Genomic DNA, 63,136 nt, shown 5'->3' with positions numbered 1-63,136 from the left:
CGACCCCCTCGTTCCTTTCTTCGAGAACAGATTTCTTCTCTCATCTGGACTCCTTCGTCTCCTGCGGGGGAACAATCCAAGTTTTCAGCGCGGCGACGACCACGCATTCGCCGTGGCTCATTTCGTCTCTTCGATCGGAAACCGAATCTTTGAGAAACCATTTTTCCGGTATTTCATTCCAAAATGACGGCTGTTATTACATGCAATTTATTCTGAATCCCTTTTTCGGTATAAGTAGACCGCGGAGTTTTATGCAAATTAAAAGATTTCTACACCCATTGCAAGAGAATCTGTGTGGAAAGTAATACATCGGTACCTTAAAATTGTTTTAATTTACTTACTACAAATTAAATTATACACTGTAATTCTTAACACTTGAATGGTTTACTCGGACTATGAAGTATCATGGAATTTTTTAAATTACATAAAAACTTACAGAGACAGTTTAAAAAATACTTCATAATAAAATCAATTTTGTTGGGGTCATGAGACACCTCAAAATACCTGGTTAATGCGAAATGCATAAAACAAGAACATATAAATATACGAATTATAAATCTGATTTATCAACAATTTAAATTTTGTACGTTGCACACATGAATAAATGTCTGAAACTCTACGCACGCTAAAAAACGACTTTTTTGTTGTCAGTTCGTAAACATTCTTCAATCCTTTTTCGAGGATTGCAAGGGTGCGGGATTCGCCTTCTCATTTCTCTGCAGCAGCGTAATTTGCATTATTCGGAAACATACAACTGCGCATGTAGCTATGAAAATAGCCGAATAATGCAAATTACGCCTCGTAAACGAAAAAATAGGACTTTCGATGCAAGATAGCGCCCTAGATCGATCTTTTATCTACGGTTTTTGACTAGTAAAATCCCCCGCGTTTGTATTATCGAGAAATGGGAACGCGAATCCCCCACCCTTGCAATCCTGGAAACGAGTCTACTCCCTTAAGTCAAATATGTACCTATAAGAAACAAAATTGATGTATCGTGATGATATGACAAGAAAGTGTTCTTGATAGCAGTGTCGCCAGGTGAGGGGAGGGAGCACGTTCAAGTTACCCCCTCTGTACCAGTAACACGTGCACGACAGATACGTAAACATTACTTAAAGTTAACAGTGGACTGTAGATTTCTGTGCAAAAATTATTGAAGTGATATATGAGAAATAAAAATCAGGAGAAGCACGAATTGAGAGGAAAAAGGTACCGGACACATGCACGACAGAGCCGAAACGTGACCGAGCTGTGGTGGAAACGTGGGGGAAGGTAGAGTGTGGCCACAAGTCTTAATCTGACGACTCTGACCTCATCTTAATAGACAATTTCTTCTATTTCTTACTTATTGTTCAAATAAGCTCGAACCTTTGCTCGCCCCTCTGCCGCTAAGTACGTACACAGTTCCAATGTTCCATCCGCCACAACAATAAAAACATGACTGAAAATGTTTCGAGCTTTTCGGTCATCAACTGGACTGTAGAGATTTACGATTGTTGTACACGCGGGGTTATAAGCCAGTATACGACATAAGTAAAGGTTCGGAAGGGTGAGATACGTACGTACGGTTCTTCGAGCAGCGAAAGAATTTACGGGGATCTGTGGTGTACGGTTTGTAGCTCGGCGAAACGGTGCCTGAAATAATATTTCTGCTGAAACAATAAAGATTTTCGAAGGACCCGAACAATAGACTCGGCTGTCTACCTGTAGGATTTCGTGAGTCTCGCGTCCGAGCTAGACACGAGGTTCCAGGGAACCGGTAATGCGATTAGTCGCGAGCGCAAAGTGAGAGGCGTTGGCCGAAGCACACAGTTTGTTCTTCTGGCATAACGGTTAATTTTCCTACGAATGTTATTCGTTCGGAAGGGGCTGCTAGTTTTCTCGGCTGCATTGTTTTACGGACTAACCGGTATTAATGTCATTTACGGATTAAGGCGGTCGGATCGATCGGACGTTTGGGAATAAACCGCTTTCCCAGCTATCCGAGCGTTAATTAGGCGTGCTAAACGCTTCTCCGGGAATTATCGCTTGCAAAATCGTTGCGCCTTAACCCCGGCGCGGTGGATGGAAGTTTGATGATGCGGTCGGCGACGTTCGCGAGCTTTTTAACGAAGTTTTCGCTGCGAAATTCGTTTACCAGTTGATATTTATAAAACAACGGTCTTTGAGAACGAAATTGCTTAACCGTAAGCTCGATATCAGGTTTCATTCTCGTTAACGTTTAATACGCGTGCGAGATTATCTGCGAGCCACTTATCCATGAAATTGATATTTTATGATGGAGTATAATTACCGCCTCAAAACTATGCACTATAAATACATGCGTATCTGTTAATTGTCGACCGTCTAGAAATAATATACAGAGTAATATATGTGTGAATGACATCCCTGCCGGTTATGTTTTCTGTTAGTTTTTACGCACCTATAAACGCTGAAGCATGCACGAGTATAAACAATCTCTGTTTTACGTTGGCAGATGTAATTGCTTCTCGCGATAATGCTCGAGTTAGCAAACTTCTTGCGTTTGCGAATTAATAATAATTCAAATATGATTCTCTTGATCTTTCAACAAGGTGACATAAAAGAGAGTATTAACCCCTTGCTTATAATTACCAGTTAGAATCGTAGCACGCTAATCAAAATCTACTTTATTTTTGTAACTAATATTTAAGCATTGAAGTGAATGTATTTGTTAAAGTTTCGATTATTGTAGCCATCAAGAAAATCGTTGAACGGGTTGAACAAGCACGCGTTGAAGACCCTATTAGACTCCAAACAAAGTAATAAGTTGATCGTATTTTACAAAGTCTTCCAGTGCTATAAATATTACATTTATGACAAAACAACAATTTAAAAGAGTGGAGGTATTAAAAAGATTTGAGGCCACCAGTGTATTAGTTTCACCTTAACAAGATAATCAAAAGAAGAATGAAATTTTTATTTGGCTCCTGTGTCTTGCAATCAATGCAAACGTTTTTTATTTTGCATAAAGATCCGCAGTCTAGTAATTACTCCTCAGTTTCTTTTTCTTCAAACTTTCTATTAAACATTCCAATATGGTTTAGTGAATCGTACTTCATACAATGCTACATTTGGACTAAACATTCGTTAAGCAAACCATAGTATTCAAAATAGCAAAGTAATCATTTTAAAAATTCCGTACACGTGGCTAGAATTTCCATGAATGTGCATGTTGAACTCGAAGGAAGTCTTTTCTTGAGCATTCAATTAAAAATTGAAATATTGTTTATGGTAAATTGAACTTTACACGATTCCATATTTGTGTGCATGCTACAAATTCGTAAAATTTCTCGTGGAATAATTATTATTTGAAATCAACAGCTTTCGTTTCTTGGAGCGAGAGGTGCACAATAGAACGAGCAGACCGAAGTGTAAACGTTTGAAAAATTCCGTACACATAGCTAGAATTTCTATGAACGTGCATGGCGAACACGAGGAACGATGGCTTCAAGCCGGCAGAGAGACGATCTAGAATCTAGGATAAACTAGCGAAGAACCTCCCGTGGTGCGTAGAACAATGGTGCAGAGGTTGCCCGACGATCGAGATCTTGAAGTATTTATGATCTCGTGGAGGACTCGGGCACGACACAAGATCATCGATGCTCCCAGCTGAAGCTTACATCGAGCGAGGGCGAAGAGAGCTAGGAAGATCGTCGAAGTAACGATACGATGAAGTACGATGCACTTTCTTTTACTACTTGTGCAAGCAATGCTGCGGGTAAGATTCGAGAAACGTGCATAAGTAGACTGCGAAACTTCGTGTAACTTTTCTGGAAAAATTTCAAGAAACACAGTCGAGTAACAATTTATTTTCTCAACTCCCTGACGCGCGAATTAAATTCGATGTGGCCGAGTATACCATTTATTATTTAATTTGATTGTTTGTGTAAGCTTTACAAAGAGCTTGTGTATAGATTGTTGCTGGTAATGTTCGCTATTAATATTTTATTATTATGTACAGTGCAAAGAAATTATATGTAGTAAAATTAATTTCAAAATCGAAGTCAACAATCTTTTTTCATTGCGTTTTATTCTACTCGTCAGAAGCAATGTATAAAGGTCTATACCCTCTTTATAACTTAAATAAAAAAACATAAAATTAGTTTATTTAGAGCACAATGTTTCTCACGTCTACATTTATTTTAATGTTTAAATATTGAAAGAAAAATGGAATTTTATTTTCATTGAAAAGGAGATCTAGACGGATAACATTCATATGATCCCGTTTAAAATCTTTATCATGATTATTATTCATTATAATCAGGGGTTAATTCTTTTTCACAAGTGTTATAACTAGACTGCACATCTTCATGCAAAATAAAAATCGTGTCTACTTCAGGTCATTATGTACCTAGGTCCAGTGGGTTGAAAATAATATGATTTTCTATTGTAAAAGGGACAGGGGCACAGCAATGAGAAATGTTTAACAAATAAAGAATTCAATGGGTGGGAAGGACGATTACTTGCAGAAATCGTGATGGAAGGGTAGAAAGAAACGGTTATGTACGCAGTGTCTCCGGGCGGGGTACTAATGAAGCTTTCCCTTAATGAATCCATACCGAGTCCTTAAAGATTTCAAGATAACGCTGATGGATACTCTCGCACCAGAGACTCTTCCTGAAACGGAGATTACCTTTTCCTGCTCAGACTTTCTCCGAACGACGACGACGTGCCGCTTTGAGAACAGCGCGATTTGGGAATCTCCTTAGAGCTTCGAAACCGAACGGAAGTAGGCTTTCGGGTGTCCTTTTGCATACTGAAACGTGCGGCAATAGATTTACGGCAGACCCGACTGTCCGACAATTATCACTTGTCACGAATTAAGCCGAGCAAATGGTAGATATCCCCTGTGAACAGCCGGTGTTCTTTCTTGCGGAAGAAAGAAAATTCGAACTAATTAAGTCGCCGGCCAGAGTGTTGCAGCTGTGCTTGGAACGAAAGGAACAAAAGATTCTCGGGGTAATTGAAAAACTCATCTGTGGAGAGGAATTCGTTTAATACGTTAAATTCGTATTTTATGCAGCGCTATGCAGAGTATTATACTTTTCAGTGTAATTATTGCTTTCATTATCGATGAAATGAATTGTTATTTCATTATGAATAAATTGAGTTCGATCTATCGGTATAAATCTATCAGCGTTGTTTATAAAAGCACAGATTTTTTCGTAAAATAACACGTAATATTCTGATGTTAATAATTAACCCTTGGACAAATCCTTCGCGGTTAAACTGAGAATTTTATGCAAAACTTCGAAAGATAGTGCAACTACTGTTGCGTTATTTTCAACCTATTAAAATTATTAACAAGATACATTTCTATTCAAATCTTATTTTTCTTAATTTACGTCGACAGTTTCTTTATAAACGAAGTCTCTTTTATTACACAATACGAGTCATTTTAATTTTGTTTACGTAAATAGCAAAAATTTCTTTCCGCAAGTATCGTTCCATAAATGCAACACGTCTACGTGTTATGTTCTTGATGATGCTGCATTGTATCAATTTCAGGAGCGTATTAACGTGAAAACGGTCTCGTTTCGGAAATTGTTAGTCTTCTGGTTATATTCTCGGTCCGCGATGCGAAAACGAATTTCGTCGGACTCTGCCACGTAAGTACAGATCCAATTACACGATCCACGACGATCGACGTGGAACAATCGACGACGAAGATGAACGTCCAAGGAGAGGAGAGTCCACTGGCAACTGTTGCCATCCACCTCGCTTCGCCACGGCCGTCTCTGTTATTTGCCGAGCTATCATCGGGAGAAGTTTCGCGGAGGCAGCTCGGCCGAGCTACGAGATTGCTAGCCTTCCGTGCAGCGTAATTACCAAAAATCAAGCAAAAGGACCGAAAAGCCATCACCGGCTTCGACGGTGTTTCTGCAATTTTGGCGCGGGGCCATTGACACGCGCGCGGCCACGACGTTTGTCTTCCGATGCGACCAAGTACTCGCCCCTCGTTCTTTCCCTTCATTCCCGCTGTCGCGTTGCAACTTTGCGACCTGGGCAAGGCAAAACAGCGAAAAATATTCCTATTTTGTGACTTTGATTAATATAATTATTAGCTATTTGAACCTTTCGAATATTGGCAATTTAGCAAGACTATTTAACTCATTGTTAGTTACAACCGAATAATTTAATTATTGTAGCGACAAAAGATATTTTTATTTTTTCTACTAATTGATATGATGCGAGGAAAATATTTTTAATATATCTACGGGTGATATAGATTATACTATCTCACGGGTAATATATTCTATTTTATGAAAAGTAATCTATTCATAGGTTTGTTAATATTTACATATTTCAACCTTTCGGAGTTAAACGTATCTCCACTGAGCTATCTTTGAGGAATATATTTCAAAATTTTTTACAGAACATCAGACATTATTATGGATGATACAGTTTACTCTTGAAAATTTGAAGATAGTTGTGAAAAATATCAAAAAGTCTAAATTATCAATGGTAACATCCGCAATGTCGGACAAAGTCGATCATGTAGAAATTAGGCATTTTCTCTGAGAGGTTAATCGGAGCCAATTTTAATGTACGAATATTGGAGTATTTAAATATTTTTATCCGTGTATTCTACACTGCAAACAAGTTTTTTCATTCATATATGTATAAATTTCCAGGTTATAAATAATAATAAACTGTGCATTAATTTGTTTGCATCATCTAGAGCTTTCAGTTTACTTATATCACTGTCTCGTTTTCTTGGGGTGGTTACATAATTTTTACCAAGAAATCACGGTTCGAAAAATGTTTGCCTTCGTAAATATTGCTCCTAGAATAATATGTAGTAGAGCTTTCTTTTTCAACCTCTTGTTTTACATTTTATTATTATTTTATATTATTGAATCTCAATGCTTAATAATTACACATGTAGATATTCAAGTTTATAGAATTATGGTAAATTATATCACATCACTATATTCATTATTGGGTAGTTATTAAGTTCTTACATACACTAAGTAAAAATCAAATTCAATTGTTCTTGTTTTATGTATCAGTAATAAAAACTTTCAAGGGGAACCAAAGAATAGTCGATGGATTAAACGTACATTACATACAAGAATTAATTTATCACATGCATTAGTTTATAAAGAAAGGTTACACTAAACTTGTGCGAAAGCTGGCTAAATAAAAACTATTTTCATAAATGAAATGATTACTACAGCTTTTGCTTTTGTGTCTTTCTGCGATTGTTTTCCCAACGTTCCGCAAGCACTGCAGGTAGCTTCAACAGGGGTCAGAAGGCACACTGATACTGACATCGGCATAAATCCTCAACAGTAAAAATTGTATGATACCGATGAAAGCCTAAAATCTCCAAAACTATTACCATTTCTGTACCTACACATTTTCTCCGGGACTATAAAAAGATTTATTTCCTTTAAATGACGTAGCCAGCCTTCAGTGACCACGGGTTCGACCACGAACTCGGTTCTTAATACGTTAGGAAAACACATTTCCGAAAGAAGGTTGGCGGTTTATCGGTTAAATAAGAAGATAGACAAAACTGAGAAGGGGGATGAAAGTGAAGCTTGCGTAGTCGTTCCGGGGGGAGAAACGCACGACAGAGTAAACAAAACAGAGCGGAAAGCGTCTCGGCGACAAAGATACATACGCTCACGCATTCGTGCCGTGCGCGCGGACAAAACACGAAGAAGCGAAAGAAAATGGTAGCGAGGAAGCGCATTACGAAAACGTATATACTTGTGCTTGCGGCGAGAAAGAAGAAAGAGAGGCAGAGCAAGTTCGCAAGGAACTGCGGGGGAGCAAGAGAGACCGGGGTGCCGAGAGAGAGGAGAGAGAAACACCGATGGATACAATGCAGTAGGTGGTAAGCGAGGAAGAGAGAGCCCTTCATCCTTGAAAAAGGTTTCGGCTTAGCCTTTTACCACCCTCCCCTGACCTCCCCGCAGCCCCTCCACAAGGCGAATTTCCTAACGTTTGCCACCCGCTGTGCCTTCCCCCCTCCCGTCTTGCTTCACGGACAATGCTTGTCCGACCGTTCACGGCGACAATCGCACGGAAATCGTGACGGTTTTACCGTCGCTGGAAATCCATGCCGAATCTACCGGCTGCTTTCATCCAGCTACGTTTTCCTCTATCTGTCTTTCCGCATCTTTCACCCTCCTCTCTCCCTACCTCCCTCACACCCTACTCGTCCAGCTACGATGCTGCTGCACCTACGGGAATTGCACGAGGGTGCCTCCACGGTTCAACAAGTAAGAATCGATGCGTTTCTTTCCCTCCTCTGCTTTTGTCGAGTCACGTGAACCACGACCTCGCTGTACCAGATTTCTAATTACGATGCGCAGTCATTTTCTCAGAAACAATCTATGCAAATTGTTACACGAGCATCTACCCCTAGTCATCTGCAATTGTTAACATTTTATCCACAGTTAGGGACAAGACGGTGGGACACCATTTCTTCGTGTTTCAAATCATTTATATTGTACACTATCATAGCGGGATTCTACATCCTGGGTTTGGTGGAAATTGCTGTAAGAAAGCTGCGGCAAAATGAATTTCAAGGTCAAGGCATCGTATCTTATTCACCACAAGGATAAAAGGTGCAACAGAAACCATAGGTCAAAACTGAACCGTTCTCTCGAAAAATTATGATAAAGTTTTTTCAATATCAAACTGATTTTATTTATCACTAAACCTACCAACACCGGTCAAAATGACCGGTTTTTTATTTTACAATTAGAAAAGTAATAAAACTGATTTCATACGAAACAATTGTATAGATATCTTTAGTGGTGCACGCATTACAATAGGAGCCGCACAAAGTCTAAATAAAATCAATCTTGTCGTTTTTGTAAGGCAACATTTACCAGTTACTTTTGAGGATCGGTAGGTTTAGTGTTATATTATATTTTCGATATACATATCAGAGTTGTGCAGAATTACAATTGAATTACTCCAGGAATTATAATATTACAAAGTAATTGAATTACATTGTAATTTATAATTCAGATCTTCATTCAATTAAATTACATTGTAATTCGTAATTGCAATTGGAGTACAATAATAAAATACAATGTAATTAAATTACAATGTAATTCGTAATTGCAATTAGAGTACAATTATAAAATACTTTATAATTAAATTACATTAATTACGAACTGAACTTAATTACGACTGAAATTCCTGTTACTGTTGAAAGATCTATTAAAAAGTTGTCTATTAAAGATGTAAACAATTGATCCAGTTTTCATGAGTCAAAGCAATTAGTACCATTACGCAATAAAAAGTTTTAACACTAAACGCTTACACAAATAACAAGGCTCTCTCTATTTATTTAGATTCTGTGCAATTTTTATCACAATATGTGCTTGGATAAAGAAAATTATCGAATCAATTTCCATATAAGCAACTTCATAACGTCAATAACTATAAGATGAAAAATATAAAACCTAGTCATTTGACAGGCAGTGGTAGGTTTAGTGTTAATTATTCTGATAAAACATCATTGAGACTAGCAACAATATGAGGCATTTACTATTCTGCTTTCATATATATTCCATTTGTTCACGTGTTGTTTTACGAAAGATTGTATGTACTAGGAATTTTACGGTATTTTCAAAATGGCATACGGGAAATGAGTCAGCACGTGTTCCACTCCTTACAGAGGACCTTCTTAAAGGTGACTAATGTCGGGGAATCCCGAATTGCATGTACACAGTAGGTCCAACACATTTCTCCCATCTGTAGAATGAAACTGCAGAACAATTTTGAGACACGAAGGGAAATTCTGAAGAGCCAAATGTGATTAAAGCTTATACTGTTACCGTTAAAAAATTCTAGTATTCTTTAATCAATCACACATAAATCAATATTAACACGTTGACACACCGAAATTAAGTATTGTGCTAACATATCTATAATTATACAGTTAAAGCAACATTGGGCTTGTTAAACACAGCATTATTAGATTTTCATATATGGAGCATATAAGATCTAATTGAAAATAACATTTTTTCTCATTCACAATGTTTATAACATAAAAATTGTGCTTGCATAAAAATCCGGACACTAATAAATAAGGAAAAAATAAGATTTTGATCAACTATAAATTGTTACTTCTTATTTCACTGAATTAATTACTTTGAGTTTGTGGAATTCTCATGGAAAAGATTTGAATAATATTATTTTAAAATAAAGCAATTCAATTTTAAGAATAGTAATATCAAATTTGTAAACTATCGTATTATAATATTATTTACAGTATGTCCAATTGTTAATCATAGCAATTCTAACATCTTCATTTAAAATATCCACAATTAAATCGTGGAACTTGATTCAAAATAAAAATATTTATGAATTAATAAATAAAGAAAATTAAATAGAGCTTCAATTCTTAATGATTTGAATAAATCGAAAGTAATGTGGCTTAAACCCCGCTTTCAGCATTTTGTATCTCTTCTCTATTTTTGTCATAAATCCACAGAATCTTCTTACAATATTTATATTCATTTTTACTTATTGTCAATGATCGAATATTATTTCCCGCCATTTCTCACGTCCTCCTCTGCCGACTAAATCCTTTCAAGCTGATAAAACATAGATTTAGTAAAGGGTTAAAAGCATAACTCACCGACGTAGGTCGGGCTTGAAAAATGGTAACAGAGGCACGGCTACGCGGACCGGAGGGTGTCCTTCGACGTTCGTAAATATTAATTCGAGTCCTGACCATATTCGTCAGGACACAAAACGTGAATCCTTCGCGTTTCCCCATCGGAATTGACTCCGTTAGATGAAAGCACGTTTACGGGGGTAGGTGGTAGCAAACAAATCCTGGGATTGTAGTACTCCTGGGACGTCGTCCCTTATTTTTATCCATATACACGGCGATTTCAGTTCCCTCTTTTCTCTTCCTTTTTTTAGAATTCAAATCTTGTTGAGCCTGGACACAGTATAAATAATTCTGTACACATTCCAATAGATACTCTCAAAAAATATTCGTCTAACTCGTTCGAACAATACCGAGTGTTAACCTTTCGCTATTCTATATTTTAGTTCACGACCAAACTCACAATAATTATTTTGTTGTTAACCCATTTACATCGGAAGTAAATATTCATTCCGTCTGGCGTAGTAATTTATGAGAACTTGTCAACGATGCTAATGCCTCTGTAGATATCGACAATTTGGACGTGAAAATTCGCTTTTAGAAATATCAATGTCATCTGTTCTAGAGCACACAGTATCTACGTAATTTTTTAAGTGAGAAATATTTAAATAATAATTCTCTGTCAATCAGATGTTGCATGTTACCAACCCTTACCCTGCTCCTATTACTGATTGGTATAAAGTTACTAATTTAATTAAAGAGGAACTAGTAAAAGTCAATAGAGACACCTCAAACATCTACCTAAGTCATGCTTCAGGATAATTGTATAATAAATATTCCTGTACCATTCCCACCTTATACCTGGGATGACGTGAAAACGTGACAACTTTTTTAAAACTTGGTTAAAATGTATTGTATAATCATAATCCAGTGTTATTATTAGAAAGAAAATGTTTCTGTATTTTTTCATTAGCTAGAAATGGCTCATTCGTTTATGCATGTTGAATCATGCCGTTTTTTACAAAGCAACAAATAGAGCAATAGTATTGTGTCTGAATATTAAATATAGTAGTGCACAAAATAATTTGCATATTCCTTGATAAGGAAAATCTTTTTTAAAAATGGGACCGTATTAAGCGAGTAATATACACAATAATACACATCTACTAATTTACATTATATAGAATTTCAATTACATTGTATTTCGATTACTAGACTGCGGATTTTATGCATTTATTACAAAAATGGATGGATGTAATTTAAAACAGTAAAAATATTAAAACAATTCAAGAACGTCCATATGTTATTTTTGCAGTTTATTAAAATCAATAAAAATAGAAAGAATTTTTTATATGGTTTCAGTGTCTTGCAATTGACGAAGAAAATTTTTATTTTGCAAAAAGATCCGCAGTCTATCGATTACACTCATGATTCGCGCAATTAGCAATTAAATTAAGTGAAAGGGTCGAATTGTATATGCAATTACAATGTAATTCAAATACTGTGTATATAAGATACAATGTAATTCAATTACAATATACATATTTAAATTAGCACAACTCTGTCGGTCGACCACTTTATGGTTTGTCTATAAAGACAAACTATGTTTGTTTGTTTATAAAACTGTATTAGTGAAATATCGATGTGAGTTGAAATGAGTCATGGGCCTAGAACTTGCAGGTGTCCAAGGGTTAATAATAACAGGAATACTTAGATTTGTTTTTAAAGCTGTCATATAAAATCACGAAGAAATTACACATGCAATTATGGTAATTTCACGGACTGTACATATGTCCACCACTGCACGTAAACAAAATTTCATAGAGTTTGAAGACTGTGTAGAGGTCCACATTCGAGTGTCGTAGGTAGCTGGAAGAAGTCGCAAGGACTTCATAATAACGTAGCGACGATAATGAGAGAGAGGCAGTGGGTCCGTTGCGACTGTTGCGAGGTAATAAAAGTAAATCACATACAGGGCAGCACGTGGTTGCGCGGAGTCCCGGTGCTAATCGCGATTTCGGGAAAGCCCGGCCCGCCGCAAATGCGAGAAAACTCGCCGCAATAAAAGCCGACGGAACGCGCGAGAATAGACAAGCACAATGTGCTCTGGGGTAAGGGCGAAACGGAGCAAGAAGGGAAACGGGCAAGCCAGATAGAGTCAGGGGTGAGATATAGTTGGCGGAAGAAAGACGAGAAGAGACGGTGCACACGGTGGTTGCACGTGTTCGCCGAAACGCGTCCTCGTTGCGGCCGAAGCGAGACCTCCCGCGCACAATACCTACCCCGTTCACGGGTTCGCATACGTTGGGGAAAAAACTGCACCACGGTTAGGGGAGGATAGGGGGGAGGGTAGTGGCCGCGGCCACCATTTTTCTCACCCTCTCGCGTGGGCAGAAATATGCCTGCATCGTCGCAATTAGTTGCGACGGACCGCCAAAAAGGAGAACGCCGAGCGAACGGCGGACGAGCAGGAAGCCGCTGTTAATCTTTGCGTCGTAATGGCGGGAAGTAAAGCCTCTTCGCGGGAAAAGTGCATTTCGTTGCAGCGCGGCCAAGCCATTGTAAAAAATTCTGGTCAAAGATAAATCCCGCTGGTCAGCTTCTCCCCAGCTACGGTAGTTACGCTGGCTTTCAATTTTGCTCTCTAATTTGATTTTATTCCTTCTTCCTAAACAGCACTCGTGATTTTTATTGGCGAGCTACGCTGCGGATTAATGTATGTTGTTAACCCTCAATGATCAATCACGACGATACACTTTATAATTTTAACGCATATTTTTATGACGCAAATGTAAGTTAATCTTATAGTTAGACTGCATATCTTTATGCAAAATAAAAATATTCAGCGTTAATTGCATGATGCTGGGAGCTAGTTAAATATTTTTTTCTTCCTTTAACAATTTCAATAAGTTGGTAATGCATAGATACTCTTAATTCTTTTAACCCTTCCACTGTTTTATAGGTCACTTATTCTTGTCAATAAATGCATAGAATCTGCTAGTGATCGCCTAAGAACAATAATTTTGCTGTTTGTCGACAAAAATATTAATGAAACTGATAGTGGGTACTCGGGAACCGGGTTGTTGATATGAGGGTTAAATTACAATCAACCCCAATTAATACAGACGTTCTTCATAGACGTCTGATTTCATGCTTTTGGGCTTTTAAAATTAAGGCTCTTATTTCAATCTCTAATTTAATGTGCAAATGATATTTTTACCAACTGTTTAAATGCTTTTAAACAATTACAAATCAATTCATGACCCTTCAATTAACACGTAGACAGCCGCACAATCAGCTCAAAAAAATCCAACAATAATTAAATAATTTTGTCATTGTAATGAAAGCTGGAGAGTAAACGCTCATCACTGGGATTAATGAGGATGATGAAGAATTAATGAGGAATTCCAGTGGAGTTTGGTCCACGCAACTGTATTATGAATAAATATTTATGCAAAATAAAAATTTTCTGAGAAAAACTAAGGGATGTTTACAGTTTACAAATGCAAACTGTCAGATATAATATTTATTATCAATGTCCAAGCTTTGAAATGACCTCCTATCTTTTTAAACGTCTCAACTAGAATTATCTTTATCCTCATCTATAGGGTTTCCTCAAAACCAGAACACCTAATATTAACTAAGTCGTTGCATGTTTGAAGTGCACTTAACAGTGAAATCCTGACTACACTTTAAAGCTTCGAACGCAACCTAAGAAAAAAAAACTAGCGCGAGCAGGCTGTCCTGTACTACGGCGAGCAGGATTTCGCATAATGTTTCTCCGGAGGCAGCGCGTTACGTGAATTCAGTGCTTTTCCGGGGCTGGTCATTCTAGTCCCTCTGGGAAATTCCCAATTAGATCGGCTCAACGCCAGTCGATGCTAATGTCGCACGACTTTGGAAAGGTCGTAGCGCATGGAAAATCTGGATCGGAGCTCGATGAACTGAGCTCTAATCCGCGCTGCCACCTGAACAAACACCAGTCGCCGTGGTTCGGCCGGTCCCTGTCAAAGAAGACTAATGATTCGATGGAATTTCTTGAACGTGGTCTAAGGGAGACCATGGAGATGTTGCGGGCACGGTCGAATGACAACGCTGGGTCTGCTAATTCGCAATAAAGAGGGATCGTTGCACCTTGCTAATAAAAGCATAGTTTGCTCATTTCGCCACTTTGAGAATTGGTCGAACATTGGTCAAAGAATAAACGGGATTACTCTAAGTGAGGTGATGGAGTGACGAATGGAGCTGGGATCTGGCAATTTTGAAATCGGGATTTTCCAATGACGAGGAAGGCTTTCGCCGGCTGGAAGCTTGCAGAGTTATCCACCGCGGGAAGAGTCCAGAGTCTGAAGGTGGTGGCGGACGAAGTGTGTGGCTATCGATCACTGGTCCACCCCTGTGGGCGATGGTCTCCTCCTAGTAAATTCTCTCTCCGTCTCCCTGTGGCGGTCTTTCTCTCTCCCTCTCTCTCCTTCTCTCTCGATCTTCCCCTCTTCCCTCGACAGTGAACTCCTCTCATCCTCATCCCCTCGAGTTACATCGAATTTACCTAACGTAGGCGCGGTAGGTAGCCTCTCTTCCTCTTGTTCCTCTGCCCGTCTCTCTTCGTTTCCCTTTGTCTCACCTCCGCGCGTTCCTCTCTTCCGTTCTCTTGCCTTCTCTGGAGCGCGCGCTGGTTCACTCCCCTGGTGCAAACGTCTCCATAGCTCTGGACCCTTTGAGAGCTCTCCTCGAGGAGGCCTAGAGAGGCTGGGTGCGAGGGAGAGGCCTCCCGGACGAGGGAGCAAAGAGAGGAGATGAAGACTGCCGAGCGGCGAGTAGAGGGATGGCATGGACCGAGAAAGACAGAACGAGATAGCGAGAACGCGAGAGAGAAGGAGAGAGGGTGAGGGGGGGCTTGTTATGGACGTGATGGACCCCTCGTTCGTCGTACATCTGGGCAAGTAGACCGGGCAGAAAGGGGGAAGAGAAGCTTTTAGAACTTGGAATATTCACGAGGCCGTGGCTTGGACAAGCGAAACACGTCCCTCGATATCTGCTTCTTTCAACGTCACGCCCTAAAATCAAATCGGCTGGCGAAGATCGGCTAAGTTGATTCCTGACGTCCCGAATCGTTTTCGCCGCGTGGATGCGTATAATGAATCCCCGGTCGCCTGATGCTAGGCTTCGCCAGCGGAAATAACGAAATATTGTTTCTGGTCGTTCACCCTTCGCCCAAGCCGTTCCGCAGGGTGCGTTTCTACGATTTTTCGCCAGTTCCTGTGTGAATGACCGAAGCGACAGGCTGCCGAACTTTGTTCCTTGCCCCTCTGGCCTCCCGCAAGTGTTTGTACCTTCTATGGCACTCCTTCATTGTGATGTTTAGAATTTGAGACGGTCCATAACAGTTTGCCCACCAGGATGTATATGCGCTGTACGTCAAATTGATGATCAGTCCCTTATGGAGATTTAATGGAGGTTACAAAAATGTTGTACTTCGCTGAAAGGGTACCTGTGAGGTCATTTGACATAACTTTATCCTTTACGAAAATGTTCCTCCTGGCTTTGTTAAGGAGTTATTAACGAAAAACATGGATCAATCAAAGCGCGAGATTCTGGCTCGGCCAATAGCAACACTCAGTGGGACCAGTCAGCTGTAACCGCGCTCTGATTGGTCCACGTTTTTTGTTAATAACTCCTTAACAAAGCCGCGGGAAACATTTTCATGAACGAAAAAATTGTTTGAAATAACCTCAGGAACGATTCCCAGAGGTTTTTCGATATTTTTAGGAAACCCTGTAGTTGCAAGAATAGTCTCCTGTCAAGAAGGTTAGTAAGTACACTGCGGATCTTTATGCAAAATAAAATCTTTCTGCATTAAAATGTATTTCCTCTTTTAATAGTTTCAACAAATTGAGAGCAACGCAATATTACGAAAGTCTTCTGATGTCAAATCGGTGATCTAATTATTAGCATCTTATGAATCACATTCGTGGAAAATTTGGAATATCGATGATAGAGTATTTGTTTATTGGAAAATTGGAAGAATACGTTCAATAATGGCAAGGTTAACTCTAAACGGCGCAGTTCGTGTTCGAGCGACTATTTGAACTACAGAGGCAGAACTTGCGCGTACTTGGACGCCTTTTGATTTCGTATTCAGGGTATGTTGTCTCCATGGCGTAGAGCACTGCCTACCAGCAGGAATACGAGGTCCTGGAAGGACTTCCTCGGCAATCAGCGATGGTCCGCAGCCGCTGTTTGTCTTCGCGCGTGATTGGCGCCTTGCTTTGCCGCTTCTGTTTGGTCCAACGTCAAGGTGCCTTGGCATTCCTGTCTACGTGACTGTTTATTGACATTTAACTTCGGTAACGAGCGTATGCAGAGCTGACGTTGTTACAGGATTACTCAAAAAAGGTGTCTCCTCCTTAACGCGTCCATCCTCGGAAGCAGGTGTTGCGTTTGTTTCACTCAGAGATCCAGTTATCATTCGTGTCGAAAAATAATTCGATTCACTTGTATAATATGCTTGAGAAATTTTTCTGGTTCGATTATACGTCTTGTTCAAACTAACATGTTCACTTCTAATGTTTTGAATTAAAGTTCTCGTTCGTGAATTCTCGATTATGCGCGCCCAGAAAGCACATTATTGCAAACTAATCGTGTAACATCATTATTAACTCTACATCTGAATATTAAAACTTTCTTTCCCTCAGAACTAGTACCGTCTCGTATTACTATCTGAATTTTTGCTATTTTCAATTCACCTGCATTTAGAAAAAGAAAAATGTCTGAAGTTCTGTAACATTTGCAATATCTACGTTCATGCGGCACATTCCACATAAAATTCTTCAAACGTCTACATTTGATTTTTCATTTTACGACTATTCTGAAACTCTCGACATCAAGAAATAAAATGGGTATATTTCATATTCGTACCTTCTCCTTTATATAATATTCGTTTCTACTGGATTGGTAAGTGAAAATCAATTTTATTTTAAAATATCAGAAACGCAGTAAGATAAGTTTATCTAAATCTTAAATAATTATGAACTTGAATTATAGAATAGGACAGCTGTGCTGTCTTCACAGTCTACTAAAATTTTATGAAATAGGTTCAAATAGCTGTTCGTAATAAAAACACGCACTGGATTTACTGGAAATAGAAAAATAAATATCTGTGCTCATGAAAATAAAAATATTGCAAGTTAAATATTAACAGTATAATATTTTATCAGATACGTTGCGAAGATTTCCATTTTTATTCAATAGATATGCGCATTCCTCCGTTTGTAACAAAGAGAAATATTTGACTATAGAAATTGATTCTGTCATAAAATGAATTAGCTGCGTTATAAATTTAATCTAGCAATAAGTAGACATATTCACCATATTGTGCTCAATTTAATTGAAAATAGTAATAATTTCTTTTACTTTTATCCACATTCGAAATTCTAATAATTCTAATTACAAATGTAATAGGGTTTCATTAATTCTATTCCGGTAAAGAAGATCAAGAGTTAAATTAAAATATGGGACATTAAAAGTTCAATAAACTCCGTTTTTAAATATAAAAAAATAGATGGCAATACTATAATTAACAGTATCTCTTCAAGCTCATGTGTAAAACAGGTCACAGAATATAAAAATTTTCCTTCGAACAGCAGATATATACTTTCAATATTGCAATCAATTGCAACAATTACAACAATTATTATTTCTCATAAAATAAAATTGTAGCCTTCAGTATAGTCGAAAAAGAATTCATTTTACAATAAATAAGGACTGTGTGTAATAGAGAAATGGGGAAAATCGCAGAAGCAATATGCGTGTAGTTGTCGAGCAGTCGTGTGTAACTCAGACGCACGCAATATTGTTTACAATCCCGAATATGGTACTATAGGTCCTGGTAGCGGCCATCGACATAAACCAAACCAATGGCATTTAACCTTCAGTTACTCACGCACCACTTGCTGTATAACTGGTACTATGGAACTTTATACGACTCTCCCCAACATAAATAAATTTTTATTCAATACAGTAACTACTTAAATGCAGAATAAATATTTGCTAGTGTAGTCCACGCTCTTGTTTGAGCTCGGAACACTAATTTTAAAGTTTTGAGATTGTAAGTACTATATGCGAATAATGAAAGCTAATAAGTCAATGTGTTATATTACAGAGTTCAAATCTTTCAGCTGCAAGTTCAAGCTAGGGGCTATTTATAAGGTCCCCTTCTGCGTCATAACAATTACGAAACGGTTTCATTCAGAAATTCAATATAATCTTCGAGAAATTCAAAATAGCATGATATATATATGAACCGTTTATTTTGAAAATGGCCTAAGTCCATATTCGAGAAAAATCAAGCTAGCAATTTTAATATTTACATTTCTACGTTATCTTTACATTCTGAAGCAAATTGTAACTAATATATTTAAAATCGCAAAGCTTGTGTAAAAAGGAAATTAGCTGGTTAATAGAATGATACAAATTTTTCATTTGAAAGTGGCTTAAGTCCATTCTTGGTAAGAAGACACATATTATTCACTTAACACATTACCGACCGGCGATTATTGCATAATTTTGAAAAATCTATGGTACATGCCTGAACACTTTTTACTGGAACGTTCAATAGTAACAGCAATTTTCATTTTGAATTAACAATTCACCCTCAATAAAGTCATCTAATAGTTTCATTCAAGATTGCAATGTAGAAGAAAATTTCTATGCTTTCTTTCGGTACAGCACAATTATTGAAAATCCTATTAATATGCTTCCGGTAGGTAAAGTGTTAATAATTGCTAGTATTTTAATAGGAATTGTGAATTTAACACTCTTAGATACACTTAAGGAGTGTGATACATTAGTATCCTATACGGATATTTTTAATTTCATTGAAACACGCGCAAAGTCTTAAATATCTCAATTTAAACTTAAATGGACTTATAGGCCGCTTTCAAATTAAACGGCTTATATGATTTCATCTGGGAGTGTACGCGACATTGTTTAGAATCTCGATGCCAGGTTTGTGTCCCACGTCAGTATAGACCAAATCGGTACAACCTTTAATAACCCCTGCGCAAATCATAAGAACCTGAACAAATTCGCTTCGTCCATGTGTTACCGAATTTATGGATTCCCTTTGGTAGGCTCGGCACAATTCACGAACGCGCGAGAATTTTTCCAGGCGGTACACTATCGCGCGCATGTGCGTCCATCTACATACGCAAAGGGAGAGAGAGAGCGAGAGAGATAAGTAACACGCACGGATGCGTGCACGCACACGTGTGCGGTCTTGGTGGTGCGTGTGATATGAGGTCCTGTAGGAATTCACTGCCGGGCGTAAATTCTCTGTCCTGGTCTCCTCCAGCATCTAGTCGCTCGCTCCCTTTGGGGTGGACTCTAAAGTCCACCCCCTTAGCTGGCCGTCCGACCGGCCACCCCATATTTCTCGCTCTTTTTCCCTCCGCCGTGTGCTCTCCCTGTCTCTCCGTTTTCTCTGACCATCCTAGCTGCCGCCTCCAGCGACAACATTCTGTAGCCCGACGACGAGGGTGACCACCCCTTCCGAGAGAATGGACCGAGGACAGTGACGCTCAAGCTCGCGCTACCGATCGTCCGGCCGCGATAAGGAATCTTTCTTTTTTTATCGCCGTGTCTTTTTCTTTCCGCGTTACCGGCCTCCCCACGGGATTACTTCGGCTTTATTGCTTTTAATTACTTGACACGGGTTGGAACCCGCGCGCGGAACCCGCGGCAACACCAAGGAGGCGTTGATGCTTGGCTGGATACGCCTGGGGCGTTACGCCGCGCGCCGCGCCGCCAGGCAACCTGCGGCTCACTTTTCTTACACACCGATGTCGGAATATGTTTTCAATTTATTTCAAAGATTCAAGGGGGTCAGTCGATAAGAGAGTGTCTCATTTACCCCCGATGCCCTCGGTTCTAACTTCTGCTTGGAAGTTGGAACAGAGTCCCCACTCTACCTTCCCCTTCTACCACGCTATTCCCCACGCTTCCGACACGGCCCGGTGATGTGATGTGTTCCGTGTTCCGAAGAGAGGGTTACCTTTTCCCCTCAATTCGTGCTCCCTCCCCTCATCTGACGACACTGGTCTGCATTAATTTCAAACCACACGAGCTGCATAGATATTAATTTCTTTTCTAAATAATTACAAGCTGGGAACGATACAACAGCATATTGCAATTTTTATATGTTTTTTTTATTTTCCATTTGACTTTCTGATATCATCTTCTTCGAATTTATTTAGAAACACTTGTATCCAATATTCAGGAAACTATGTTTTCTAAGTTACGACTTGTCAGCGGATTTTGATGCAAAATAAAAATGTTGACGAAGACTTCTCTTGGTTTTTTCATTCTCGATAAACAAAATGGCTGAGACGACCTGTTTTATAAGCGATTACGTACAAGAGCATGCGCAGCCATCAACGTTTATTTATTCTTCAATAAAGTGGTTATAAATATTATTGAAATGTACATGAGTGTATACTGAAATTTTGTATAGAAAAAGTGACATAGTTTCTTTGTGAAAAATCCCCTAAAAGACATAAAAATACGCTGTTTACACTAGAATACCCTTGCAAAGCGTCTTCTTGCCTGGATGGCTTAAAAAATTGAACTTTCGTTGCAGTTTCTTACAGGGTTATATTTAAAAATATGTAATCTTAAATTGTCACAGAAAAAATCGGAATATTGGGAACGTAAAACAGTCATAATATCTCAAATACCAATCATTTATGATTTATTCATCATAATTGACGTTTTCCGTAGATAATCCATTATTGTCCAAAGTAACAGTTGTAAAGTTGAAATTGAAATTTTTCCTATTTTCAGTAACTATATCGACTGTTAGAATTGTTTTGTTTCACAGTGCTTTACATTAAAGACACATAAAATTTGTAATTGTCTTGCAGTATGTTGAAAAATAGTTCAGGTATCAAACTTCGTGGCCTCGCATCCTACAACCATCTTAGATTAAATCTCAGATTTAAACGACGAAGTTGAAGTTAAGGTCCAACGTTGCAAAATACTTTAAGTGTAAAACTTCGTGATTTTAGATCTTAAATTGTGAGCACTCTGACCATTAAAAAGGTTTTCTAAAGCATTACGAATACATTAATCAAATCTATGAGAAATCGTACGAAAATCTCTACCTCTTCGTTCCAGATCGTCGCGACTGGCAATCGGACAAAGATTCACGGAATTACAATGGTAATGCAAATAAACTCGGAATATAATCGCGGCACCTTATCAGCGGGCAGAGATTCTACGCACGTACGTACGGAGAACATCCTGAGCCCGGTAAGTGGCGTATGGAGATATCCAAAGGGGGTTGGATAGCTGGAATGGTTCGCGAGGGTGCCAGTGAAGGGTGGTACTGTGCCGCAGAAGGGTGAAGAAGCTGGATGGATATGGAGGCAAGGAGGAAACACGAGACAGTGGAACGGAAGACGATACGGAAAACGGGAGGAAAGAGGGAACGAGGGGGAAGAGAAGGAAAAAGAGGGTGGCACAGGAAAGGAGGAAAAGTAAAGGGTGCGCGGGGAAAGAGAGAAAGAGGAAAGCGAATGCACAAGGTAACGGAAACGAATTAGAGAAAAGAGAGTGTAGGAGATAGAGACAGAAAAATGGGTAACGAGATGGGACTAATATCGTCCTGCGAACTAGGCTTTGCTCTGTCTCATTCCTTCGCTAACTGTTCACTCGTAATTAGCATTCGAATTACATCGATAGTACAACCGATGCCATGGTTGGTGAAGGGAGGGAGCACGAATTGAGGGGAAAGAGTTACCCTGTTTCTGCCAATACCGGACAGAGACGAAACGCGTCACGTGACGTAGAAGGGGAAGGTAGAGTGGGGACAAAAGTCTTAATATATGCGATCTTTTGAAATAGTTTGTTACATTAATTAATTGTGGCCTTGCACTGAATTTAGAATTAGAAATACAACTACATTTTTCTTTCATAAGAATTCTATTGGGTTGGAATGGAAGATCGTAGCGTTTGTAAATTAAAATTGAAATCTAGAATTCAGATATTTATTCATAGAGAGAGATTTATTCTATAACATATTTTCCATTCTGTTCTATTACATTTTGCCATTTTCGAGGTAACTTCTCGTGTTATTGAATAAACATATGAATAAATACCTTAATTTTATCTTCGATTCTTAATTTGAAAACGCTACGAACTTTCTTTCCAACCCAATAGGTGTGAGAGGGAAACACTTGTTTCTTATTGTATTTTCATCGCTTCATTTTAGATGTACATTGTTGTACTTAGGTGTTCTGGTATTGTAACAAGCGAAAATTGTGATTATTCAATAATTATTATTAAATTGTGGGTTTTTGTACAAAATACGAAGTTTCTAAATTAATCGTAAGCAGCAGAAGTTAAATAACACTGTCCTTCTTTCGTTAATAATTTTAATAAGCCGTTCATTCGAGTTACAAATGCATAAAGTGCCCAATCAAATTGCTAATTAAACGCTGTTCTTTGGCAACTTTGATCTATTAATAGAAGTTGGAAATTTCTGACTTTATGCTAATTTGAAATTACAATTGCGATGCTATTCAAATGTTTTTCAATGCTTACTATACTACATGTGCAACGTGGTTAATAGCTCCATGTATGATTTATGTTTGTATTACGTGAAACATAGAATTTGCAAAAACACGAAGCTTAGTAAGCAACAATTACTTCAACATTTTTTGCAGTAGTCGTTAAGCTATTTATAGCTTGCTAATTTCCATTGCCTTTGCGAAGTCACTTTTCGATACTATTAACGACGTGCAAATGATATTTTCTACTACCACATATATTCACGATTTAACTAACTTTGGTTTCACGATACTTTCTTGTAATTTGGTGCACGTATCATGTTATTACTGCAAACGGTATTTGTAATGAGATTTAGCATTTTCCACTCTAATACCGGAAATCCTGGAGTGTATAACTATTCATTAACCTACAGGGTATTCATAGGAACATCGTTCGTCTTATGAATTATTATAAATCGATCTTATAAAGTCGAACTTTCAATCTTTCTGCTCTTAACTCTCCAATGCTTCCGTTACGTCGGCTAATTCATTCGTCTGTAACTCGGAGATATGAAACTCAATTTGCATAAGAAAAAACCGAACAAATAGCGTTCGAGTTCTAATTTATATTGCAGTAAAAAAGTGACTCGGAATTAATTTCTGGAGCGAAGGAATGTTTTTATCCAACGTGAACATTTTTGTTTAATGTTTTTAAAGAATCGGTATCTATTTATTTTAATTCTCTTAATTCCTTCGAAAAACTGAAATCGTTTGACCCAATTTTAAAGAAGGTTTTGTTTTATCATATGTATGCGAAAGTTTAACCTTTTTCAATTGTCCCTGTGCATACCATCGTATAATTACAATGCCTTCCGCCTTCTTATGTAATTATTTGCGTGCTATTGATGTGTTGAAGCAACCAACTTTATTATTGACTGGAAAAAGACTAAAATTCTGCGTACACGTCATATAATAAAAGTTGTACAGGGTGTAAAGAAATGTTTGGTTTTGGCTGTCGTAGGCGTGTTCTACATTTTCGGATCGATGAAGATCTGTAAAAAAAGTTGCCGCAAAATTGTCCTTGACCTTGAATTTCAAGGTCTGGCTTAGCTTAAAACGACGAATTAAAATAATGCACAGTATGAAACACACCAATTAGGGCAGACAAGAATTAAAACATTATACAAACATCCCAAACGAATAATTTCTATTAAACAAAACAATTCTTTTCGCAACTTTTTAAAGACACGTATCATTTTGTGCCATTTATTTGTCTCGAAAATTTATATTACTCTAGATAAATTCATGCGGAGCAACATTTTAGTTTTACCAACTGAGACGAATAAACAAAAACAGCGGGAAACGATGTATGTAGAAGAAATTGCGTTTATGTTATCTACTAAACAAAAATTAATAAATTAATACGGTGCTCTATCATTTGATCTCTAACTGTACTAGATGCCTATATTAATAGGATTTTTAATAATTGTGCTGTATCAAAAGGTACCTGAAATCATTAGATGAGGAGGAAATTATTAGATTATGTTAGATCATGTTATAAATAAATTCATGCGGAGCAATATTTTCGTTTTACCCACAGAACTGATTCAACAGTAACAGTGTAAAACGAATTAATATTCGGACGCCCTAAAATGGACGATAACTTTTTTAATATTGTACTATACGATTTGAACTTTTTTGGGAAGCTAGAGCAATTAGTTAACTGTAGGATGTGAAAAGATATTTTTTTGAAAATTGCAATTGATCGGAATTGTAGAAGAAATACTAAAAGTTGCATTTTGCAACTATATCGAAAATTTTAAAAATACGTTTTGTAGATCTGTGTCAATTAATCATGTTCTGAAAATTTCGTCAAAATCGGTCGACGTTGCAATGAGCTACAGACGTTCAATGATGGTAATAATTTCAGATTTTCACGATTTTCGGCTTCTAACTGCAATATGTAAATCTAAGGATTCTTACATCTTTCAATGCCTGTCGTTTTTTCTCGCATCAACTGATTTCGATGATACTTTCACAGTGCATATAATTGACACAGATCTACGAAACGTATTTTCAAAATTTTCAATATAGGCCAGCATAAAAAAGTTATAACATGCAACTTTTAGTATTTTTTCTACAATTCCGATTTATTGCAATTTTTGAAAAAACTTCTTCACACATCCTGTAGTAAACTAATTGCTCTAGCTTCCCAAACAAGTTTAAATCGTATAGTACAATATTAAAAAAGTTATCGTCTTTATTAGAGTGTCCAAATATTAATTCGTTTCACTGTACATATAGGAAATTGCATTTACGTTATCTACTAAATAGAAATGAATAGTGTGTCCTATCTTTCTGAGTGTAAGCACGGAAGAAGGAGTACGTGAATGGGGGAGTTTAATATCGTCGTTGGCAAACTGTAAGCGGCAACTGAAACGAAGTCGGCGATTGTGAATACGAGCTGCGGAATCATTGATCTTCCGACAATTACGACCGATTGATGCGGCGCGACTCGATCCCGCGATCGTCGGCCGCCTTGCACGAGGAACGTGAAGAGCGGTGCTCGAAGGCCGACATTGCTCGCGGGCTAATACCACGGCTGAGCGACAACCGGCTAATTTTTGCTTGGGGCCAATTCTGGCCGCGTCCTTGGGTGTGCTCTTGCCGGTTTAATAATGCAGTGCGCCACTGTGTCAGTGTGCCAATTCCTTCCTGGACAACCGTGGCAACCGACAAGTCGCGCTGCTATGCAGTCCTTTCGCCTAAAACTTTCATTGCTAGCCAACGTCCCTTATTTAGTTTCGACGGCGACAGCGCTTCGGATAAAGGTACAGGATTTCAGACAGTTCAATCCTCGAAATGCACGAACTTTTACAGATTCCGCGTTACGAGTAAATTATTCCCGACGCAGTCTCCAGACTGGTCACTGCATTTGTTTACGGAAGCCTGTCGCGTCTGTGTGTTTTGTTTCTGTTCTCTTACGAAACTTTCAGTGTTCATTTTTTATGAATGGACCATTTATTTTGAATGTGGTGTAAGTCCATTAAAACAAAAATGAGATATCACATAATTTGTGATTAACTTAGGGCAAACTTTTTATTTATAACTAGTTAATATTTAATATCTTAAAAGATGCCAATGCTTTGTTCAATTTAAAATTGGCCAATAAAAGAAATTGCGTAGCGATTGATTATGAAAGTGTGGAACGTCCAATTTCCATAGACATAAGTAGCGGTGTCACGTGGTTACCACACCACAGGTTTACTATGATGTTATAAAACAATGTTTAAAGACATTTACAGCCTGTAAATATATATAATTTTAGTTAAATTCGCCTAAAAGAGAAATATATAATCAAATTACATATTGATAAGATGCCAAACTTGACATAATTAATTTATATATTTTTGAATTGACGAATATGATAACCTTTAATTTTCTCGAAACAACAAAAAATGGACTTACACCACTTTCAAAATAAACGGTCCAAATAATGCTTGTCAGGATACCGATTCCGTCTCTTTCGACTGTTGTTTTGAAAAATTATTCGCAATTGTTCGTTCAACTGATTTACCACGTTGAACATCGCGGTAGTCATCGTTGACCATTTATGAAATTATTGTTATAAAATTAATGCCACTGAATATCAATTTATTGATACTAAAATTAACTGTATTATATTATACATAGAATAAGAACTTTATTATATGAACGGAAAAGAAAAAAAGCCTTGTATGAAATGCATAAAATTCGCATGACAGTCACTGTGTTAATTAATTTTGTTATTAGCATCTTATTGTCTGGAGATTGTAAATAATCAGACACATCCTCCTTCGTTGTGGAAAGTAGAGGTTTGATTTGATTGTCCAACTTATTTTTTGATAGGACTAAAACTATTTTTCGATAAAAAGAAAATGATTCAAATAACGAATAATGCATTGTAATAATAATATAAGAAGTAACTAATATTTTATAGTTGTATCATTTTTGTTGTAGTACATATTCTTATCAATTTTCTATGTTTAAAAGCTGTGTATTTTAAAAGAAGGCTACTTGAGGTGATATACTGTTGACAGTTTAATATTTATTCATTCACGACACATCGATCGTAAAATTCAGTAACACGTTAAATATACAGAAGTTCTTGATGTATGTTTATCTTTAAAATAATACATTTTATACAAAAGTTTTTTGAACTATAATCATAAACTGATTGAAATTTGTTCATCTAGGTTGAAAATATAATTCTCGTTAAAGATTCATAATTTTCATTATGAACTCGTTATGAAAATACATTTTACATTCGAAATTTTGTTGAACTGAGGAAGGAGTGAAAATGCTGTTGGACAATATCAATAAATAATTAATATCCGATGTAAATATTCATATATTTCAGTAAGTAGTGGTTCATTATAGACTTATACTGAACAATTGTTATTTTGAGGACTCGAGTACGATATCGTTTGACAGACATTTAATGTATCTAATATTTAACGCAACTGAAAATAATTGATCAGTCATTATTTGAAGATGGACGAAATCTTGATGCACCCTTCCCAGCGCTAGATTATCTGGTCGCCAAAATTCAGAATTTATTTGTCTCACGGCTCAGCTTTTAGCGAGCAGATGTCCGAGCCGGTTGTTTGACCAACGCAAAGAAAACACTCATTAAAGAAACTCCATTAGAAGTGAAGTCTTTCTTTCTTTCTGTGGCTCGTCTTCTTTATTAAGGTAACTGCAAAGTGAAGTGAAAGCAAAAGTATCTAAATATTTAGTCTAGACAGTGTTAGACAAAGTTTCCAGTTACCACAGAAACTACATTCGCCCACTCGTCCTAACTTTTCAATTCTTCTTCGACTTTCACATAGAATAAATACTGTTACAAAAATTAATGTCGTCCCGCCCAGAATATACTAAAATATACACTGGCATATATATACCAAGACATTAGAATATACAGTATGAAGTCTTCGTACAATTCTGAAGAGGTAGTATAATGAATGTCGTCTAACAATTACAAAACAGTGCTATTAAAGAACTTGAAGAAACGTGAAAATGATATGTGTCAGATTTAAACAACAAACTAATTTTTACACTTTTTATTTCATGTTTTGCTATTAGCATTACTAAATATATTTCGTATAAAATAAAATTCACAAAGTTCCAGATCAATTGTTCTACAAATTCAGTAACAAAATCAATCTTGTAAGCTGCAAAGGAATTCTGTTTAACACAATCTGCTCACATCACGAAACAGAGAAAGAGTACAAGTGAACTGGGAACTCGAGCGTTCGACATTCGACACTGGGGAGTCTCGAATTTCGTTATAAATTTCGATCGGCGCGAGAATAGGAGTATCGGACCATTCGTTACCGGGTTTACAGGTTTTATTATCGGCAGCTTAAATGTCCTCGATTGACCCGGCGAAGAATTATTCTGTTTCAGGATCGCGCGAACGAGAGTAAAAAGAAGGGCGACGGATAAAGAGATATCAACGCGGATTTACTTGGTATCCCGGCAGCAGCGGGAAGTGCTGTTCGCAGTTCTCTCAGGCTCGCAGGCTCTCGCAGCTCGATCCGGTCGTCTCAAGGATGGAAGGATCCTCCGCAGATATTCACCTTCGAATCCTGAAGAAACGAGCGAGCCAGCAGCGCCGAACTCGATCGCCATAATTTACGACGTCGATGTACCGAGAGAACGTTATCGTGCGATTCTGATCAGCGGCAAGAGACTTCGACCCCGTGATACAAAAAACCATTCCGAGATCTCTCGTCGAGGTCGTTACTCGAACTCGTCGAGTAATGAGGGACTATCGAAACCAAAGACAAAGTCGCCAGTTGCGGACTCGTTGCACGTGTTTTCTGCACTGATCACTCATTAGTTAACAGCGGCGATTCAATGGCCGAACAGGAGAACCACCGGAAAAAAGGTACGATCGCATGGAATTGATTCGACTGTTCAGACCTATGTTCTTTAACCCATTCCTATCAAATTTATTTCAGCTGATATAGTGAGCTACACAGTTTAGTAATTGCCACGTGTTTCGCTTTAAAGCCGAGGTCCAATAACAGTTATTTTTAAAATGTTTTTGAAAAAGAGTAAAAATTAATATTTATTTAAATGAGTACCAGTTATCAATCTCAAAGAAATTTTCCAGAAACTAAAATGATTCAAACATTTTTAATATTCTGATTAACAATAATCGTTTTAAATGACAGTTTTTACTTCACGTTATCATTTAAATTACGTCGTAAATACCTTCTTCAGACATTAACTACATCGTAAGCATAAGGTTACTAGTTATCACCACAATATGTATCACTACGATAAGGTTACCATTTATTATCAGTGACCACTGAAAGTCATTGTGTTAATTCTAAGCGCATTTTTAACAATATTTCAAGTAAAACCTATGGAAAGACATGTAAGAAATTCTGTTCCTGCTAAATATTGTAAGTGATTCGTGAGTTGCTGTGTTTATTGGAATTCAGTCGATGGAAAAGATAAACTTTTATCAAATAACAGATATGCTTAGATATTTTACTATACTAAACGTATATCAAGTTTTTATGATTAATTTCTACGAAAATTGAAAATTACGCGCAGCAAAATAAAAATTAGAAGCTGAAAACTTCAATATACATAATAATTTAATGTTATTACTAAATTTTCTATAAAATTAATTCTCATACTATAATTTAATGCTATTTTAAAATATTATTAAATTCTCTATGAAATTTTTATACTAGTTTTATTAGAAAATCTTTGTCTTAGAGCATTTGTTTTTCAAATTTCCGTACTAATAATTACAAGGAAGGATAGAGGAAAGGAGGCTAGAATGACTATTGTGATGTGTCATAGTCTGATGTGTTCTTGGGTGACTAATTTTGGAAGATTTGATGCTCGTTTTGTAGAGACTCTAGAAAAGAAATTAATCATAGAGTAAATAACTAGTCATCCGATACTTTTAACAGATGCATAGCACGCTATAATAACTACTATGTACCTAAGTTATCACAGTAATTCCTACTAATACACATCGATAGTAAAAATGCAGAGTATTTACACACACACACACGCTTACAGTTATAATATAAACTCATTTACTAAATTTCTTATGTTTTCCATTAATTATTATATGCAGTGAGTTTGATACAAATCTTATCCAGCATAAACATTATTAATTCCATAATGGGTTAATAAGACTACCAACTATTGAAAAAAAGAATTTTGTTTGATTTGGTATTTGTTTACAGTATTCTTAATAATCATATGTGATGCTTTGCTATTTTAAATCAAGTTTCGTTCTTGCCGAGGTATGTGCAACATTATACAATATTGTGCACTTGTATGGATTATATTATGCACGGCGAATGCAATTGCATTCACTACAATTGTTATTATAAATTGAAAAAGTCAGTACTACATGTCCCAAGAGACATCAAAACGACATAACTGTATTGTTTTGCTCTCTTTTCTTTTTCTTTTCTGTAAACTGTCTCTTTTACTTTTACCTTTATTCAGTTTTCCATTTACTTGTGATTTAACTCTTCAGTGCACGGGTGAAGGTCCAAGGAACTCAATAATATCTTGCACGTAGTTTTATTAATAAATAAGTCCTTTTTTTCATGATATGGTTGTTGCTTCATTGAATACGATTTTTATTTACAGACAATTACGCAAGAGAATAAAATATGACAATTTTTCTCCATGAATCTCGCGGACCCCATGTGCTATATTATACTTATAAAGTTTTCAAGTTAATTTTCTAGGTTTTTGAATTATATTATAGTAAAATTTTTAAGATCTTGATGAATTGAAATTTTAAAGATGGGGATATTGAATACGGTTATATAATCTTGATCTTGTTCTAATAATAAAGCATGATAATTCATAATAATACCCACCACTTCCTGCATTAATGCAAAATAAATACAGGTGACCTTCCTATAACCAGAGTTGTGCAGAATTACAATTGAATTACTTACTCTATGAATTATAATTACAAAGTAATTGAATTACATTGTAATTCAGTCATATTGCAATTTATAATTCAAATCTTCATTCAATTAAATTACAATGTAATTCGTAATTGCAATTGGAGTACAATTCTAAAATGGATTACAATGTAATTCATAATTGCAATTGGAGTACAATTATAAAATATTTTGTAATTAAATTACATTAATTACGAATTACGATGTAATTAAATTAAAATAAAAAATTAAAGAATAATAGAGTAATAGTGAATCCACGTGAAAAGGTATCAAACAGAAGGAATTTATTACTTACAAATTTCTAATATCTGAACAGAAATATTCTGGCCATGCCTGTATTAAAGGAAAAAATAACGACAATCATCTAATGAGATTCATTGAACAAACATTAATATTATATGTAAGTAAAATGAAATACTAATGACCTTTGATGTTGAAGTAACATTAAATAAATAAAATAAAATGAAATACATTATCTAATAACAAAAAACTGGAAAAAGAAACTACGCCGCACACACACAGCAAACAAGCATATGAAAGAAAAACATAAAAATATGTCGCACTTCTTCAAAGTTCTGGGCTATATGTATTTCAATTATATTGTATTTCAATTATATTGCATTTCAATTATATTGCATTTCAAATAAATTGTATTTCAATTACACATCTGATTAAAATACTTAGTAATTGAATTAATTGAAAGGTTTGAAATATGTAATTCAGTTACGACGTAGTTGAATTACATAATTGAAATACAATGTAATTCAATTGCGTAATTGGCACAACTCTGCCTATAACACGGCAAATAGGTTCCTAGAAAATGCCGTGTGGTGTGAAACCGTGTTATATGACACCCAGAGACCTAGAACCAGTACAAAAAGGGGGGTTATATTCCGAAAACCTATTAAAACCAACCTTTTTTTAAATTCCATATAAGCAACTTAATTTTTATTAAAAATATAAATGTATGTATAACACAAAACGAAAAAAGAAAAACAAAAAATATTATTTTCATTTAATGTAACCTTAATAATTATTTCATTTAATGCTATAACATCGGAATAGAGTTATAAATGAGTAAATTATTGTATAATTTACTTATGTATTTTCATGTATAGGCACTATTCTTAATTATTCCTTCCCGTCATTATTTTAAGGTAATTTAGTTTTTAAATATGTTAAACGAAAATCGTGTTATTTAGTGCTTTAGAAGTACAGTGTTCTACAAAGGTTTTCGCAATTTTCTTATTGTGTTAGAGCGAAACCGTGTTATAGGATGCCGTGTTGTAGGGCTACCTGTATACTTAAACCTCCGTAGCGCTTTCAATAAACTATTCAGTAGAATGTCTAATAGCAAACAGGATATTACCCAGGGAATTCATAAATATCTGATACGACGAAAATAGCCTCATTTGTATGTTCAGAAAATGATTGATCCGCTGATATTAAAAACAAATTCTAAATGCAAGATTAAAACAACATAATTAAATAAAATTTTGAAACATTTTCAAGACGAACTTTCACATTGGGGGTTCAGATAAGAACAGATAAAATAAAATTCTTGAAAGCAAAACTTTTTAGTTTGAATAAAATTACAAACTATAACAATGAAAAGGATTCTACAATGGGAACAGATATTTTCTTCATTAGTGTTAAGAGAGTTTTGAATTAAATAATTATTACAGTTAAATTGATATTCTGAATACGTTTTATTTATGTAAATAATTGGAAGGATCTAATATTTTTAATTTACGACTATCGACGTCGTAAACATGCATCATTGAGAAATTGTTCAAGCAATTATTCAATCACATTTTGGATAGACAAATTCTTGTTATCGGTTAGACAATTTCTTTGTTATTTTCATACAATAATTTAAAATAGCCTTTTAAGATTTAGTGTCCCGTAATGTTATAGGAGATCCTACGGGCAGTGTTTCTTTTCATACAAATTCCATACGAATTCAATAATTTTTCAAATAAAGATAGCTGTTCATTTCGATCTTTGGTTTATTGTTCAAAGCAGGAATTTCGAGGCCATTCGTCACATGGTACCTACGGGCAATGTTTCTTTTCATACAAACTCCATACGAATTCAATAATTTTTCAAATAAAGATAACTGTTGATTTCGATTTTTGGTTTATTGTTCAAAGCAGAAATTTCGAGGCGATTCGTCAAATGGTTCCTACGGGCAATGTTTCTTTTCATAAAAATTCCATAAGAATTCCATAATTTTTCAAATAGAGATAGCTGTTCATTTCAATCTTTGGTTTATTGTTCAAAGCAGAAATTTCGAGGCGATTCGTCAAATGGTTCCTACGGGCAATGTTTCTTTTCATAAAAATTCCATAAGAATTCCATAATTTTTCAAATAGAGATAGCTGGTCATTTAGATTTTTGGTTTATTGTTCAAAGCAGAAATTTCTAGGTGATTCGTCAAATAGTTCCTACGGGCAATGTTTCTTTTCATAAAAATTCCATAAGAATTCCATAATTTTTCAAATAGAGATAGCCGTTCATTTCGATCTTTGGTTTATTGTTCAAAGCAGAAATTTCGAGGCGATTCGTTAGCGTTCAGCGTGCACCCTCATTTTCGGTGATCGATCATCCGTCTATCCGCAAGGGAAGGAAAAATCGTAGACAGGTGAGATGCTCGTTCGGTCTCGGTGTCCGTCTTCGTTCCATCCGTCTGCCTATTCTCTTTCGTCCACAAAGCAAGTGCACGACGTTTTTCGAGAAACTATCTGGCAAAACCTAGCGTGGCAATGTTCTCAGCAGGAGACTCTCCGGGACTCTGCGAGTAATGCAAGAAGCGGGCACGCCTCTTCCCCTCTTTAACAGATCTCGCTTGCAGATATCCCGACCTGGTTAAATTCATTTTCAGGGACCTCTTGTAATTAACGTCTTCTTCCATTTGTCTTCCGCCATGGTCGTTAGGGTCGTTGGAAAAACAGCTTTCTCCTTTATTACGATTCCGTTTCTTCAACATTCCTTTTTAACATCCCGACATCGGTACGCACAAGATGAATGTTGATACGGAAAATTCTATAAGGTGAGCCTCGGGTCAAAGGTTTCCAAGCTGTTACGTAAGTGCATGACCAATCTTCGTGATTAAATAAACAATATGGTTTATATTGTGTTTCTTATAAATAGAATGTTTTTCTTCCTTAAGAAATCTCTACATGTAGGAGACACCACTTATATTTGTGATTGCATTATTATCGCTTCTCTTCAATTCAATGTGTCCATTATTTACTGTTCACGAAGCGAGTCATTAGAGTCATTTGAATATTCTGCATCTTAATGCATGAACATTATGATTATTCAATATTCATCATATTATGCTGCGTCGATCTACACGCTAAATAAATATTTTCTACGCCGATTGTAAGAAACAGTAAATAACGATGTATTTTTAAATTTAATAATTTGAATAAAGTCGAAAATGATGAAACAATAATTCTTGAATTCTTCTAATGATTTTACAGTTTTATATTCCACCTATTCTTCTAGTCTAATCTAGCCTAATTAATGAGATTAACACTAAACTTACAGAGCACTAAACGTGTGTTATAAAAACGAGAAGATTTATTTAAATATTGCACAATCTTTGTTACAACAAGTGCTCGACTAAAGAAATTCATTGAAATACTTTCCACGAGTTTGTAATGTCAATAATTGTAGAGAAAAAAAAACGATCATTCATCGTGCCTATATTAAATCATCCGGCCATATTAAAAATTGAATTCTTCGAAACAGTATCATTCGTCGCACGCATTAATCCGGTTTCAAGGATATCTGAATATCTCCGGAATTAATATCTCGTCCGAAAGTAGTGGTGGAAGTTTCACTCGTGACTGTTAATAACGATAGTAGATCTCGCTCTCCTAATTGCGGTCTCGATAAAAACGAACGAAACCAGAGCTTTGTTTCTCCCGTTATTTATCGACGGCCAACATGTCATCCGACAACACAGTGTAATTAACGTTCCAGACTAATTCGGCTCCCATTGTCGGAACGGAGCTCCGCGCCCGGCCAAAAATAGACAATTTCCGTGTCTTGTTGTACCTTTTTTGAGCCGTCTATGGGCCAACGGGGGTGGAGCTACGTCGACTGACATTGACTGACGTTCAACAGACGTTTCCCATTATTTTGAATAGTAGAAAATCGACGAATCTTCGGAGCAACACGTCGTCCGGCGAATACGTCGCTTCCACGAAATCCTCCGGCCCCCGTGAAATGTAAGACTTTCATCGTTGTACACTAATATTTTCTCGGAAATTCGTGGGAAGATCTAAATGGCGTGCCGACACCAATTCTGATGTGCCCGCCTTTCGGCCACACGTCACCTTCCACATTCGAGAAATGCTAATGTCTAATCAATTTATTCAAATAGACGACATCTCTTTTATTAAAACAGATCCACATTTTAATTCGCTGAACAAGATTTATATTAGCTTTATATTAGCATTTTAAATTACCAGTTTTAGTAATAAATACTTTTAATTACAATAGCAACCATTGGACTATACACATTATTTCCAACAAGTTTAAAAATGTTCGATACATTAATTTCGATGCAGTACTGTAATTGTTTCCCCCGGTTTTAAGAATTTGTATTGGTTTAAGCCTTTGACCAACAAATCATAATTTTAAACTTTTTAGAAAAAAAAGCAAGAGTAGAATTTCGTTCCGGACATAAATAACCCTGTGATGCTCACAGAGGATTAATTATACAATTACTATAACAAATCGTGTCGTATCATAATTTCCTAAGTAAAAAAACGGAGGTGACCTACGTACTGTAAAAGGAAAGTAGTAAAAAATGAATTATTCCATCATGTGACCTCCATTATGTCGTTCATCTTTTGTTTGAAATGTGTCGTCATCTATAATTTGCATAAGCAAATTACCATTTCCACGCTCAATGTCATTCAACTAAGAGAAATACTTCTTGCATGGGTTAAAAGATTCTTTGTGGTAGAAATAAAATATAAATACAGTTTTATTAATGTTCTTCAGTATTAAAAAATTCTTTTTTTTTTATTTATTTATTTAATGTTGCTTCAACATCGTTGTTTACGAATAATTTTAAATTATCACGTCAGACGAGAGAGAGAGAGAGATTCATCCTATTTACACGCTTTCTTGTACTCTCTTCAATTTGATGATCAATCTACTACAGTCTAATCACGACTAATTTGCTTAATTCTACAAGGAGAATCCTAACTGCACAGATAATAAACGTCCTCGTTACGCTTTTCATTGCACGATTCCTCTGGGAAAATCCTTCCTCCTGACTACCACCAAATTTCTGTCGACGGTACGACGATATAGTAAAAACCATAGTTTTTATTTTCCAACGGTGTTTGGCTAAGAGTCCGCAATCTTCTTGGTGAATCTACAAGTCTGCTGTCGAAAGAGAAACACCAGAATTGGACCCTATCTTTTTCATTCCCTCGGTCTACACATTTTCTTGTACTTTCATATTCGATAAAGAGCCATAATCTAATCATGAAGTTGCTTAACCCTCGCGAGGCGGATTTTTCTTGAAATATCTCAAGAACGATAAATGATATTAAAAAAAAGTTGAAACAAAAGTTGCATGGCATTATTATATCTACTGAACTACGTAAAATTTTTTTCTCAACAGTTTGCATTTAAAAGGAATTTTCCACGCAGTTTAGTAGACGCAATAATACCATGCAATTTCCGTTTCAACTTTTTTTTAAATATCATTTGTTGTTTTTTCTCAAAAAAGAAGATATTAAAATTTTATGAAGGCCCGATTTCACCAAAAATAACATAATTCTTTAAATTTACAGGTTCAATAACTTCCCTTTGTAAGATGACCATTTATATGCTGTGATTTTTGCCTGATTAGATCAATAGCTACAAAATTACACTTTGCACTGCGGAACTCCTTCGGGGAAACTCTTTCCTCTCGACTACCATCAAATTTCTGTCGAAGGTACGACGACGGAGTAGTAAAAACCATACAGTTTTTATTTTCCAACGGTGTTTGGCTAAGAGTCCGCAATCTTTCCGGTGAATCTACAGGTTCGCTGGTCGGCTGTCGGTAGAGAAACACCAGAAACAGAATTGGACCGCTTCTTTTTCACCCCCTCGGTCCCCGTCGTGAGCGGCGCCCTCTTTTTTTCCCGAAAATAAACTCGAAGTCGCGCTTCCGTCTACGGGGAGCAGGATCCTAGGCGGTACATACATATATTTCTTCTATTGTCTACCTCGGAGTTTCCTATTGTTTCTAGAAATTTATCGCTTCACGGGAAGTTTGGCCACGCAAAAGCGGGTGCTTTCATCTTGAGAGAGCGACCAACGGGGGAGAGTGGAGGGGGGGGGGCGAGTGAGAGAGAGAGAGAGAAGAACTGAAGGAGAAAGAGAGAGAGAAAGAACTAGAGGAATAGAGAGTGCCGGCCGATGGCGAGGGAAGAGATATAGATTCAAAGCGGGCGATAATTAGCACTCCTACAAAATTATTTATGCCCGAAATAAATCAGAAGAAAGCTTAATTGCTTCCCTCTTTGCGCGCCGTTAGAGCCCTGAGAGCGAGTGAACGCGCACGCGCGCACGATCTGGGCTCTTTTCCTTTTCTTTTCGTAGTCCTTTCCTTTTTCTTTTCATTTCGTTTTCTCTGTGCCTGCTCCTGGAATGCCGCGAGATTCGAGACGAAATTCACGCGTCGAGGAATTTATCTCTGCCTATCGGCTCCGTGTTTGCGTGTTGCTATCCCGTTCTCCGTGCGTTTATTGAACGGGCGCGCGAGTTTCGGTATTCTTTGAAACGAGTCTACATATTATTTAAATTTAAATGATTTCCCCGATGATCTTTTAATATGTTGTAAATCGAATGGAGTTAATTTACATTGAAATTCCCCCGGCGAGTTGGGAAACTATGCGGCTCGCTCATCTAACTTGATGACCTTAAGAAAACTGTTAAACTGCTCGGCTACGGGACCATATGAAACGTTCCGGATGAAATGTGCTTTATACCGTGGCGTTTCTTTTTACTGGTGTCTCGTAACTCGGCTTCGGTTTCGTACGAATTCCCACACTATTCTCGAAATTATTTAAATTAGTGTACTCCACTCTTCCTTTAGTTTCAATATAATGTTTCGATGGTACTTCGATATAATAAATTGTACTTTATTCGAGTGCAATACATTTTTTAATTTCAGCCCTTGACATACAATTTAAGTGAAATTCCATGTGACCGAAATAATGGTTATTATTTAACTTATCATTTGCTATGTCCACCTGAAGCACTTCTGAAATATTTATGAAATTTGAACATATTTTTTGCAAAGAAAAATGAATAGGGGTAATTTGAAACAATAAATTTATTGGAAGAGAGATTCAAAAAATATATTTTCAACTTATTGAACATATTAAAAAAGAAAATAACTATCTGTTTCACTCCAGTTTGTTGCACTGCAGCTAGAAAATTTTTAGTTTACTTAAATATCCGCTATCTACTCATAATAAATGATAATAATACTGATAATAATATGATTAAATATAGATATCAATAATATCCCCAACATTTTTCAAAAATGGACATAGTGAATTTGGATACTATACCTGCTACTCATTTGTGTAAGCAATGAATTTTTGTATCAATTCAAAACAAATATGTGTTAATGAGATGATGATAGACGTGGTACTAATATTTGCCATTAATATTAAACAATATTTGACTTGAACGCAACAGTACAATATCTTTGTACACATCAAGGGGTTAATGGAAACTGATGAAGTAATACTTTTTTATTTTTATAATATTGTGTAATCTATACGTTGTTTCTTACCGTTTTGCTTTTCCTGAGCTTAATAATAACGATATTAATAAATTAGGTTGATAGTAGATTTCCGTAACTCAACCAAAAAATACTGAAAATGAATTTACACAATAAACAAAAACCGAAGATTCAGAATAACACACACACACACACAAATGAATGACAGAAAATAAACTAACAAATGCATAAATAAAGCTAGATAATGTAAAATAAAAGGAAAACTTTATAATGAGGTTCGATAAGTATGTTTCTAAAGTTTTAAGCAACAATTATGTGCGCATATCTAATAGTCGGCGATAACAACTCCAGTTTCGTTAAATAGAGCAAGCGAATAAGTTAACGTTCACATTGTGGGCATTAACATATGTAATTTGCCATTCGATTTATTCTCTCCTCACCGAATAGAGTGCAACAGTAACGAGAATTACTAATTAATCACTTATATAAAATTTAATGAACCGAAGAATGTCATTCAATTGGCTACTCGGTTACTATCATTCGAGGAGTACGATATACATAATTAAAGAACTCGAATTTAATTCGGAATTTCACTTCTGAGATACGGAGTGCACACACGCTGCGATAATGATTTAATTTGCATTCGAATCTCGCGCGCAATATCCGAAGAGGAGAGGAGGATATCGTGGTGGTGGGATTTTCATTCACATCGAGGTCATGTTCCAGTCATTCTGCATTTTTCGTGTAGCGTATACGAAATGCTTTTAGCGAAACCGGTCATCGAACTTCGAGAACGAGGTTCCAGTATTTAATCGACTCGGAGATCCTTTTTCCCTATGAGCGCAAGCGTTCCACGCTTTGGGTGTCCCGTGAAATCCTCGCGCGGCGAATTATCCGTAACCGAAACCGGAATGAAAAAAGAGAGAGACGAAAGAAAAAAGGAACAGCACGCGCGCGCGGCCGAAGAAGCGAAATAAGACAATTACATTTCGCGAAAGTCGGAACGATATTAGCAGCCGTGTATGTTTACGATCCTGTTTCCACGGGGACTCTCGATTTCGAGGCACCCGGCGCGGCGGTACAATGTAAATAAAACGTTGCCTCCAATAAACTTCGGAAGAAGTTGAAATAACGAGCCGGGGAAGAAAAGTTGAAGAGCCGTCTTGTAATTTAACGTAGGAAAGAAACCGGTTTCCAGCAAAACAGAGAAACGAGCCTCTCCCGTTCATCCACTGCGAGAGACCCCCAGAGTAAAACGAGAGAAACAAAGATAGAAAACGGCAAAGAGGGGAGGAATGACAGAGAGATGGAAACCAAGCCGTGTCCTCTCCCTCCACGTGGTGGAAAAGCGAACGTTTTTCGAAAAGCATGTACCCCGAACGAAAGATGGCGGCTTTCCACGGGGCTGAAACCTGTTGCCAAAACCCTCTCCTCCCCCACCTTCCACGCCCCCGAGTCGTTTGAAACTTCCACGGTCCCTTATACCTTCCACCCTCCGTCCCCGCTACACCCTCGACAGCTTTTGAAATTCCCCGGCGCTGCTACACGGATGGATTGCAGCGGAAAATCATGATCTTCCATACGGCTCTCGGGCTAAAATCGTTTCAGTGAAATATCACCTCCGCGAACCATTTTGTCGAGGTCCCTCAGATTCGTAAATATTAGAAACATATTTTTATATTTTTAACACTGGCTTTATGGAGCACTAGAATTAGGGTTGCCAACCTTCCGGATTGGCCGGGATTGTCCCGCAATTGAGGTTCTTGTCCAGAATCCCGGTTCAATGTCAAACTGTCCCGGAATTTCAGAGCAAGCTATTTGGAAAAACTCATAACAATATAATTTCAGATTTATTATTATTGGATTTCAGATTTAGATTTATTTTTATTAGTATGTACAGTGACTCCCATTCATATTCGGACGCTCTAAAAAAAAAGATAACTTATTAATATTGGACTATGCGACTTGAACTTTTTTGGGAAGGTATAGCAATTAGTTTACTACAGGATGAGAAAAGAAATTTTTTCAAAAATTGCATTCGAAAGGAATTGTAGAGAAAATACTAAAAGTTGCATTTTGCAACTTTTTTACGTGGGCCTATATTTAAATTTTAAAAAATACTTTTTGTATAGCTGTGTCAATTATATGCACTACTTAGAATTACTGCAGTTGGAGGCCGAAAATCGTAAAAAACTGAAACTTTTACCGTCTTTAAACTTTGTACTTTAAACTGTTTAAAATTTTCAGAATATGTGTTTAATTGATACAGATCTACAAAACGTGCTTTCTAAATTTTCCACATAATTTAGCATTTTCTCTGCAATTCCGACAACTTGCAGTATTTTTCAAAAAATTTTGTCACGTTGTGATAGCAAACCAATTGTTCTAACTCCTCCAAAAATTTCAAGTCGTAACTATATTCCAATATTAAAAAAGTTATGGTGTTTTTAAGAGTGTCCGAATATATAAGTGGGAGTCACTGTATGTAAGAGTACCATCAGGCTCGAATAATAATTAAAATTTAAAAAAAAATTAAAAACTATACTTACATTTTTTTTAGTGGTTTTTCTCGGTGAAGAATATTGTGAAATTATATATACATTCAGTTCTGGGCAATATGTCTCGGAATTGTCTCAAAAGTTGGCAACTCTAACTAGAAGTGACTATTTTATATTACTTTATAAAAATAACAGGATTGTGTCTATCCGAATTTTTAGAATGCATCTTTACAATTTCAATATTTGTAAATTTAAAATATTTGGACAATTCTAATAAACACGACTAATAAAGTTGAAAAATCAAGTTTAGAACATATACAGTCCAGGACAAAAATAAGTGGACAGGTAGTGAAAGTAGGAGTTAACGAAGTGTAAACGAATTGAAATTGCTGTTATGATTTATGATCTAAAGCTGCGTCCACACTGAAGCTACATCAAGCAGTTTTTTGTCGCCTTTTGTTGCTCTCTGACTGTTTTACCGAATAAAAGAAGAAGAAGGCAGCAAGAGGCGACAAAAAGTTGCTCGATGTTGTTTCGGTGTGCACATAGACCTTAGATTTTATTTATTACACATAAATATATATATAAATACTGTAGTCTAACCACATGTTAAATAAATTGATTTGTGTTCACACATTATAGTATAACACCAATATAAATTCCAATATTTATAGTAATCTTTACTCAAGATTTAATACAATAGAGGTATAGAAATAACACACTATATTTTGTACCGCAAATTAGAAACGTCTGGTTTAAAAATAAAAAGTAGCCTCTCAAGATTAAAGAGAACGAGTGAGATATTAATAAACAATAATATGTTTAATACGAAATAAAAATTTACGAAAAGTCGATAGTAAAGATTAATTATTATAAGCATTGTATAAAGTTTAAACGAAATTTCAATGGCCATCCTTCGTGTTAGAACAATGTGCGAACTCATGAATAAATCATAATCGTTCACGGAAGCCTTCTAGAAGCGTGAGTTTTTCCGGCGAGATAAAAACCGATAACGATTCTTTTTTTGCCGTTGTAGATGCACTCGTGAAGTGTGAAGACCGCCCGTCCCGCATTTTCGCACCCAGCAGGACGGCAGTAAAGGATGCACCCCTTTGGACGAATTTTTGGGAAACCGGTGGTGTAAGAAAGGATGAAAAAGAAGCGACAGGGAGAGGGAGAGGGGAAAAAAAGGAAGGAAAAGTGAATCGACGCCGACGTTGTGGAAGCCTCCGTTACAAGGTCGTAACTCAGCCACTAGAGTTTCTCGGTTCGTGGCGCGCCATTAGGCGTCCTCTTCAGAAAAATAAATCTTCCCTTCCAAGAATTCCACCTAGACTTCGGGAATCTAGCCCTGGGACCGAGTACTCATAACGAGTCGACACCCCCGCGTCGAAGAAAATGGACTCGTCCAGCAGGGGTGTCCAGTGTAAGCCAACTCCACCCCTCTTCATCTCTCTTCATCCCTCTTGCCATCGTTTCCCCCTACGCCCTACACCATTCGATGTGCATGCTTTTGCTCTGGTTCCACTAGCCGACTATTTGAAATCTTACCCCGTCGATCCTGTTACCTTTACGACATCGTTTTCCTCGATCTCTGTTAATTCATTGACCGCTGGACTGGCATAAAAATTTCACGGAATTCGAATAATTTGTTCGGCGAAACGGAAATTAACACATTCTCTGTCCAGGCGTTTATAGCGTCCTACAGACCATTAAATTCATCAGTTTAAATGTTTACTTTTTCTATTCTTTATTTTTTATTGTTATTTACATCAATTTTATTTTGTGTATGTTATGTTGTATTATATAATATGTTAATGTACATGTCAATGTTTCGATAAAGCCCTAACCACACTATGAATCAAATCAAATTTTTATTTTTCTGTCTTTATTTTGAAAGATTTCATGAACTAGAATTCACAACAATATTTGCAATACTGAGGTAGCTGCCATAGATGTACCACCTTATAAAGGGTGTTCACGTAATTATTGCCCAGCTTTTTTCTTGACACAGTAAAACGTCGGTGTACTGTTTGGCATAACCAACACAATTGTTGATTTTATTGTTTTAAATTACAGCTACTTATTTTTGACATAACTGCATAAAATCCGCAGTCGAGTCTTAACCTTATTCGAGTGCACCTTATGTTTACCATTTTCGAGAAAAAACGTGGACAATAATAATCCGAACATGCTGTATACATACAGGGTGGTCCGTTTAAGTAAGGCCACCTAACCTCTTTAGGTTATTGACCAAATATCTGGCAAGAATATTTTCTTCCGAATGTAATATTTTTCGGAGTTATCAAGGTCATCGATATTTTTTGACAAATAACTATATTTTTTTATTGCATCGTGTAAATGATCGAAAAATACATTCAGATATGTATAATAACATGACCTTGATCTTCGGTTGCTCGGAACAACGCGACGAGTCACATTTCAGAGTCATGTTATTAATAATATCTGAATGCATTTTTCGATCAGTTACACGAGGAAAAAGAAAGAAAATGTAGTTATGTATTAAAAAGCATCGATGACATTGATAACTCCGAAAAAAATGACCTTCGGAAAAAATATTCTTGCCAGATATTTGGTCCATTGACGCCATGCACATTACGTAACAAATATTTTTTGCGTCACAATAACCTGAGGGGATATTTAGGTGGCCTTACTTAAACGGAGCACCCTGTATTTGTTAGAAAATATAGTTGGCCAAGTACACCGAAACTTCTAACAACACGAAAAACGGAAAACTTTCCAGCTCGACCATGGGAACAAAGGCCGTGGAATCAGCTGGACACTAACAGCGAACTACACGACGCCGACGACGACGCCGACGCTCCAAAGTTGACGGATAAAAGGAAAGAAAACAATCGGAATCCGGCTGCGTAGTTGTCATCGAGAACGTCTGATCGCTATTACGAGTCACGGCGAAACTGAGCGTGTCGTTAAAAGAGCCGAGAAGATGAGCGTGCGATACGGACGAGGAAGAAAGCGCCGGTAATCGTTGTCCTCCAGTGAACCGTTTCGCGAGGAGAATCCGAGTGGACGTCTCGACAAAAGGCGTATACGGGGGGCTGTAGCAGGATCTCCGATCAGTACCGGGAAATTTGAAAAATAGCCTGCGACCCCCTCCACCGCCTTAAGCTAAGCTGGTCGTTTCAGCATCGACAGGATAACAGAGCGAATTTTCGGCCGACGAATGTGCGTTCCTGAGCGAAGCCAGCGTTCCCGAGGATGAATGGACGTAGAGCGCATACAATCGGCTCATTGTAACGTCCCTGGGAGAGATGGCGGAGCTCTCGATGCACCTACGGGAATAATATTTACTTCCGGCTGTTCGGCATCCGGCCACCTCCTCGTCACATCCGTCCTCGGGTTCTCGTTTCGGGTAACACGAGACCGTTGCACGGGTTTTTCCTGGTTCGATGGACTCTTTCGCAACACGGGGTGGACGGGAGGGTGGTCGAAGAGCTGCTAAAGAAGAGAAAAGAAATTGCGGCTTTCCATTGACGAAAACGACCGCAACCCGGGAATCGAAAGGGGCGAAGAAATTACACGTTCCGCGTTTAATCGAATACGGGGCCCGGCGGGGTGGAAACGCGCGCCGCAAATTATGCGACGATGAGTTTCTATATTTTTCTTTTTCTTCTTTTCTTCCGGCGCTGCTCCCGAGGGTCGAGGCGCGAACCCTTTTCCTTCGGCTGTCGACTGTCGACGGGGCGCAACTGTTGCGCGTTTCCTCTTTTGACGGCGCGCTTTGTCGGCCGCCGGGGAAACGCGAATCGCTCGACGCTCGTAATTTTGGGGCAGCTTTGAAATTTAATCGTGCCGGAGACTTCAATGCCCGCGTCGACGCTCTCACCTCGGGCTCGGAAAGCGAAATTTCGGTGTTCCAGAGGAACGCGTTTTGTGGTCTCGGAACTGTGGTCATTTTAGGGGGACGTGGCTCTGATGCTTATAAAATTTATAAAGAATTTCATGCAGAGGTCGAAGCAATTTTTTGTTGGTATAAAAATACTGTTCAAACCTGTGCATTGGTCAAACCTTGGTGGATATTCCTACCCTATCTCATATTTCTACCCCCTCTTATAATAAGAAAAGTTCCACGAAAACAGTTTATTCAGAACGTTTGCAAAAAGAACTTCTGCTGGCAAGACCGGCGATATAGGTACTCTTCAGAACCTAACGGAATGGTTAAGGATCCAGGCAACTTAGCACTTTTCCTTTCATTTTTATATTTTCTGCATTCTATTATTAGATGATTCATGTTAATTGTTTACATGAATATTGCAAATAAATATCGTATTCACAATGTCAATTACAATATTTTCTACGATATTGAATAAAGTTACACTTTATAGCGATAATACATATTTTTATACTTCAAATGCAAATTAATCCGTGATCATCCAAGAACATGAAAGTCTACGATAATTTTGCTATTTGTCAATAGAAATATTAAAAGAATTTTAAAAAGAAATTAACAATAACTACCCGGTTATTCACATAGGGGTTAAATAATATTCAGTATTTGACAATTATTGCAGAGCTGGGAAGAATCAATAAATAATGGAGCCTAAATTGTGGATTATAAAATTGATATTTAAAAGACAAACTTTTGTGACAAAACTGCACGAATGTTTAAACCCATTGAACAGTTCATACAATTAGCGATAAAACAATAAATAAATAACCCACTGAATCTCATAAAAAAAATCAAACTTATCAAATAAATAATTTATCCTGACTTATTTTATGATGTAGCTAATGACCTAGTTGATGCGACATAAAACTATAAGTAAAAAAATTGTTTCTATAAAGATTTTACAGTATTGCGTTGTGAGAGTAGCTTTGTTTCAGTCTCGAAAATCGCATAAAACTCGAATCGGAGATCGCACGGAAAAGTAAAGCGTTTGGCACGGTTGGCCTCGATTTTGCAATGGCGCGGCGTGTCAATTAGGCAACCTTGATCGAACGGGTCAAGCACGATTCACGGGCTGAAAGAAACGTCGAAACAGCAACAGCAACAGCAACAGCGGCAGCGCGAGAGAAATACGAGAAACGAAGAGAGAAATGGCCGAGTAAGGTCCATTTACTGTTCCCTGTTGCAAAAAGCATTGATGATCCCTCCAGGCACAAAGAGCAATGATAGAGAGCAACAGATAAGTGCAATTCAAGTTGCAAAACGTTGCGGCGCATGAGGAGGCATTACGGCCGCTCGCAAATTACTGTGCGGGTAATCATAATGCGATCGTAATGCAACGCGAATGGCTTGATTTCGAGCGTGAGCCTCGCCGTTGCGAGATAAGCCGCGGCCATTATGCGAAATTAGTGATTATCGAGGGTAATTCGTAATTATTATTCGTGGTAATATAGATTCGTGGGGAATCACATTTTAAATCGGTGTGCCGTCGAGGAAACACCGTCTTGCTCGCCGCGCGAGGTATTTTTCAGCGAGGGAACAAGTGACATGTCGGTCGTGAAACATTCACCGGGATAAATGACAGGGACGTGTCCATTTGGCGCCGTGCTGGCAATTTGTCTAACAAGACGACTTCCGGAATTCGAAAATTCCGCCCCGTTTTCGTAATTCTGTAGATCTCGATTCAAATGCGGGACCACCTCTTGCCCGTTCTCCCTAGTTTCTTGAGCTTCTTGTAAAATTCTCACAGGAACGTCAAACCCAAGAAATGATCACTGGTCGAGTAACCGTTTCAGATTTTTAGTTTCACAACTATTAACAAAGATGTTTTCACGAAAAATGACTGACTATACTTTTATGCTAGCACATGCGATAAAACTCGCTTAAAATTTAAATAAATCGAACATACATAATCAGTCAGTGTAGATAGGTGTCTTGGTAGGTTTAATATTAATATACAAGTGGACTTGTGATAAATAGCCAAACACAATTAATTTCTATTACCTTGGATGGAAATATGTAACTAAAAAAGGAACTACAATAAAAGAAATAGCTATAATGTTTAATCTTAACTCTGAGCTACTAGTCTATGCAAAATTAACCAAGCTGAACACTGTTATGTATTTCTTTTCTTTAAAGATTGATTTTGATAAGAAATAATTTACATATTATATTAGGTCTACTGGTAAATTCTGGTACAGTTTTGTATTTCGACATGAATGAGTTGGTGTGACTTAAAATTAAAATAGTAAAAACATTAGAAGAATTTAAGAATACTGTTATATTATGTTCCACTTATTAAACATATTAAGAAAGAAAATAGATTTCTATTTCACTCCAGTTTGTTGCAATTCGAGTAGAAAATTTTTTATTTTCTTTAGAAGGGCAACATATATAGAATTTGAAGAGACAACTAGAATTGCAAAATTGAACGAGCAACGAGCATTTTCGTTTTTTTCTTTTGCAGATCGTAGAATCATTGAGAAGCTGAAAACGGAGGAGGGCAAAGGCGAGCATAAATTGTAGTTACTACGTGTTGTTTTCGAGGGAACGTTTTCGGATTGGTTAGTAGAGCCGGCCGAGCCGAAGAAAAGAAGATGAAAGATCCTCTGGCAGGAAACGAGAGGGCAAAAGTATTGAAAGAAAGAAAGAACCGGAGAGACCTTGGAAGGCCCGCGTGCACCTATACAAACAGGCCCCGCTGAAAAGCAAATATTTTGTTGTGATGCAAGAATTCACAACATTAATGGGGGCCCCCGTCGAAGTGCACCGCACCGGACCAATTAGAGTGCACGGAAACTAAACTTTCAGTTCGTCATCGCGTTTCTTCCCTTTATTGTGACGTCAATAATCGCGCCCGAAAGAAAGGATAGGGCACCTATAAATAGAAGGCGAACTAGTTCTACAGCGAGTGTGTAAAGATTGCAAGAACCAACCATTTCCTCTTTCTTGAATCACAAGCCTAAGTAATAAATAGACTGCGGATCTTTATGCAAAATAAAAATTTTCTATCTGAATTGCAACAAACCAGAGTGAAATAAAAACCTATTTTGTTTTTTAATATGTTTAATAGGCTGAAAATAATACAACAGAACTTTGAAAATCTTCTAATAGTTTTGTTGTTTTAGATTACACCTCCTCATTTTTGTTATAAATGCATAAAATCCGCAGTCTAGTAATAAACAAGTAATATAATTTACTAATAAGTATATGTATATGCTATAATAAGTAGACCCCGATCTTTATACAAAATAAAATATAAATTTATATTTTCACTAATAATTTTAAAGTAGGAGTGAATATAATATATCAATACTGTTAAAGCTTTATTCATTTTTCACTAAAACACACAATTTTCATCGTTTAACTTTGGGTAACCGCGTGTTTGATACCTACACTATAATATAGTTGTAGGCAAATAACGAACACTTTTTGCCAAGTGCAATAAATGTTGCACTTTACAATGCATGAAGCGAAATGGTAATTTCTATTACGATTACCATTTTGACTGCAATTAACCCTTGACCAATTTTATAGTCAAATGTAGCAATAACTTTTAAAGTTATGTAATGCTTGAAACGTATGATGTCGTATGCGTTCTGCAAATAAATAAAAGGAACAGTGAAATAGTTCATTTTCGGTTTAAATAATTGGAGATACAATATTACTATTTGTGACCTCCAAAAATAAAATGGGGATATCATCAAGGTCACTTAATGTAAACGTTATTTTGTGTTTTGCAAATTTCCAAGTATTTTCCACAGTTATTGTTACAGTTCGTGCATCTATGATAAATTGTAACTACGTATAATTTAAATCTTGAAATCAATTGTAATTAATTTTAAGGTTTGTTACTTACCAGTTTGAAGTCTTAAACTATTATCTCCCGAAAAAACCATATTCGATTGTTCTCTCAGCTGAAACAGAAATTGCCGACGAAGTTCTTCGGTTACTTCGTTCGCAACGATAACAATGAAAAACTGTTACAGTGCTCGCAATATTCAACAATAGGTTTTAACGTTGTAAAACCACCCCTGCTGTCGCAGTCCGCCACTCGCCGCGGCGGAATTCAATTCGAAAACGAACCGAACGGTTCTCCTTAGAAAATTGCAGCTTTTCAAGTGACAACTAGAGGCAATGTATTTTCTTTTGTGTTTCCCGACCGACATCTCCAGACAAAACAGGTTCCGCCGGGGGAAAATGAATTTCCGAAAATTACCCGAGAACGTGTTGTTTCAAATTGGAATTAGAAACTTGTGCCATTAAATATTCCTCTATTTGCGAATTGTGATTTTCACTTTGTGTACGTCATTCGTCATGTTACCTCAAATGCCTTCTTTAAATTAAAGATGGACATTTATCGTAGTAAATCTTCTAAAAAGTACAGTAGAATCTCGACTATCCGAACCAGTAAATGGGAGCTCTCGAAAAGACAGTCTTCGAGGGTTAATAAAAATCAATGTTTTGTAATACTATAAATCGTGTACATATATGTGCATACATATATTTTGAGTAATATACGTATATAATCACATTACTAATCACAGCAGTATTTTAAAACTTTTAAAACTGTAAATTTTAATTTTAAAACTGTTCGATTATCCGAACCACCTCGATCCCAGTTAGTTCAGATAATCGAGGTTCTACTGTGTTAGTAAAGTGTATACCATTTTAATTTCATTTTACTGAAATCATTAGTAACATACAATAGTATGTGCTTTATCTATATTAATTCAGATTAGTATAAATATTCGCAGTCATTTATATTATTTCGCTACATCAACAAGTATATGTGATCCTACATTACATATACATTACATTACATCCTTTTATAAAGGTTTCCATAAAAGATTTAGTTTTATTAACATTTTCAAATTAACTGCAAGTAACATTTATTATAAATGATACTCAGCCTATGGATTTTATGGTAAAAATGAATAAGTGAAATACACAATACCGTGAACACAGTAAAAGAATATTAAAATGTTCATGTATTGTTTATGCTACATAAACCATACTTGGTTTAAAGCATTAAATAATTAATAAGAATAATAAAGATATTTTTAAAAATCATTAAAAGAAAAAATACCTTTTTATTGCATTCCGTACAATTTACCCAAAAAATCTTTATTCAGCAATGTTTTTAATTCTTTAATCTTTATCTGATCTAATCTTTATTTGATTGAGTATGTGATTTACGTTATTTTCACGTAAAAATGTATAGTCCGGTGTTATTAATCTTGACACAATCTTTGGCCACAGTATGATTTTAAATATTGTTATGAAAATATCAAGCGCACTTGAGCGTGGTATAATGCATATTTCGACACGGTAGACTTGAGAAAATTAAATTCAAAGATTCGCCCGGTACTCCGTATGGCTCCAAAAGTGTTCTTTTCTCTTTTGCCTTGTAAAGACCCCGAAGTTCCCCAAGAAAAAGTATTCCACGATTCCTTAAGCTTTACACGAGTTTCCTGCGGGAAAGCAAGCGAGAAGAATGGAAATTTAAGATGCATGGGCAGACGAGAGTTTTGTGCCCGAGCTACTGGGGAATTGTAAAAGATGACGAAGCTTGATACCGTCTAATCGGACGGGAATTTATTATGTCGATGTTGTAAGAACAGGTCTAGAATAATTTAACAATCTGACCGGTTCCGCGAACATTTAATCGTGTCATTGTTATTGATTTAATTCGACAAACACAAAATATGAAATTTTGGCAGACTAACGGGAGATAATGTGATTTTGGTAATAATTCTGAAATATGAAATCAGAGTATAATTAATAACCGAATTTCTATGTAAAATTGCATTAATTACCAGAAATAGAAACCAAATATAAAGTCTTTACTTTATATAACAGATTGGCAATAATATATTGTCATACCTAAATTTCACTAACTCAACTTTGTCATAAATGCATAAGCGTATAATGGATACGAAACATGCTGTTCCTAATTTCAATATAGGCTGACAGAAAAAAGTTATAACAAGCAATTGCAATCTGTTCCAAATTTTGTTCGTATCATAGTGAACTAATTGTTCTAACGTCTCAAGAAAATCCAAGTTGTTTGCAGCACTTTTAAAAATGTTATTCGGTTTTAAACAGTGCCAGAGTATTGCTGCGAGTCACTGTGCATGTTTCTGCGTTTCGCGGAAAAATATCCGAGATTCACCTAATTTCCTGCGGCTTCTTAATTTAATAAAACGGTCCGCGGGATAGGATCCATGTAACAAAGCACAGTGACTAACTTGGTGAAATGATTCTGTTCCCATGGGGAGCCGGCTCGTTTAACAAAGCAGGACTTATTCGGTTTAGTGCATACGTAATAAATGCACTGGGGGTGCCGGTGCAACCTGTTGCAGGTACCCCGGTGTAAAGATGTCGTAAATGTGCGGTAATAACGCGAAATGCGCGCGTCGTCGGGTGTCGTTAACAGTTTAAGCACAGCGTCTAGCGCGACGCCTCTCCCACGGCTACAAGCATTACCATTTTTATTGCGCGTTTACTGGCGATGTTTCCTCAACCGGGCGTCGATTACATTCGAGTCGCCGCGCCGCGAATGTTGCACCCGATGGAGTTATTAAGCTTCGTCGGGGATGGGGTCCCGCAACTCGTTCAACGTTCTCTTTTCGTTTCAACTTGCCTCACGCTTTCGGTTTTTGTATAATAAATTGAGAAGCTCACGCTGTCGCGCCGCGTGTCGACGAACATGGGCACGAAATATAAAAGTTCTACACTTTGAGTATCACGCCGCGCCGGCATCGCACAGTGGTGAGAGTTCGACCGAAATCGTGGCCAAAAGTAAACAATTCTTTTCCGTAGTTTAAACATCTGTGTAATAGTACCTTATTTATAAAGTTCCAGAGCACGTTTTCTTGTTACAACCAATATTTAATACGTACTTCTATCGGAGATATGCAAGTTCAAAGTTGGTAGTTTTAAAAGATCGGCATTTTCAACCATAATTGAAATTACCTTTGCGATGTAACGCTAGTTTATCATTCTTGCTATGGTCGGGCATGTCCTAATTTAATATAATATTCTGATTTCATTGCTTTATTTCACTTTTTAAAGTTTTGGGAGATGAAAAAGAGAAATCTACACACCTGGCATATTTCATTAACAAAAATGTATTTATCAAGCGCGATCAAGCGTTCATTTTTTTGGAATAGAGGCTGTTAAGGCTACTAAACAAGTGTACGTTTCATTCACCTGCGACCTGTTGCGACCTTATGAGTTATCGCCATTTCCTTAGTGACCGGTAACAGGCGAATTTGCCCGAAATCAGTAGATAAAACTAATATTCGCAAATGTAAGGTATATTATTGTTATATATTACAATAAAATGCTTCAGATATTGAACAGTGTAACACCAATTACAATCATAATTATGAAAAATACAAAATATAATTTGGATATAAGAATCTTTACAATATTTCGTCAAATGAAGTATGTTCATTTGTTCTTCGAAAAATTATGTGACTTCGGGGGGATATTGTTTCATTCTTTTTGTATAATACATGACATGTTAATACTACTCACGTATGGATCTGATGAAACTAATAATCGATTAAAGATATCCTCCATAGTTTTAGCACATCTTTCTACTATAAGATTCTCGAAAATTTTCTGATTTTCAAGAGAGTTCAATAAATTTTTGGGTTACGCACCCACCATATTTAGTCCGCCATTTTGTTTTTTATAATTTTGACATCAGATTCATATTCAACGGCACGAGAAATACTAATTTTCAAGAGAGTCCAATAAATTTTTAGGGTATGCGATTCGATTTCAAAATTTTGCTGTCCGTCGTAGTTAAAGGTCTGAAGAATTGTTTCTTTTTATTTGTACCCTTCCTGGTACTCGTTCTGGTATCATTCGATAAAGGTTTGTGATCATAGTGCAAAAAGACTGAGTCCCAGATTTGCACAGATTGAAGATGTATAACTAATTTAAATAGAAATGGGCATCAACAGTCGCGGCGTGTTTCCTGATGAAAATGAATAGTAAGAATTTTAAGATTTCTCTCTTAAAATATAGACGATATTATTAGACATTATAAGACGAAATTACATCGTCCAGTAAATTTTCTTTTCACCCAAAGCTGCTTAAATTAATGCAAATATTTAAAATTACTTCGATTTGTTGAATTGGCACACACATCTTTTAATTTATAGAATTATTTAAAAATCTTCGGTGGACATTGAATGTATTATAATTTCGTCTTCGGGGATTTACACAATTTTTACCATGAACAATATGTGATCGTAAAATTCATATGAGATATTCATATAGAAGAAAATCTTCTTGCTGGGTAAGACTACATACTTATAACGGCACCGTTAACGAAGGGTTAATGCAGCAAAGTGTTTTACACTGGCAACATATTCACTGTTCATTTCCTTTTATGATATTCCTCTTCGCTTCAAAACCTGTTTATATTGCGAGTGCTAATTATGAGTATGTTCGTACGTGGAATCTAATAAAAATGTGATAAAGTGGACACGTGGAACATCAGGTGGTTTTTACAGTAATTGAAAGAGAAAACTTCTAATTTAAAATGGTGGGGGAAGTATAAGTAAAAGTTATCGACGTGAAAAAATTCAAGCATGTAATATTCAAGCTCGTAAAAAGAGGAGTTTACTTTGTATTATAGAGAACCTACTTACTCGAATACAAATAGATTATTAATTGAATACAAAGACTGAAGATTCTCCATTAAAAATTTTTTCTTCTATTTAAAAAATCAGACAGGAATACATACACCCAATTCATCTATTTTTACATGCTCTCTTACTATTTTATTAAAAGAAAACTTGCATTCCATTTTACACGATTTGATTTAAAATAATTGACCCACATTCTAAAAAAATATTTTCTTTTATTACACTTCTCGCAACTCCAGAATCACTTCACGTAACCTCACAATTGGTCGGGCTTTTACCTAATTGTGCTCGTTACATTCACAATTTCTCTTCGCGGAGATTCCCCAAATTATACGACCTCAATACGGAATTCGTTTCGTCTGCATTTTGAGTTTGGTGTTGAAAGTGAAAGGTATCTCTCTGCTGTTTGATGTTAAAAACATTTGATAAAAAAAAGGCACATCTGCATGTCGAATTGAGTAACCTCCTCCTTTTTCGAAGTCGGTTAATAAAAATACAATTCATCAACAAAAATGCACTTGATGTCTACTGCTTTGTAATAAAGAGACAAAGTCTTATGTAGACTTTGTACAATTTTTGTTGTAATATATGCTTCAATGAAGAAGTCGAAATTTTTTATGAAAAACCACTTTTATAGTTTCAGTAATTGTGAGAGAAAAGATTCGGAACCATTTTGGTTTGGTCATTATGCCGTCCGCTGACAAAAAGTAACAACGAATAATGAATTAGTGAATTAAATTCATGAATTAGTGATATTTTTGAAATTTCAAATTGTTTATTGCATCACACTTGATGACATATTAGGTCTTCCATTTTTTTACACGAATTTTTCTACACCTGCCATTCTGGAATGTCTCCTTTCGTGTAAAACCAGAAATTGGTGTATGCATTTCGTAAAAATTAACAAAAATGAAGTTGCAAAATGTGGTTGAAGTGTATGGGATAAAAAGTACTCGTCGTTCTTATTTTGTCAATAGACACGACTATAATGCAAATTCAAATGGAATTCGGTGAAACATTTTCGACGAAATGGTCAGTGAGTCTTTAGGATTTCGTGTAGTCATACCGAGATTTTAATCGCTGTTGGCTACGACTGACTCAGAGAGATGGAACTCGGGCCGAAGAACGTGAGATCTTGTGTAACACACGGTGCATGCTTGCGTTCCGAAAATCCTTCGTGGGATGCTCTCACGACGTTCCATGATTCGACTAACAATTAAGATGAACATTTTAACATGACTTTCCTCATATCGACTTTGTTGAATGATGCATACGTCACATTTAACACTACCAAATTGAGACACGATGAAAGAAACAGATTTGCTTTCGTATATTTTCCATTACACATGTGCAGAAATTAATTCTGTGCCTTACCTTCAAATCAATTAGAAAGTAAAAAATGTCCGAATAAATATTACTGTGGTTCACTGTACATACATCCAAAGTGACGAAGCATAAGCTCGCCTTTATGCCAATGGTTCACTGTGTTATATGTCTAAACTATGAAGACCTACTTTCCGATCAGCTGGCATAAACGCTGTTAACGTCGACGTCTCATTGACCGTGACTCGCGAACATCCCGGTCAACGTACTGTCCACTGTTAGCATAGCTATGCAAAGCATATCATTTCTTTCCTGCTCTCGAGACTCGTAAAACGAAAGTTAAGGCTGCAGTAAAATCACTGTCAGGAATAATCCTGCTCAGCGAGCCAGGAACCTAAAACCCACTCGTGGAAGTTCATCGAAGCGACGATAAATGCACGAATTGTTGTCAATTTCCGTGGACATAAGTGGAAGCGGCTGAAGAAGAAGAAGAAGACGACGACGACGAGGAGAAGACGAAGCAGCAGAAAATGAAGTTGAACGAAGTGGAAGAACAGGAGAGAAGGAGGAAGAAAGAGAGTCGACGATGAAGAAGCGGAGGAAAAAGGAGTGGGAAGGAGAGAAATCTCCAAAAGGTGCCGCGTGCACGCGGGGAACGCATTATATATGCGATCAAAGAGGGCAAGAGACGCGAGTACACGAGAACATGTGGGACAATGCCTGTCACCTCATTCACGTCAAGTGAGCTCGAGGACTACCAACTTCAGCCCCGTCGTCGTCGTTCCGTAGTGGCAGAAGAGGAACCTGGTCAGGGGATCAAATTGCATCTCGATTCGTGCATCGACTTCTCTTTTTTAACCTCGCCTTCTTCTTGTTCCTCCACGGTGTGCCGATCCTCCACCTTGTTCCTCGTTTTCCTCTTGTCCGTTTTCGGCATCCTAGCCCATCCACGATAGTGGTCCACGCTAGTCTTGCCTTCTACGCGACCACCAAGTACAGCAATAGTTTCAATACTACTGGATCCAACACTAAATATCTAATTCTTAAACTATGATCATTTCGTTAAAAAAAAAATACTACGGCAATTAGACTCATTCTGAAGCTTGAAGCGACTTCGTACCCGAGGACGCTTTTCAGTCCAAAACTTGAAACTTGAATGAAAGGTATAGCACTATCTTTGCAATAATATACAGGCTGTGCCAAAAATGTTGTACTTCCTTAAAATGGGTGGTTCCTGAGGTCATTTGAAGTAACTTTTTCCTTTACGAAAATGTTCTCCGCGGCTTTGTTAAGGAGTTATCAGCGAAAAACACGGGCCAATCAGAGCACAGCTATTCTCTGATTGGTCCGTGTTTTTCGTTAATAACTAACAACTCTAACTTCAAATGATCTTAGGAAGCATCCCTTTCAAGGTTCTCCCCGACATTTCTGAAACACCCTGTATAAAGCAATCTTTGATTTTGAAAAGGTTTAAGAAAATTGCCGGTAAAGTGTTAACTATAGAAATTGACCGAATCGTCGCGAATCCTCCAGCAACATTTTTTCGGCGACACGAATCGCAGAGGTTGCATCTCCATTTCCGGTAGAGCAGACAGAAATGGCGTGATTGCGCAGCATGCCCTGACCCACAACGACTCTCTGTCCCTCGCTCGAAACGATCGGCACGAACCAGGACCGCATCTTCCTGAACGGTGATTCATTCTTAGATATGATCTGGGAAATGTTTGGCTGAGTTAGAAAATCGTACTACGCCCGGGGACCGAGATATAATCCCCCGCGGAAAGGGTGAACTCCGTTTTGGGATTTACTTTTGTTCTCGAGAATTTTCACGAGAAATTAGGCGCCACAGCCTGTTCCTCGTACAAAAGTTTCCTGCACAATTTGTTCAGCTGGAAATTTGGTAAATTTTCCTAGCTTCTGGGTGTTCACGCTGCCACTGGCGAAAAGTATTCAATGAAGTAAATCAAGTTTCTTTTCACGAGCTAATACACTGATAAAACTCGAAGAAAATGTCCGTATAAAAATGGACATAAGAAAACTGCGGATTTTATTATTGTAAAAATGAGTACATGTATCAGAAGAACTCCCATTACTTCAAATTAACACAATCTTTATTTTGCTTAAAGATCCACAGACTATTTCTAGGATTCAGAATGTGAAAATTTGACACATTGAAAAGAATGACCAATTTTTTAGTTTTACAATTTGATAAATTTAAGAGAAATTTAAAACATTAAAAACATTTTAAAAATGTAAAAATACGGAGACGTTATTCTCAATTAATTAAATTTATTTACACAGGAAATAAATCTTTATCTAACTTCATTTCATAAACATTTTATTTTGCACAAAGATCTGCTGTCTAATTATGGCACATTATTATAGACAGCACAGTCCGATAATATTGTCGCTAAACATGTGTTGCAGCTTTAAAAAAATCGTATCTGAAAAATGAAATATGTATTCGAATAAAAGTGCCAGTCGATTGTATTGACCCCGTGGAAGTCTCGCTTCACCCCCGAGAACCATAATTCCCTTATTCCTCTATTCCTTCATTCCGGTTTACTGACATTCCAAAGATTTGCCAGCTTCACTTATCGAGGCTCTACCACGAAATTCGATTTTTTTCATTTCGTTTCTTCCCTTGCTTTAGTAGATCTTTTTCCCATTCTGAAAGCAGCTGTGGAACGCGCAATAAATCGAACGCTTTCAAAGGACGTTTCCGTTTTCACATTTTCGTATTTATATACAATACATTATTACAGAACTATTTAAACAAGGAGACGTATAAAATAAGGAGCATTTATTGCTTATATAATACAAATTGTAACAGAAGAAAAACATTTATCAAAGTTTGTGTGCATGTTATTTATAATGTTTTACGTGTGACAAATTAAGCTTTTAATGACCTTCAATTTTTTAAGGAATGCTATGTTGTTTCTTGTATCGTATAAAAACGTGTACCAAAGCAAATTTATACGACATAATGACCTTCAAGGTCACACAAAATGTTTGAGAAAACACTTTAAAATGTTTGACCCTATATGACCTTGAAGATTACCATGTCGTATACGAATGAATTCGTTTTGGTAAACACTTTCATATCTTATAAAAAAACAACAAAGCATTCCATTTAAACGCTTGAAAGTCACCGTCATTTCTAAAAAACCTAATGCAGATAAAAAAAGAGATAGACACCATTACATTGCTTGCAAAAGAGCAGTATAATTTTCTCCTCTTTCATTTGTTTCTAATGTTCACTATTTGCGCCAGTGTTAGCGCGAATACCCTGTATCCTGTATGTGCTCGTATGTAGTGCTAGTTAACTAAACTAAACGATATTAAATATGCACATTGTATAACAAACTTTTGGGGCAAGCTGGTACAATGAAATTAAGGAACGTGGCCGAGTTAATAAGCATTGAAACAGGCAAGGCGTTCCGAGCAACAACAAGGTTTACGTTAAAAGTGGACTACCTGTTACCCAGGATATCCTCAGGGAAAGTTGCGTCCATCTACTTCAATCGAATTACTTTCACTCGGAGCGGACAGTCTCAAAACTCGGTTTCGTTCTTCTATTGACCGAAAGGGGGCTTCACTTTCACTGGCTGAGATCCAGGTCGTTCAGGGATTTTCGTGGCGCAGCGTGTCGGTGTCCAGCAGCGGCGCTATAAACCGCAGGCGATGTCTTTATTAATGAACCGGCCGGGAGCAGAAACGATCCGGTGGAAAAGCAACGATTCGGGGACCCACAGCGAGCTGGAAATCTGAATCGACGCTGATTGGAGGATCCGCGGTCTTGTTTGCTTTTTGATCGTCGAAAAATCCAGCACGATGAATAGGCGTTCCAGGAACGTGTTCCCGACTCGCGGCGTGTTCGATACTCGCCTCGCATAGGAAGAAAAAGTGCAAGGTGAACGGAACAGGCTCGAAGAGAGATAATCGAAATCTAATGTAGCCCCGATGAGAGATTATTTTGCACAAATTTTTAACCGGACGTATTGGAGACGCCGCCATAGCGTTTCTGCAATCTGCCCGAGAATAAAAGTTGTTGGTAGCGTATAAATAATCGGTTAGGTTGAAATATTTATTGATTAATTGAGAAACATCGACGGTAATGTGTGACTGCTATTATAATTTTTTCTTTGTAGGTACTTTATTTTAGTATTATTCTCGCAGCTGTTTTAGATTAAATATATTTGCAGCTATTTTAAATTAAGAACATTGTGAATTGTTACATTTCACAATTGCATTTACAATGTAAACTTCTTTGTCTCTCTCTGTTCTTCTTCCTTTTTATTTTTCTTAAAGTCTCCTTTCTTTCTTTGTTACTTAAGTTTTCAGTTCCATAAGTAGATTTCTGCGTTACTTTACTATACTTTCTTTTTGATTTTTATTGCCGTTTTTCCCAGGGACCAAAAATAACAGTTACTCTAAAATTTTCTACGATACAAATCATTAATAAAAAGTTGAGTATTATTGAAATTTAAGATAATGTACACAGAATATAAAGAAAAAATTCGAAGAACAAAATGCTTAAAAAAATATCGATTTTTATACTTCTTGGTTACAAATAACAGTTATTAGTGTCCACAAAATTGGATCCTCCTCGATAACTGTTATCGATGAAGAAAAACTGTTTCGATTGCTCAAAGCAGTTATCGATGAGAGAAATTCATTTCGATAGCTCATAATAGTTATCGATGAGAGAAGTTCATTTCGATCATTCATAGCAGTTATCAATGAGAAAAAATTTATTTCGATCGCTCATAACAGTTATCGATGATTGAATTTCTTTTCACTTGTTCATAAAAATTATTGATGAGAAAATTAATTTTGGTTGCTCATTTAATTATTGAGTTGTCTACATTTTTTCGGATGGAGCAAGACTGTGAAATTCATTGAGAAGTTTTCGTACAACGAGACGAATCGTTATGGTACCTGTTTTTTTTCATTACTCTCCGACTTAATTTTTGTCATATCTTCTTATTTTTTTTATAATACTCTTTATCTAGAATCGTGTATTATATCTACTTACGTGTACCGAGTAGGTAGCTAACGTAAAACGATACACTAGAAACTGACCTAGAAATTCACACCGCAGTATTAGGTATATACCTAGTGATTTTTGTGCCGCAGTAATGAGCTCCTCCTTCACTTTAATATACGTAATATTGTTTTTATATTTTTATTGTATCGAAGTAGGTATCTAAACAGTAATAAAACTTCTCCCTATGCAATTTAAAGAAATATAAAGAATGTACAATTATGTGAACAACAGTCCTTTGGTGATCAAGATCAATCAAGATCAAGAAAAATGGTCTTATTTTTACCTTTTATGAAGAATATTTTTTCAAATCCTGAGATTATAAAAATATAAGAATGATTGGCAATTTTGTTTGTCTCGCCAACGGGAATACAATTCCATTGAATTGTATAAAATTCATGGCAAAATATTTATTTGTATGTATTTTAATCTCATTTGGAGAAATACTGCAGTAATAGGTGCATTTACCCTACACTTTTCAATATCTCGTCATAAACTATTTCAACTGTTCCCCAGGCCAAGTTAAATCACGTTTCACGCTTGAATCCGTTCGATCGAATTATTGCGCACCTGTCGGGGGGCCAGCCGACGGAACGATTATCCAATAACTGCTGTCCTATTCATGCATTTCTTTAAAGGGTCCCGTCCTGTTTACATAAATAAATAACTTGGGAAGAAGAGGAGCAGGAGAGAAAGAGAGAGAGCGAACCGATGCACACGGGGCCCGTCGAATTCCATTGGGACCCGACTGCAATCGGTGACTCCCTGTATAACGTCATATACCGCGTGTCGCGAAAAAAAACGAAGGGCACAAGCGCGACGAAAACTGGTTTCGCTCTCTGAGTCACCGTCTATAATGACGGGCCGCCAGGAACGCGGCGGAGACTCGCTCGTTGGTCGAAAAATTTTTCGTAACCGCCGCCGCCGCCGCCGCCGACTGGCAGAAAGGTGGGAGGTAAATAAAAGGAAACAGGACTAATAACGCGACCGCGTTTCCACTCGTTAAAGTGTCGAAGCCTGTCAAGTTCGATGGCCGATAGACGTGTACCGTGCTTCGTGCAATTACGATTTCAATATCGAGACGATCGCTACGCCACACAGCACTCCGCGCTATACTGGGACCCACTGCGCTGCACTGCGCTGCCCCGCGCCGCGGCGCGCCGGTGGGACCGGCTGCTTTTTCTTCCATGAAATTGCCACAATTATAATTCACTAAAGGTAAGATACCGTGACTGCTTATTTGCTCCTGTTTTCGTGTGAACTCCGTCGCGGCAGGAAAATAATTGTGACTTCGGGACGGGAACCGCTGCTGCGTTGCTTGCATAAAGTAGTTGCTGCAACAGTTGTTTGCTGATCGCCGTAACGATAACGCACTCAAAGAAATTATATAGGGTACCCGTCATAATGGTTCCTGCAATTTTCAAGCATCGACGAAGCTGGAACAATAAGAAATGCTTTGCACGAAATTGGATCTGCTTTGCAGACAACAAAATTGCTGTGGAATCGGCACAAAAACAAAGAGCGTTTTTCATGGCACGGTATGATCTTGCGTTACGTCGAATTTCAATATTCCGGCTGATAGTTGCAATCTTATATAATGGGAGAAACCATCATTCCACGTACCAGTGCTTCCAAAGTGTATTTGAACACTAAATTTCCCGGTCTCGAGAAATTGTTGATATTTAAACTATAATAATTTCGTTATAAAAATAGTACAATATAATTAGACTAATTTTAAAGCTTGCATCCTTTACTTTTTTTCAGAGGACATCGGAAATGTTACAAAATGTATTCGTGTTAAAAAAATGAATGAAGAACTGCTAACATACTTTTAAACTCATTTTTTCAGTTAAATTATCATAGTTAAAATATCGACAATTTCTCAAGAACTGGAAATTTAGTATAGTGTAGTGCTATACGCGTTTCTCTCGAAGCTATATTTTTAAACTATTTAGCCAATGTTCAACGATTGATTATGTGGTTTTCCTTACACGTTTATATATATATATTTCATTTGTAATATTTTTTCCATTCATATAAGAGTCCAATCTTCCAGGTGAAAAATGTTAATTTTTGTATTCAAAGCGTAATTTTTGTCAGATTTTTGGTACAAGCCCAGCACAAACTATCTAACTTTAAAAGACTGTTTTATCTTATACGATCTAATGATTGATAGAAGAGCTACGCCAATAATAATCGTATTGCCGGAGCGAATAACAATAATTGTGTATGCAATTTTCTCTTCTTGCTTTATACGACCATCCTCCCTTGAGATAAGAGTCGCTAGATGAGGAGAGGGTGCACCAATTGAGCGTGGGGAATAGCGACGCAGAAGGGGAAAATGGAGTGGGGATACAATCTGGCGATTCTGCTTGAGATGGTTAAGAAAAGAAATAAATGTAGCTATATCTTCTGCAACAAATGTAGACGATTTTTAATATTTTTAAAAAAGAACAATAGGAATGTACTTGTGGATCATGTGAAATAAACATTCTTAAAAATTAGTTTGTAAGCGTCGTAGAAGAGGAAGACGGAGTGGGGACACAATCTGGCGATTCGGCTTGAGATGGTTAAGAAAAGAAATAAATGTAGCTATATCTTTTTCAACGGATGCAGACAATTTTTAATATTTTTTAAAAAAGAACAATAGGGACATACTTGTGGATCATGTGAAATAAACATTTTTAAAAATTAGTTTGTAAGGGCCGATGGGTCTATTTCCCGTAGATATTGTCGCAAG

At 36.9% G+C, this 63,136-nt stretch overlaps 1 protein-coding gene across 3 annotated transcripts; it reads left to right on the top strand.

The window, feature by feature from the left end:
• Positions 1-27,218: 27,218 nt before the first annotated feature.
• LOC143213300 (uncharacterized) lies at positions 27,219-48,698 on the top strand. Of its 3 annotated transcripts, none has more exons than XR_013009939.1 (3): positions 27,219-29,089; positions 42,466-42,855; positions 44,194-48,698. XR_013009939.1 is itself a non-coding variant. In XM_076433018.1 (3 exons), the coding sequence occupies exons 1-3, from the start codon at positions 29,059-29,061 to the stop codon at positions 44,281-44,283; spliced, it is 324 nt and encodes a 107-aa protein (XP_076289133.1). In that variant the 5' UTR covers positions 27,219-29,058; the 3' UTR covers positions 44,284-48,698. The 3 variants fall into 3 exon arrangements, 2 of the variants coding, with proteins under 2 accessions (XP_076289133.1, XP_076289132.1); XM_076433018.1 differs by having other exon boundaries at positions 42,466-42,668; XM_076433017.1 differs by lacking the exon at positions 44,194-48,698 and having other exon boundaries at positions 42,466-43,208.
• Positions 48,699-63,136: the final 14,438 nt, after the last annotated feature.

Source organism: Lasioglossum baleicum, chromosome 11 (genome assembly GCF_051020765.1).
Source record: "Lasioglossum baleicum chromosome 11, iyLasBale1, whole genome shotgun sequence".
Taxonomy (NCBI): domain Eukaryota; kingdom Metazoa; phylum Arthropoda; class Insecta; order Hymenoptera; family Halictidae; genus Lasioglossum; species Lasioglossum baleicum.
Note: the sequence above shows the minus strand (reverse complement) of the source record. Positions and strands in the feature narration are given on the sequence as shown.

Coding starts and splice junctions, on each gene's coding strand:
- LOC143213300 (XM_076433017.1), top strand. CDS start 29,059: ATGGCCGAACAGGAGAACCACCGGAAAAAAG. Junction 29,090..42,465: donor GGAGAACCACCGGAAAAAAG/GTACGATCGCAT, acceptor TTGCCGTTGTAG/ATGCACTCGTGAAGTGTGAA.